The sequence below is a fragment of the Hypanus sabinus genome, chromosome 21 (assembly GCF_030144855.1).
Source record: "Hypanus sabinus isolate sHypSab1 chromosome 21, sHypSab1.hap1, whole genome shotgun sequence".
In the NCBI taxonomy this organism is placed as follows: Eukaryota; Metazoa; Chordata; class Chondrichthyes; order Myliobatiformes; family Dasyatidae; genus Hypanus; species Hypanus sabinus.
In genome coordinates this window covers 27,349,564-27,421,652 of record NC_082726.1, presented here as the reverse complement: position 1 = coordinate 27,421,652, position 72,089 = coordinate 27,349,564, and the positions used below count along the sequence as shown (strand labels likewise).

Below are 72,089 nucleotides of genomic sequence, written 5' to 3'. Positions count from 1 at the left end.
GGTATTTAACAATGAAAAATTATACAAATGCTGCCAGTAATAAATATCACGAGAAATGTAGTACAGCTTGTAGATATTAACCATCGCAGGATTTTATACACAGCCTGTATTTAGAGTTTTAGAGTCACATTGCAATACAGCATAGAATTGGGCCCTTTTACTCTTTGAGACCATGCCTACCAGATATCCACAAAGCTGATCCCAATCTCCTGTATTCATCCCATTTCCCTGCCCCAGTGCGTACTTACCCAAGTGCTTCTTTAATTCTACTATTGTACCTGCCTCAAACACTTCCTCTGGCAGTTCATTCCAGAAACTCGCCATGGTCGGCATTAAAAAGTTACCCCACAGATCTTTCTTAAATCTCACTCTAAATTTCTGCCCTTAGTCTTGGACTATGCTATTCACAATTTAAAACAAGTTTAAAAGGTTGCCGCTCATGTTCTATTTTGTTATTAAGACAACGCATGAAAAATGTCAGACTTTAGGAGTGACATTCCCTTATAATATTTTTCCTTACATTTAAATGCTTACTGTATCACATGACTCATTCAGGAGAATATTTAATAGAACTGGCACTTTCAGAATGTATATAACATTCATGGAGGTTTAGTACTGACAACTTCCTGGCAGTACAACCTAGAAGTACAATGTTGCTGAAGTCATTTGGAGTAACAGAAATTACTTAGTTCCATTCTCTGAGGGAATGATGCATGGGCATAGGTTGATTTCATTGCTTAGAATACACTGGCCCCCCCAGGAACTGTGCCAAGATACCCCTGGAATCTCTAGCTGATGGAACACGAAGCAGAAAATTTTGAAATGGGCAGAATCCTGTTAGGCCTAATTTTAACAATGGAAATATTCTGCTTCCATCACTCTTTCTTGAAATAAGAAAGTGAAAGCTAAGTTTATTGTCCAATACACAGGTACATGCACGCACAGATGCAAGGGAAAACTGACCGTTAGAAGCACATAGTATCATATAAGTAGTATTCACAAGAAAAATTTAAATTAAAATGGATTATACAGAATTTTCACAAGTAAGAACACAATTAAAAAGAAAAAAAAATAAAGTTCATTTTCATGCAAAGTGATCAACGTGACCATAATGTTGTTAAATTGTAAATATTAGGGTTGTGCCAGCTGGTTGAAGAACCAAATGGTTAAAGGGGAATAGCTGTTCCTGTGCCGAGTGTTGTGGGACTTCCTGCCCAGTGGTAGCTACAAGAAGATGGCATGGCATGGATGCTGGGGATTGTTGATGATGGATGTCGCAGCACTTCCTGTATGGGCTAATGATAGTGGGTAGGGTGTGACCGTGATCTATTGGGTTGAGTCTATTATGCTGTGCAGTTTCTTACATCCTGTGCTTCCAAATTGCAAAAGTTCAAGGTTCAAATTTCAATGTAAATTTATTCTCAAAGTACATATATGTCACTATATACAGCCCTGAGAATCATTTTCTCGCAGGCATTCACAGTAAATACAAAGATATAAGCCGCAGACAACAAAGACTTACAAACAACGTGCAAAAGACAACAAACTGTACAAGTACAAGAAGAAAATAAAAACAAAAAAATAAAATAATAAATAAAGAAACAATAAATATCAAGAACATGGGCTTTATCAATGATGGACTAGGCTGTATTCACTATACTTTTGTGGGGAGGTTTCATTTGAGGGCATTGGTATTTCCATACCAGGACTGATGCAACCAGTCAATATACACTCCATCACACATCCAGAGAAGTTTGTCAAAGTTTTAAAAGGCATGCCAAATCTTTAAACTTCATGTCTTCGTTGTAATGGCACTTATACATTGGACCCAGGATCCTCTGAAATAATAATAATGCTGAGGAATTTAATGTTACTGACCCTCCTCACCTCTGATCTCTGGCTCAGAGACCTCAGATTTCCTCCTCTTGTAATCAATAATTAGTTCTTTGATATTGCTGACATTGAGTTAGAGGTTGTTGTTGTGGCACTAATTGGCCAAATGTTCAATTTCCCTCCTATATTTTCATTCATCAGCACCTTTGATTCTTTGAAAGGTATTCTCCTCATCTTCCTTCTAATCATCTGCTTAGGTCTGAGAGATAGTGCTGGAGATTTTCAGAAATACATGGGCAATCCAGCTCATTGTGGCAGAGACAGGATGCAGAGAGATCGTCAATTTCCATAATCTTGAACATTAGTTAGATTTCAAAATTAATTTTCCTAAAGTTATACTTTATTCATACGTACATGCAATCTGAAGATGTAATATTCTTCATTCATTCAACTGAAGAATTCAGTATATTCTTTTGAGGCAGGATCTTATTGAAACCTACCAATATTGAAAGGCCTAGATGGAAAGGATATTTCCATTAGTGGGTTAGTCTAGAATTCAACAGCACAGCTTCAGATTAAAGCAACATTCATTTAGAACTGAGGTGAGGAGGAATTTCTTCAGCCAGAAGTTGGTGAATGTGGAATTTGTTGCCAGAGAGGGCTGTGGAGGCCATGCATTGAGTGTATTTAAGGCAGAGATTGATAGGTTTTGGATTAGTATAGAGGTTAAGGGTTATGGGGAGAAGGCAAGAAAATGGGGCTGAAAAATATCAGCCATAAAAGAATAGCAAAGCAGTCTCCTTCGGCTGAATGGAAAAATTCTGCTCCTATATCTTACGGTCATATAGAATGAAAAGCTTTAGTGTGCATGTCACAGAGGCTGCGGAGTTCAAAGCATTGGGTATATTTAAGGTGGAGGTTGATAGGTTCTTCATTAGTAAGGGTGTCAAAGGTTATTGGGAGAAGGCAGGAGAATGGGGTTGAAAGGAAAAATAAATCAAACAAGATTGAATGACAAAGCAGATTCGATAGGCCAAATGGCCAAATTCCATTCTTATATCTTACGATTTTATAATATATCAATATCACTAATGTTTCATCCTTTAATCCTGTATCAGTAAAACATTTAAATGATAGGACCCAGACCCTTGGTGTCTCGCGGCAGGAGGATCCTAGATTGTGGTTCTTCCCCAATGTCTTTCTCCTGGCTGCCTTGAACTTCAATATGTTCCCCATCACATACTACTGCACCCCAAAATAATTTAGTCAGCAGCATTCATATTTTTTTTCATTCAAATGACCACGCCAGACTCACAGGTGAAGCAACACTCACCTGGAAGGACTGTTAAGATCCCTGAATGGTGAGGTTGGAGGAAGTATCGGGGAAGGTGTAGCACTTAGCTTGGTGGCCGAGATAAGTTATAACCTTTAGAGGTTTATAGATGCTTTATCCAATCAAATAATAATAAACAACAAAGATTTTGCTTCCTGAATACTTTTGGGTGTCTCCTCCAGACTTTGGGCTGCTGATCATGAAAATTACCATGAAGTTTCATGAGTCAGAAGAATTGATGCCAAGAGTAAGGAAGGCATTTTTGTTGGTCCACAAAGGAAACAGGTAATCAATGATAGGCAATTCAAAGAACTTCTAGTGAAACTGGAGAAAATTGCGTGGACGACATTCAAGAATGTTGTTGAAAATTTTCTTGGCAACAACAGAGCACCAGACAATGTGCAGCTGGTTAACAATATGATTCAAGCATACAAAACCAGGAAGTGCAACATGTCACTAAAGATTCATTTTCTGCATTTCCCATTTAGACTTCTTCCCTGCAAATTTTGGCACTGTCAGTGACGAGCATGGTGAAAGGTTTCACCAGGACATTGTGGTCATGGAGAAATGGTTTCAGGGTATCAGGAATCCATCAATGCTGGCTGATTATTTTTGGACACTTAAGTGAGAAGCCTCAGATACTGAGTACAAATGAAATGCATCAACAAAACATGTTTAGCTTAGTTGAACCATTGCAAAGAATCAGCACTGTTATGCAATTAAACATAATATATTCAATAAAAGTTAATTTCTGGTTTCTCCACAGTTCTATGTGATCCAAGTAGCTTGAAGTTGCATTTGTGCTCAGCTTCAAATGGTTTTAAACAGAATAAGACAATTCTGAGAAAGCAACACATTTGAAAAGGTTTGTTGTCCAGTGTAATAGGAGCAGTATTAGACCATTCAAATCACCACATTGGCAATGCAGCTACCAAACAATCAAAATCAGGCTTATTATCACCGGCATGTGTTGTGATATTTGTTAACTTAGCAGTAGCATTTCAATGCAATACATAATATAGAAGAAGAACAAAAATAATAATAAATAAATAAATCAGTTACAGTATATGTATATTGAATAGATTAAAATGGTGCAAAAACAGAAATAATGTATATTTTAAAAATGAAGTAGTGTTCACAGGTTCAGTCCATTTACGATGGCAGAGGGGAAGAAACCATTCCTGAATCACTTAGTTTGTGCCTTCAAGCTTCTGTACCTCCTACCTGATGGTAACAGTGAGAAAAGGACATGCCCTGGGTGCTGGGATCCTGAATAATGGACTCTGCCTTTCTGAGATACCACTCCTTGAAGATGTTGTGAGTAATCTGTAGGCTAGTACCCAAGATGGTGCTGACATTAATTTAAATTATGACCCTCTGTAGCTTCTTTCGGTCCAGTGCAGTAGCCACCCTACCCCATACCAGCCAGTGATGCAGCCTGTCAGAATGCTCTCCACTGTACATCTATAGAAGTTTTTGAGTGCTTTAGTACACAGTACTAAATCTCTGCAAACTCCTAATGAGGTATATTCACTGTTTTGCTTTCTTTATAGCTGCATCGATATGTTGGGACCAGGTTAGATCCTCAGAGATCTTGACTCCTAGGGTCAGACCCCACTTGGAATACTGTGCTCAGTTCTGGTCACTTCACTACAGGAAGGATATAGAAACCATAGAAAGGGTGCAGAGGAGATTTACAAGGATGTTGCCTGGATTGGGAGGCATGCCTTATGAAAACAGGTTGAGTGATCTCGGCCTTTTCTCCTTGGAGTGACAGAGGATGAGAGGTGACCTGAAAGAGGTGTATAAGCTGATGAGAGTCATTGATCATGTGGATAGTCAGAGGCTTTTTCCCAAGGCTGAAATGACACCACAAGAGGGTACAGGTTTAAGGTGTTGGGGAGCAGGCAACGAGGAGATGTCAGGTTAAGTTTTTTATGCAGAGTGCGTGGAATGGGCTGCCGGCAACGGTGGTGGAGGTGGATACGATAGGGTCTTTTAAGAGACTTTTGGATAGGTACATGGAGCTTAGAAAAATAGAGGGCTATGGGTAACCCTAGTAATTTCGAAGGTAGGGACATGTTTGGCACAACTTTGTGGGCCAAAGGGCCTATATTGTGCTGTAGGTTTTCTATGTTTTCTATGTTTTTATGCTCACTTTCTCACTTCTGATCCACACACACACACACACACACACACACACGCACGCACGCACGCACAAGTTGATATGTGACAACTTCTGTAAATCATGTTTTTACTACAATACTTTAAAAATCATTGATTTTAATGAAGAATTTCAAATAAATACTGAACATTAGCTTTACTCCAACATGCATATTTTGAAATAATTACTTCTGACTGTTTGATCATGTTTAAGGCTATGATATTCTTAGAAATGTTTGAAGTATGCATTTTAAATCCACACTTAGTGTTATCTTGAGCCTCGGAATCTATAGAGACTTGGAAATATTAATTTCATTTGTTAAAAATGTCTTATTAATCTCTTATCCTCTGACAGGGTCAAGTGGATTTTATAAATACATACTTGCCAATAAGCTGACTGTAGCTGTTGCTATTTTGAGAATCGGAATAGCTAATGTTAATGCAACGATCTGACATAAATAGTAGCTTTTCAGAGATTTTACAAAAATCTATGAACAGGACAACTAAAGCCAGAAAAAGATTTATCTCTGATTTATTTCATGCAATGAAATCTTTGGATTTTGATGTACTGTCATCTGAAAAATGCAGCATTGAACTTACACACAGCAAGTCTCCATTAACAGAAAGCATCAATGATTATCAGAATCAGGTTTAATATCATCAGCATATGTCGTGACATTTTTTGTCTTTGCAGCTGCAGATAATCGGTCTTTTAGTGAAGATGTTCAATTGGGAAATCTCACTAGAAAACGTCTTGGAAGAATAAGTCAGGTTGCTTTATGTACATCTGAGAGTTAGAAGGGATCTCCATTTAAAGTCCCACCTAAGAGAGAGAGGAAACAAGAACAGTGCATGGCCATCAGCTAGAATTATAAGTTCAAGATGTGTGGACCTTAATTGAATCATGATACAGGGTGTCAACCCAAAAAGTTGACAATTCTATCCCCACCCTTCCCCCACAGATGCTTCTCAACCCACTGATTTCCTCCAGCAGATTATCTGTATAATCTATAATCTTCTGACTCAAGATTCCTGCCACTGGGTACTACCCACTACCACATACTGAGTGCTTAAAAGAGCTTTATTATTCATTCATTCATTCATTCACTCACAGGTATTACCAGCAATAACAATACTTTTATAACTGATTATTCATGAGCTAAACACCAGTTTAAAGTTAACCAGATTGGTGGTTCCCAGGACATCTGTGATTACTGATTTAATAAGTCAAAAGTAGTAGCAGAGCTGACCATGCAATCTTCTTGCTGCTGCTATTGGGAAGAGGGTACATTAGCCATAAATTACACATCAACTGGCTTAGGAACAGTTAATACCTTTCAACCATCAGACTCCTGAAACAGCAAAGATAACCTTATTCAGCTCAACTCTGAACTGATTCCACAACGCATGGATTCACTTCCATGGATTCTACAACTCATGTTCTTAAGCTTGGTTGTTTATGTTGTATTTATTTCTGTTTATTTATTTTTGTATTTCCACAGAAATAAATTGATTGCTTGTCAGTCTTTGCTTCTTGTGTAGTTTTTCATAGATTCCATTGTATTTACCATAAGACCATAAGTTATAGGAGTGGACTTAGACCATTTGGCTCATTGTCTGCTCTGCCATTTGATCAATGCTAAACCATTTTCCCTCTCAGCCCTTATCTCCTGCTTTCTCCTCATATCCCTGACTAAGCAAGAATTGATAACCACTGCCTTAAAATATGTAAAGACTTGGCCTCCACAGACACCTGTGGCAACAAATTCTATAGATTCACCACTCTCTGGCTGAAGAAATTCCTCCTCATTTCTGTTCTAAAAGGATGCCCCTCTATTCTGAGGATGTGCCCTCTGATCCTAGACTCTTTCACCGTAGGTTTCAATGAGATCACCCCTGATTCTTCTAAATTCTAGTGTCTATAGACCTAGAGCCATCAACCACCCTTTATATGACAAGCTGTTCAATTTTGCAATCATTTTTGTGAACCTCATTTGAACCCTCTCTAGTGTCAGCACATCCTCTCTAAGATAAGGGGCCCAAAACTGCTCACAATACTCCAAGTGACGCCTCACCAGAGCTTTATAAAATCTCAACATTACATCCTTCCTTTTAAATTCAAATCCTCTTGAAATTAATGCTAACATCACGTTTTCCTTCCTCACCAAGGATTCAGTCTGCAAATTAACCTTTTGGGAATCCTGCACACGGACCCTCGGGTCTATTTGTACCTCAGATTTTTTAATTTTCTCTCCATTTAGAAAATAGTCCATCCTTTATTTCTTCAACCAAAGTGTGTGACCATACACTTCCTGACATTGTCTTCCACCTGCTGCTTATTTGCCCATTCTCCTAGTCTGTCTAAGTTCTTCTATAGCCTCTCTACTTCATCAAAACTACCTGCCCCTCCACCTATCTTCATATCATCCGCAAACTTTGAAATAAAACCACTAATTCCTTCATCCAAGTCATTGACATATAACGTAAAAAAAAGCAGTCCCAACACAAATCTCTGTGGAACATTATGAGTCACCAGCAGCCAATCAGAAAAGTTTGTCTTTATTCCTGCTCTTTGTGTCTTACCACTCAGCTATTGTTTATCAATCGTTCATCAGCTTATCGATGCTAATATCTTTCCTATAATACCATGGTCTCTTAGCTTGTTAAGCAGCCTCATATGAGGCACCTTGTCAAAGGCCTTCTGTAAATCCAATACACAACATCCACAGATTCTTCTTTGTCTATCTTGCTTGTTATTTCTTCAAAGGGTTCCAACAGATTCGTCAAACAAGATTTTTCCTTGAGGAAACCATGCTGACTACAGCATATTTTATCGTGCCACCAAGTACCCTGAAACCACATCCTTAACAATCGACTCCAACATCTTCCCAATCACTGAGTTCAGACTAACTGGCCTATAATGTCGTTTCTTCTGCCTCGCTCCCTTCTTGAAGAGCAGAGTGACATTTGCAATTTTCCCGTCTTCCAGAACCTTTTTCGGTAGCAAATTCTAAAAATTCATCAAATGATGACTGAATAAAATTTCTCCTTAATTCATCATAAACGGCCTATCTCTAGTATTTGTACAATTGTCCTAGAGCCCTCGAGACAACCCACCGAGTCGGCACTAAACATCAACCAGTCGCACACTAATATTAATTCCATTTTATTCTTCCCATTTTTCCATCACCCCTCAGATTCTTCCATGAGGGAGCCAAGTAGCTTATGATGGATCTAGAGATTATATCCTCCAGGAGGTTCTCAGGAAGATAAAAAATGAAGCATCAACTTCATGGTTACAGTCTATTTTGTTAGATGCTCATAACAAAGGAAGAACAATAAACTATTGTGTGTAACACCCTCTTCATGGTCATTGTTTCTACTGAAAATCTGTTCAAGCTAGACAGATAAGGGAATCTTCTTTGATAGTAACAACAAGGACAGCCTTGTTTTACTCTGCCACGACATCTCAGGCTTACAGTCAAATTAATTACAGAAATACAGAATTAGCTATACTATAAATACTCAATAAACAGTCGCACTTTGAGCCATGACCCTTCAACGGTTTCTAAAGTGTTGATAATATATGCCCCTCCATAGGTGCTGAGCTTCTCCAGCATTTTGTGTGTGTTGCTCAAGATTTCCAGCATCTGCACACTCTCAGCATATCAGGCAGCATCTATGGAAATGAATAAACAGTTAACATCACAGGCTGAGATCCTTTTTCAGTACTAAAGAAGAAGGATTTCAGCCCAGAATGTCGACTGTTTGTTCATGTCCATAGATGCTGCCTGGCCTGCTGAGTTCCTCCAGCATCTTGTATGTGTTGCATTGGATTTCCGGCATCTACAGAATTTCTTGTGTTTATGATCTGCAAAATCTCTCGTGTCAAAAGATTCCTATTGTTTTTTGGAAGGGTAGGAGGTAACCCTGCATCACATTTGGGTGGTGGGAGTTGGAGTGGGGGGGGAACATGGTGGCAGTTGTGAACTAGTCCTTTGTTTAAGTATTCCCTGGTCCCTGCGGTCAAAAATGCACAGGGTACAAAATAGCTATTGTAGCCTTCAAAGGAAGAGCAGGTCAGATTACAAACATCTGTGAGCTATCCTGCCAAGCATTCATTCAACAATGAATGGTGTCCATTTCCCATGAGCTGAAGGCTGACCTTGTTGATCCCGGCAGCCACCTCAATATGCATTTGCGATGTAACATCAATCAGTGTTTTGCAACCAGGGTGAACGAAAGAAGGGTCGGCAACAGACATTTATTCCACCTCTTCATTCTAAAATGCTGCCATGAACATAATTACTTAGAAGAATGGATGAAACAGCTTAAAAGTGTTTTTTTGTACCTTGTTCTTAACCTAAATTTGCAGAGTTAAAGGCCAAAGAGAAACTCATTTTTTGCTGCCAAGTACAAGCTTATATTAATGAAACTGTGGTGAAAACAATGTTTTCCACACAGCTATACCGTTCATGCAGCAATACCTGGATGTGTTAAAGAAGTGCTAATGCCTGCACATTCTATAATGAACTACCACTTAAGACCACTTTTCCTAAGGTATTGTAAACATTTTTAACAGCCTGCAAGGCAAGAAGTAAGTATTTGCATTTATCTGTTTCATCTCTTTCACACCGGTAAATGGGTAATAGCAATAGAAAAATGGCCAATCGATGACTGTTGTTATGATCCAGATCCACTGTATGAGTCATATCCATGTAGCATGTGGAACAATTTCAAGGCATTTTAAACAGATGGAACTTCAGTTTAACATCTCACCTGAAGTACAATCATTCAGAGTATATCGTGCACTTTGTTCAGATATTGAATTGTTAGGGGCAACTTTTCTCCACGAGAGATTTTCTATATTGCTAACTTACTGAAGGTCAAAAGTAGTTGGGTATTTACCACATTATGTTTCCTCATTACTTGAAAGGAGGCTGCTTGGCCACAGAGTCTATGCTGGCTCTCGGAGCAATTGCCTCATTCTCATCTACTGGTGCTTGCTTGATTATCCCACCAGCCATCTGCTTTTTGGGCAATTTACAGCAGCAACCAGCACATCTTGGGAATGTGGGAAGAAACCCCCTACGTTCAGATAAGACTTGATAAGATGCAAATTAAATCCGTGCCATTACATCATTACATATCAAACTATGAACCCCCCCGCCCCCAGGACCTCCAGGAAATTAAGAACCTTCAACACCCAGGACATGCTCACTTCTTATTACTAACTTCAGAGAGGAGGTACGGGAGCCTGAAGACACGCACTCGATGTTTTAGGAACAGCTTCTTCCCCACCATCAGCAGATTCTAAACAGACAAATAATTAACCCATGAATGCTACCTCATTACTTCACTGTTCCCTTTTTACACTACTTAATTAATTATATGTTTATGTATAATTCTTTTTATAATTTATAGCATATTTTATGTATTGCACTATACTGCTGCCACAAAGCAAAATATTGCACAACATATGTCAGTGATATTAAACATGACTTTGATCATGAAACTATGACCATCCTTAATAAAAGAGAATCTAAACCAGGGGTGGGCAAACTTTTTGACTTGTGGGCCACAAAGGGTTCTAAAATTTGACAGGGGGGCCGGACCAGGAGCAGATGGACGGAGTGTTTTGGAAAATACACCTCATAAGAGAAAATAAAATATCCCATGATATTTAGCTATTTATTGAAATGACTTTTAAAACACTGAAAATTAAATGAATAAAATACAGCTTTTTTTAATAGTAACAGTTATTATTTTAAAGCACTGAAAATTCTGTTATCCTTCAAGATATTATCATCATCACTCTCCTCCTGACTGTCTTTATTTCAAAAACGGTAGGAGATGCAGGTCTGCTTGTCCTGCTCCTTCTTATTCAATTGTCCCCTGTGCCAAAACTGTGAGAGCGCGCCAGTATGCGGAGCTTTGTGCTCGCAAATCCCCGCAGGCTATCTCCCTTAGCCGGAACGCTGGCTAATTGTGAGCCGGTTCGGATGTGCCAGGAAATGGGTTGCCACAAGGTCACAAAGTAAAGCGCAAATGTGGAGTAATACGCTGCACCTCAACAAAGGTCAATGTATATAGAGTGCGTCATCTATTGGGAAAACGCCAGAATTGCAGGGAAAAAATGTTAACAAGGTTTATTAATAATTTCATCAAGTTCTGCAGGCTGGATTAAAAATCTTAACAGGCCGCATATGGCCCCCGGGCCGTAGTTTGCCCATGCCTGATCTAAACACACACACTTAATATTCAATGACATTACCTTTGCCATTACCCGAACCTGCACATTCTGGGACTTGCTACTGAGCATAAACTCAGCTGGAACAGTCACATGAATAGTGAGACTGTAAGAATAGGTCAAATGCTAGATATCTTGAAATGATTGACTTACCAAAGCATTTCTGCCATCAAGGCACATGTCAGAAGCATAATGGATCGTCTCTGACCTGGATAAATCCAGCTATAACAACATCTAAGAAGATTAGCATCTTCCAGAACAAAGCCGCACACTTGAAGGAGAAACCGAGTTAATGTCTCAAGTCAATGACAAAGCACATCTCCAGTATTTAGTTTATTATTTCAGATTTACAACATCTGCAGGATTTTTCTTTTCCTTTTGAAAACTCGTATTTTTTCCTTGAGGTTTGTATCTAATGATAGCAATTATGTGAATCAATGAAATAAGTATGAAAAAGAGAAATTGAAGAGATTAGCTTTATTTGTCACAAGTACATCAAAACATACAATCAATTGTGGAGGTTGCAACAACAGCCAACACAGCCTGAGGATTCTGCCTGGGGCATGCTGTAAGCATCACACATTTACAGCACCAGCATAGCATGTCCAATAATATACTAACCGTAAAACATATGTCTCTGCAATGTGGGAGGAAACCAGAGCACCCAGAGGAAACTCATGTGTTATAGACAGTGTTGAAAACTGAGTCCTGAATGCCATCATGGATGCAGCAAACTGCTACATTATCAGGCCGCCTGACAACAGCTCTACTTCATTAGGAGTTTGAGGAGACTTGGTATGTCATCAAAGACTGTCATGGGCACTAGTCTCCCTAACATTGAGGATATCGTTAAAAGACAATGCCTGAAAAAAGTGGTTTCGATCACAAAGAATGCCCATCACCCAGGAAATGCCCCCTCCTTATTGCTACCACCAAAGAAGATACGCTCAATGTTTCAGGAACAGCTTCTTCCTCTCTGCCATCAGATTTTTGAATGGACCCTCACTATACTTTTTCTTTGTTTTTTGCTCTCTTTTTACACTACTCATTTAATTTATTTTTCTAAGTATATTTCTTCTTGTAACTTATTTTTTAAAATTATGTATTGCAATGTACTGCAGCCATAAAACAACAAATGTCACAATATATATAAACTTGATTCTGATTTTTGCTACTCTGAACCAGACTTTATTGTTATTTGCTTTACAGTCAAATAATTTCAGAAGGTCAATGGATAAAGAATGGGATCTTGGCCAAGTTTTAGGAAGCTTCCAGAATACAATGTGCATTGAATTTTCTGTTTTATTCCAAACTTTCTGCATTTGTATTTTTATTTGCTTCAACTACAAAAGAGGAGTTTACTTTGAGGAAAAAAATTGGTTAATAAATCTGCAACACTTTGTGTTAAGTATAATGACTTGTATAAAGGTGAATATTAACTGTATTCATTATAATTCTAGAATAAAATACAATACACTCAGTATTTCTCAAGTTTTCTTTTTCAATTTCAGATTTCCTGCAAGCACAGTCTCTTTCTGATTTTCATTTCATTTAGATCAATGCTGTCTGCATCTTCAGTCCCTCTTCCACCATAGAATATTAACAGAAGTCTAGATCACAATCTTTCAAACACTTTCTTTTGTCTAGAAATCTGAAATAAAAGCATAATATTAAGGAATGAGGATTGGGGATTTACATTATGTGGATTTTCTGGTGTAGTCTGTTTTGTCATATGCTTTTGTGATATCATTCTGGAGGAACGTTGTCTCATTTTTTAACTGCATTGCATTTGTGGTTTCTAAATGACAAATAAACTGAATCTGAATGTGAGCATATTACACTTATTCTGGAATTATAATGAAAACAGTTAATGCACACTCAATGGTCACTTAATTAGGTACACCTGCTCATTAATGCAAATATCTACTCAGCCAATCATGTGGCAGCAACTCAATGCATGAAAGCATGCAGATATAGTTAAAAGGTTCAGTTGTTGTTCAGACTGAACAACAGAATATGGAAGAAATGTGACCTAAGTGATGTTGAACTTGGAATAATTGTTTCGGCCAGAAGGGGTGTTAGTGTATCTCAGAAACTGTTATCTCCTGGGATTTTCATGCACAAGAATCTCTAGAGTTTCAATGAATAGTGTAAAAAAAACTGAAAGCAGCCAGTTCAGTGCATTAAAATGCCTTGTTAATGTGAGAGGTCAGGAGAGAATGGCCAGACTGGTTCAAGCTGACAGCAAGGAAACAAGAACCATATGTTACAACACTGATGTGCAGAAGAGTCTCTCTGAATGCACAGCCCATCGAACCTTGAAGTAGATGGACTGCAAGAGCAGAAGACCACAAATGTACACTCAGTGGCCACTTTATTAGGTACAGGAGGTATTGACGAATGGAGATTAGTATACATCAGGCTAATATGCATGTTGAGGTTAAGAAAGTGGTTGTGTAGAAAATTTCCAAAAAAAGAATGATAAATAAGTCCCCAGGGCTGAATGGAATATACTCCAGCTTTCTACGGGAAGTGAGAGAAGAGGCTACTGTGCCTTCGGCAATGATTGTTGCAACCTCTTTGGCCACAGGAGTAGTAGCAGAAGATTGTAGGATAGCAAATGTTATTCTTTGGTTCTGGGAATTATAGACCTGTATGTCTTACATCAGTGGGGAGTGAGTAATCTTGCAGATCACAGCATGGCTGGTGGTGTTGTGGATAGTGTAGGAGGTAGTCATAGGATACAATGGAACATTGACAGGATGCAGAGCTGGGTTGCAAACTGGTGGAACACAGCAGGCCAGGCAGCATCTATAGGGAGAAATGCTGTCGATGTTTTGGGCCGAGACCCTTCGTCAGGACTAACTGGAAGGAAAGATAGTAAGAGATTTGAAAGTAGGAGGGGGAGGGGAAAATGCAAAATTATAAGAGAAGACCGGAGGGGGTAGGGTGAAGCTGAGAGCCAGAAAGTTGATTGGTAAAAGGGATACAGAGCTACGGAAGGAAAAGGATCATGGGATGGGAGGCCGAGGGAGAAAGAAGGGGGGAGGGGAGCACCAGAGGGAGATGGAAAACAGGCAGAGTGATGGGCAGAGAGAAGAAAAAGGGGGGAATAAATAAATCAGGGATGGGGTAAGAAGGGGAGGAGGGGCATTAACAGAAGTTAGAGATGTCAATGTTCATGCCATCAGGTTGGAGGTTACCCAGCCTTTATATAAGGTGTTGTTCCTCCAACCTGAGTGGGGCTTCATCTTTTCTCTAGCTCTGTATCCCTTTTGCCTCCTCCTCCCCTTCTTACCACATCCCTGATATATTTAGCTTTTCCCCCCTCCTTTTTTTTTCTCTCTTTCTGCCCATCACTCTGCCTGCTCTCCATCTCCCTCTGGTGTTCCCCTCCCCCTTTCTTTCTCCCTAGGCCTCCTGTCCCATAATCCTTTCCCTTCTTTAGCTCTATATCCTTTTTGCCAATCACCTTTCCAGCTCTCAGCTTCACCTCACCCCCTCCGGTCTTATCCTATCATTTCGAATTTTCCCCTCCCCCTCCTACTTTCAAATCTCTTACTATCTTTCCTTTCAGTAAATCCTGACGAAGGGTCTCCGCCCAAAACGTCGACAGCGCTTCTCCCTGTAGATGCTGCCTGGCCTGCTGTGTTCCACCAGCATTTTGAGTGTGATGCTTGAATTTCCAGCATCTGCAGATTTCCTCATGTTTGCAAATTGGCAGATGGAGCTCAATCCACAGAAGTGTGAGCTGGGAAGGTTGAACTGGAAGGAGATTTTGGGGTTATTGGCAAGATTCTTAGCAGTGTGGAGGAACAGAGGGATCCTGGGACTCAAGTTCACAGATCACTCAAAGGTGCCATGCAAATTGTAAGGTGGTTAAGAAAGCACATGGAGTGTTGGCCTTCATTAATTGGGAGACTGAGTTCAAGAAGTAATGTGGCAGCTCTATAAAACTTTGGTTAGACAAAAATTTCATGTTAAATTCTGGTTGTCTCATTATAGTAAGGATGTGAACATTTTTGAGAGGGTGCAGACCAAACTGGCACATAGATGAAAGAGAAATGTAAGTTATTGACTATGCAGGAGGAAAGGATTAGACTGAACCTGGAGTAAGATAAAAAGGTTGGCACAACATCGGGAGTCGAAGGCCTGTACAGTTCAATGTTCACTTATTTTAAGTGTAAAAAGAATACCACAAATATATAATATTTTAAAACAAAATGGAAATTCTAGCTGCTTTGATATTCTGCCGCAGAACACGCACACCATCTCAGTTCCCAATTTAGCCCACGCTCCCTATTTGGCAGCTGTTGCGTTACCAGCTTACAATAAAATCCATCCACTAGAAAATATAGTTCCTTTTAATGATACTATACCAATCAGCTCTTTGAAAATTATTAACTTTAAGACGTTTCAAACACCCTTTATTAATTAATTAATGAGTCAAAGGAAAAAAAAGTTATGCTGTATTTTTTTTGTGTGTGGGTTCGCCAACCGGCGAATGGATAACCGCAGCTGGTCCTCCAAGAGTGAAGCTGCTGGTCCTCCGGTAGAGCTCCGCGCGGATTCCCTGCGCTATATCAGGAACTGCAGAGACGGGAGGCGGGCACTCTGTCGGAGCATCTTGGCCGGTGTGCGTCTGAGAGAGGTTTGTGTTGGTATGAACATAGGTGGGGGATTCAGGCCGGCTTGGATCGGCGTGCACCACGGGCTACCGAGGGTGGTTGTGCCCCGGAGACAGTAGGCCTGCCTGGCAACTGACGAGGTGACCCAACCTGACCTGGGCCAGCCGGCTCCACCTTCACAACCCATTCATAGTTAAACTAGGTTATGAATATCCAAATGATATTTTAATCTGATTTTTATAATATGCTACGAAGTTCTAGCTATTTTCATATCTCGATCGTAAGGGTTTTATTACGTTGTAAATAATTCGTAGGTTTCGTTTTAAATTGAATTATTTCTATGTAGGTCTTGCTTTCTTTCTATTACTTTTCAGCTCATATTCATTCTTTTGTGACTTTTTTTCGTTTTAATCTGTATTCTCCTACCCCTCTTTTGAGAGCTGCAACCTTTCTTCCTTGAAGGGCAGCAGTCATCCTGCGGTGGGTTACTCGCACGTAGCCAAGGCTTGTTGAGGACTGAGGTTAGCACTTATAAACATCCAGAGTTTTTAAGAAGCTTCAAATATAATTTGCCATATTGATCAGTTTTTTTAAAAAAAATATTGTTATCCGGTGCCCTGTTCTCCAGTGGAAGCCGCTTTTGTCAGGCCTATTGTAGAATCAGCTGCCCTTGAAATGTACTTGTTACGCAGTTTTTTTTAAATTCGTTTCAACTCGCATTTCCTTTTAGTTCGTTTGTCATATTACTGAACCTCATCGGAGCACTTATAAATTTCTTTTACGCCTTTAATAGAGACCAGTCCGCTGCTTAGCTTTAAATTAAATCTCCGGTAACCGGAATCTGCCTGAGCGGGTGGATCTCCTTACCAATGGTGAAGGCAGCAATAATGACTCCTGGTGCCCAGCAACGTGATACCTTGGCGCCGGCGAAGCAAGACTGAATTGAACTTTGAAATCGAATTACCCAGCTAGCTTCTCTTTTGGAGACAGATCCTCGCTCTGACCCAATGACTTAGCTCTCTCCCAAGAAGAGAGTTTTGTTTTTTTTTTAAAAAATAGCCAGTGATCTGAAACTTCAGGACATGTTCCTCTAATAAAGATTCTGCATCATTTAAAAAAAAAGACCGTTTTTATTCTTTGCTCAATCCTAGAGAGGCCGTTATAAATCCGTTTGTGTAGGAACGCATTCCGATTACAATTCAAAGCAAGTTTGTATAACTTTATTCTGCGTCTTTAAACGTCATTGGGAATATTGTGTTAGTGGGACTGGTACAAGCGGCACTAGGAACTGCAGCGTGGCTTCATGATGATGCAGCCACCGACTTGTCCTAATGATCGTTGGGACCCGAGAAGCTATCGGTTCAAGGATCAGTGCAGGTTGCTGCAGTTCTTTCTGTTTCTGGGTAGAGGGAAGATGGAACCTATAATCGATTCATTGGTTGAGATTTGAAAGCAGAATGCAGGTAGCAGACGCCATGTTGTCCATTCTCCGGGTGAAAGAAGGGGTGGGTGCGAGGCAGTTCAGTGGTTTGGGAAATTTTCTTCTCTCTCATTTCGCTATTAAGAATACTGATTTGATTAAGCGCATTTAATTTTGAAATGTGTCGGTTGCCGTTTTCTCTTGTAAGCTTTTGAGCAATTTCCGGAGTGATTCATATTTTCTCCTGTGATGTCATTGTATGATTCTTTCCAAACCCCTCACTCAGTCCAATTCTGAATGCGAGTCGGACGGCACGTACGCGATGTGCCACTGCGACGTGGCTGGCACATGGCTTGAGAAGCTTCTGCAGCATTAGTCTCAGCCAGTCATTAAATGATGGGTAACATAACAATAAAATTCTGCTTGATGTCTGAAGTGATAACTCTGGAAACGTTGGGGTCACGTAGCATCTGTGAAGAGTTAGCGTTTGGATTGGTGGTGGTTTGAAAGGGTCTAAATTACCACAGAATGGTACAACCTTGTCGTGCTATTGTATCTATTAACAGTACTGGGAAAGCTGTTTCCAGCGTCTGCTTATTTTTTTCCGTGTTCCCCCTAGTTCCTTTATGTTTTGTATGTCTTCTAGTAATTTCCATGTGCATATAATCAATATTTGATGGGAAATCTGTGTTTTAAGCTGAGAACTATGAACTTTGGAGTAGAACTAGATTTTGTAATTTTAAGAACTACATTATTATCGTCTTGTATTGTCCCAAGTTATCATTTGCCACTGGGCAGGTTGCCTGGGGTTTGGTTTTATTGCATGGTAAAGGTTGCCCTAATCTTAGTAAATATCTCTTAATATGCTGGAAGAGTTGAGTTCTAGCTTAGTGTCTAAATGGTGAAGCAGCTCCGTATATTCAAGAGCTTAAAATTACTTTCATAGATAAGCAGATCACACCCTGATTCAGAGAAAAGCATTTGGTAATCAACACAAATGCTGTTCTCAAACTCTCAGCAAAATCACTATTTTTTTATTATTCCATACATACTAGGCCCAATTTAAATGCATATTCATTATTTGTATTAACTACATGTCATTTGGAAGCAATTCTACAATTAATAATTTGTTGGTTGATGCAGTTACTTAATCTCTTGGATTTTTTTTGGATTTTATTTTGAAAATGCTAGTTTGCTCTTTACCACAATTGGAAATGCTCCCTTTTCTACTAACATTTTTATAACTGTGTCTCAACTTGGTTGACTTCTGTTTTGGAGAGGAAGTAGATTTGCTGTTCATTCATTGGTGCATATTGTTGGCTACAAAGCTGCTGAGGGATGAATTATCAAGACTGACTCTGGTATAGTTTATTTTTTTTCTGTAGCCAGTATTTTAAGGGTGTTTGTAATGGAGCTACTGGCAAATAATTGGAATGTTTTGTGATGGTGTGGAAGAAAATGAATTGTTAAAGCATAAATCTCAAGATATGGTCTCCATCACCAGAACACAAGTGCGAATGAGCAAGGTTATTCTTTTGTTGACTTTGGAATGGAGTGTAGAAGTAAATTCTTACTTTTGTATAAAGATAGCAAATGCTGGCAATTTTATCAAAATTGGGATCTGTTATTTACATGGAGTGCTGGCACAAGAAGGCAGTATTCATCAAAGACATCATCCAGACCATGTTCTTTGATCTGTTTGCATATGACAGTGCGCGCCCTGGTACAGCTCTTTGACAGTTTGGCTCAACCAGCTGAGGGCAGCTGGTGGGACTCATACCCTGGTGAGATGGTGACTCTGGCGGGCTGGATGGGTGAGATCGACAGTGAGATGTAAAGCCCAGGATGGCAGCTCTGCAACACTTTGTGGAAAATGAATGGGCATGGTAAAGCACAGAAGAAGTAATAGTCATATACTGCAACCAAGCAAGACCCCAGTTTGTGACGACTATGCATAACACAAGACCCAGACTTCTGAGGTCAAAGGGGTAGAACTGCCCCAGTTCAATGGTTTTTCCACTAAAAACTCTCCTGCGCGTCTCCCATCATTGTTGAATAGGACAGACAACCAACCTTACATAGTTTGATAATAAGCATCTCAAATTTAAAGTATATTTAAGTTGCAAGAAAGGTGGGGTGTGGGTTAGAGGATGAAAGGAAAAGTGATGGGGAGGAAACCTAGAGATTAAATGGCATAATGGTGGCATAGTTTGAAAGATGTGGTAAAAGAATGTCCAGAAGGCTGTAAATGGCTGAAAATTTTAAATTCAGAGCAGAAGGGGAAGAAACTGCAGTAGAGGATGGTATTGCACCACCTGAGGTTGCTGCATTGAATGTTCTGAAGGCTGCAATGTAGCCTAATGGTTAGCATGATGCTATTGCAGCTTGGGGCTTTGGAGCTCAGAGTTCAATTCCAACATCTGTAAGGAGACTGGATGTCCTCCATGTGAAATGTGTGGGTTTCCTCTGGGTGCTCCGGTTTCCTCCCACAGTCTAAACTCCTGCTGGTTGTTAGGTTAATCGGTCATTGTGAATTGTCTCATAGTTAAGTGAGGGTTAAATCGGGGAGGGGGTGTTGTTGGGCAATGCGGTTCAAAGGTCTGGAAGGGCCTACTCCACACTGTATCTCTAAATAAATATCTCCTTTAGGATATAAGATGCTGTCTTGAGATTTTTCACTGAGGTTTGGAGCAGTGTAAGTGAGCAAAAGCTGAGGTTAGACTGGGATAAAGGATTGAAGTTGCAGACATTGTGGAGTTTCACAGCAATACCCAGTAGGTTTGCTTTTAAATGTAGAACAGACCATGTGAACACTGTAGCATACTAAATTAGAAGTAGAATTAATTGTTGCTTCATCTAAGGCCATGTATGAACTCCTGATGTGAAGTGATAAAGGGGCAGGTATGCAGTGCCTGAAGTGTGAGAGTAGGATTGAGTAGCTGAGTCAACAGCATCATGCTCTGATCATGCTATCTCCCCTCTCCCCCCCCCCCCCGCTTCTCAGTGCATGTTCTTGAGCTCCATGTTACTTGAACATTTCACTTGTCATCATTGACCACCACTATATAAGTTTTATTTTTCAATGCCTACATTGTCTTTATCTGCCTTATTCAATTTTACTGTTAATCATCTTTCAAGGTCTTCAGACTCTGAACTTTTGGTTATCTTTAATTTTTTTTAACTCTACCTCCTAGTGGCTAGTGACTGCTTTGCTGTCATTTTCTCTGACTGTACCTATACAGCCCATGTTTTTTTTGGGGGGGGGGGGAGAAAAAGCATTGGTTGTGAATATAGAATTGGCATCTCTTTATTGCTAGATTTGAGAATGATTTATAAACAATCTTTAAATGTGAAATAAAACTTGACTCTCCTAATCAAATCTCTCTACACTCTGGCCACTTTATTAGGTGCACCTGTACACCTCTATCTAATATCTAATCAGCCAACCATGTTGCAGCAATGCAATGTATAAAAGCATGCAAACATGGTTAAGAGGTTCATTTGTTCAGAACAAATGTCAGAATGGAGAAGAAATATGATCTAAATGATTCAGACTGTTTAATTACTGATGGTACTAGATGGAGTGGTTTGAGTATCTCAAACTGCTGATTTGGAGTTTACACACAAGTCTCTAAGAGTTTGCAGAGAATGGTGCAAAAAAAAATCCAGTGAGCGGCAGTTCTGTGGGTAAAAATGCCATGTTAATGAGAGGTCAGACTGGAAGGTGACTACCTCAAAATAACCATATCTCACAGCAGTGATGTGCAGAACATTGCTGAATGCACATCATGCCAAATCATGAAGTGGATGGGCGACAGTAGGTAACAGTTTAGCAAAACTAGACAGATTAAGATTAAATAAACATCAGCTAGTCTAGTGAATTGTGATTTTTTTTTTGTTGTAACAAACAGATGGTAGGGTCAGAATTTGGGACAAACACCATGAACCAACCTTGTCAAATGTTCAGGCTCATGATGGTGTGGGGGACGTTTTCTTGGCACACATTAATATCAGATTAGCATCATTTAAATGCCATAGCATAGCTGAGTGTTGTTGCTTACCATGTGTATCCCTTTATGGCCACAGTCTACCCATCTTCTAATGGCTACTTGTAGCAAGAAAATGCATCATGTCACAAAGCACATATAATCTCAAACTGGTTTCACAAATGTAACATTGTACTCCAGTGGCCTCCATAGTCAACAGATTTCAATCGAATAGAGCATCTATGTGGTGGATGTGGAAGATTTACAGCATGAATGTGTAGCTGACAAATCTGCAGCAACTGTGTGATGCGATAATGTCAACAGGGACTAGAATCTCTGAGGAATGCTTACAGTATTTTGTTGAATCCATGTTATGAAGAACTCAGACTGTTCGGGAAGCAAAGGGGTCCTACCCACTATTGGAATGGTGTACCTAATAAAATGACTACTGAGTGTATGTTCTCTGCTGATCTGAGATGATAGTTTTTTCTTGGTAAATGTTGTTTCACAGTAATGTTCCAGACCAGCTGCTTAATCTAGTTAGCACCCCTCTAGAGATTCTTATGCTTGGTATTGTTGCCTTGCGTTTTGCTGGCCTTTGACTTCTGTTAGGCTGGCAGAACTGAAACTAACAATCATATTTAAATTTTCTTAATGCTCTGATTCTGCCACCATCTCCAGCGTGAAAAGGTGAAGAGGCTGAAGTTGTAGTCAGAAATAGGGGATATGGGGTTTTGAGTAACCTGACTTTATGAAAGGTTTTGACAGGAAATGAAATTTGGAATATGGAGTATATTCCATATGGAGTCTGATTATTTTAAAGGGCTCACTTAAGAGGGGTAAAGGGGGTAGGTAATGTGAATGACAATTCTATAAGTTATAAGATAAGCAGGCAGATTTTAGAATGGAGCAAGAAATACAGGGTAGTAGTTACGGGTGATTTCAATTTCCCTCATATTGACTGGCACCTCCTGAGTGCAAGGGGGATAGATGGGGCTGACAATTTGTCAGGTGTGTTCAAGAAGGATTCCTGACACAGTATGTGGACCGGCCGACAAGAGGAGAGGCTATACTGGATCTAGTTCTGGGTAATGACACGGCCATAGTGGGGTGTGTCGGGAATGGTCAGGAGGAAGAGCATAGGAAACTGATACAGGTCACTCAATGCACTTTAGTAAACTATTTAAGAACTTTTTAAAAGCTATTCATTAATGCTTTTTGGGAGGGGGATTTTAGATGCATATCATATTTATACTGAGTTAAATACTGTATGTAATTAGTTTTGCTACAATAAGTGTATGGGACACTGGAAAAATGTTGAATTTCCCCTTGGGAATGAATAAAGTATCTATCTATCTAACTATCTAATGAACCTGGCCAGGTGACAGACCTCGTGGTGGGGAGCATTTTGGTGAGAGTGACCACAACTCCCTTAACTTCAGCATAGCTATGGAAAGGGATAAAATCAGATGAAATGGTAAAGTGCTAACTTTGAAGGGATGAGGCAAGAACTAGCGACAGTAAATTGGAAACAGATGTTCAAAGGGGAAAGCACAGAAGTAATGTGGGAGAAGTTTAGAGACCACTTGAGCTGGGTTCAGGATAGGTTTGTCCCACTGAGGCAAGGAAAAAAAGGTAGGAAAAGGGAACCGTGGCTGATGAAACGTGAGGCAACTCGTCAAGAGGAAAAAGGAAGCATACGTTTTATAGATAAGATGCAGGAAGTAGGAGGGGCTTATAAGAAATATAGGGTAGCCAGGAAAGAGCTAAAGAAAGGACTTAGGAGAGCTCGAAGGGGGCATGAGAAGGCCTTGGCATGTAGGATTAAGGAGAACCCAAATGTGTTCTAGGCGAATGTGAAGATGACGAGAATGGAGGTGGGATCGCTAAAGGATAAAGGATAAAGAGGGCAACTTGTGCCTGGAGGCAGAGGAGGTTGGGGAGGTCCTAAATGAATACTTCGCTTCAGTATTCACAAGTGGAAAAATATCTTGATCAGGTTGAGGTTGAAGTAGAGCAGACCTGTGTGCTGGACAGTGTGGAGATTAAGGAAGAAGTAGTGTTGGATCTTCTTAAAAACATTAAGATTGATAAATCCCCAGGGCTGGATATGATACACCCCAGGTTGTTGTGGGAATTGAGAGAAGATATCACAGGAGTACTAGCCATGATCTTTGAATCCTCTTTCGCTGCAGGGGAAGTGCCAGAGGATTGGAGAATGACAAATGTAGTTCCCTTGTTTAAAAAAGGTAATGAGGAGAAACCTGGGAACTATAGACTGGTGAGTCTTACATCAGTGGTATGCAAACTACTGGAAAGGATTCTTAAGGATAGGATCTAGGAGCATTTGGAGAAGTAGAGTCTACTCATGCACAGTCAACATGGCTATGCGAAGGGAAGATCGTGCCTCATGAGCCTGATTGAGTTTTTTTGAAAAGGTAACAAAAGAAATTGATGTGGGTAGGGCAGTTGATGTGGCCTACATTGACTTTAGCAAAGCATTTGACAAGGTCCCTCATGAGAGACTCATCCAGAGAGTTGTGAGGTATGGGATAAGTGGAACCTTGGCTGTTTGATAAAAAATTGGCTTGAAGGAAGAAAGCAGAGGGTAGTTGTGGAAGGAAAGTATTCTGCCTGGAGGTCAGTGACTATTGGAGTGCTACAGGATTCTGTTCTGGGACCCCTGCTGTTTGTGATTTTTATAAATGACCTGGATGTAGAGGTGGAAGGATGGGTGAGTAAGTTTCTGGATGACATGAAGATTGGAGGAGTTGTGCATGCAGCTGTATGTAGGTGGTCGAAGGTTACAAGAGGATATAGATAGGCTGAATAGGTTGGGCAGAAAAATGGCAGATGGAGTTCAATCTGGACAAGTGTGAGGTGATGCATTTTGGAAGGACAAACTAGAAGACTGAGTACAGGATTAATGGTCAATTACTTAAGAGTGTGGATGAACAAAGGGATCTTGGTGTTCAAATCCATACATCCCTCAAGGTCGCTGCACAAGTTGATATGGTAGTTAAGAAGGCCTATGGGATGCTAGGCTTCATTAATGGGGATTGAGTTCAAGAGTAGAGAGATCATGTTGCAACTCTACAAATCTCTGGTGAGACCGCACTTAGAATATTGTGTTCAATTCTGGTCACCTCATTATAGGAAGGATGTGGAAGCTATGGAGAGGGTGCAGGGGAGATTTACCAGGATGGTGCCTGGATTGGAGAACAAGTCATATGAAGCAAGGTTAGCAGAGCTGGGACTTTTCTCTTTGGAGCGTAGAAGAATGAGAGGGGACTTGATAGAGGCATAGATGGGGTGGATAGTCAGTCCCTGTTTCCCAGGGCACCAATAGCTAACACCAGAGGGCATATGTGCAAAATTAAGGGAGGGAAGTTTAGGGGAGACATCAGGGGTAAGTTTTTTTTTTACAGAGGGTTGTGAGTGCCTGGAATGACTTGCCAGGGATGGTGGTGGAGGCTAAAACATTAGGGGTATTTAAGAGCCCCTTGGACAGGCACATGGATGAAAGAAAACTGGAAGGTTATGGGGTAGTGTGGGTTTAGTACTTTAAGGATTATATGGGTTGGCACAACATGGAGGGCTGAAGGGCCTGTACTGTAGTGTTCTATGGTTCTGTGAGGGACTTTGGAAATGTAGCTAGACTGGAAAAGGTGGGTGGTTCTTCTTGGACAAGAAGCTGCAAGAGATATACGGGAAGCAACAGTGTGACTGAAGTAGGGTAGAGTAAAGGTGATTAGTAAAAGAACCAAAACTGCTGTGAAACAGTTGTTGGTGTCTAGAATGTACAGTATGCAAGGCACTCAGAAGTATCTGTTGTGTGATAGGAAGATTTAGGGGAGCTGGATTGTTCCTGCAATGAGATGGTATACACTTGGAGTGAAATTCAAAAGTAGCATGTTGCTCTTACCCTGTATTTCTTGCTAATGCTTTTAGCATTCTGTCCAGATTTTCAGTCATCATGTGAGTGGTCTTTGGTGTGAAATGAATCTTATATTCTCATTTGATATTTGTGTCTGTATACTTTGTAGAAAGAAGGGATGTTGATCTCTGCTAAGCAAAGGCTATGATATATCCTTTTGCTCTGTAGCATTGTCAGTAACTGCCATACAAACATCAAGAAATGCTCAATTTAAACTGGGATGACTTTATTTCAATGCCAGCAGTTTCATTTTATGCTTTCTGGATTAAATCATTGTTTCCCCTTGCATAGTATTGTTGGAGATAGTTTGGCTGCTGCAACCTGACCAGATTGAGATCTAGATAGCTCATTGTGGATCAACTCAGCCCTTGTTGGGGAGGTAGTCATTATGAGACCTTTGAGACTGAATATCTTCAGTATTAAAAGAAACTGATTTAAAAACAAAATTCAAACAAAAAAGTTTGAGCACCTCTTCCAATGTTTACTTGTTATTTTAAATGAAGTTATTAATTTTCTTGCATCATGAGATCTGCAATATTAACAAAAGTCAGTAATTTAACAATTCCCTTTCTCTTATGAACTAGGGCAGTTGGGTGCTTGCACCTTTGTGTAGCTGTTTTTTTCCAAAGAAAATCTACATTGCTATTTATTGTTTTTTTTTGTTTGCAGAATTGATGGGTGTGTGGTTTTTAAAAAAAATATTCTGACTTTTAGGGTAATACACAAATCCTAAAGGAACTCAGCAAATTAGTCAGCATCTGTTGATGGGAATAAACACTAATGTTTTGGAGCTGAGGACCTTCATTGAGACTGAAATCTGTGGAGGTTGAATTAATGGACAGGACAACCCACAAATTATTTGTTTTGCCAATCCTGTTGAAGGTTCTTAGCCTGAAATATTGATTGTTTATTCCCTTCCCATCAGTGGTGCTTGATTTGTTAAGTAAGTTCATCCAGTGTTTTGTGTTTTTCAGAATTCCAGCATCAAGGTCGTATTATTGCCCAACCATTGCATCGGGCAGATGGGGATTGTCTGCCATGGTTGGCAGCTCATCTGGAAACTCTGATCTCAAACTTCTGCTGCCTTGCGGCTATATCCGCTCATGGGGAAGGCTTTGGGAGTAAACACTGTGGGGGGGGGGGGGGAGTCCTTAATCTTAAATTCATCGCTGACTAGTAACTCCTGCGATGCTGCTGGTACCACACTGTATTGGTCTCTGTCGTCCCTTTGGGTTCATCAGATGTGTGGAGAGGGGAAGGTTCATAGATGGGCAACAGCTTGCTCTGCATATTGTGCTGCCCTGGCTTGCATATCTGGAGACCTCACTGCATGGCCCAGGCTGACGTTCTCTTTTTCCTTTCCAGGGTAGAATCAGCAGCAACCATGCCAACCTCAAAAGATGCACAGCATGAAATGGGAACAGCCTTCATTCAACGGCAGCAGTTGCATGCTGCTATGGCTGACACTTTTCTGGAGCACCTGTGCTTGTTGGATATAGACTCTGAAGCAACAACTGCTCGCAACACTGGCATTATTTGTACCATTGGTAAGCTTACAGAAAAGTCAAAGCTTTCTGCACAACAGCTTTGGTATACTGTTTGAAATTAAAATCCATATTTGATGATAGTTCACTGACTTTCAGCTGCAAACTATTTATGTACAGGATTGTGCTATATTTAAACAAAGTAAATTGTTTATATGCAACACTTAACCTAGGATTAGACGAATTATTTAGAAGATTTGCATGTCGGCTTTAAAATAAATTACTATTGTCTTTATGAAAGAGTGGAGTACAGAGTTGGAGTGTAGTTCAGCAAAAAAAAAGTGCAGACACTAGGGTTGTATAGAGGGGAACTTGGTTAAAGTTTTAGGGATATTAAAAGGCACCCAACGTAGTACAGGTTGACCACCAGAAATGTGGAATGATTGGAACCTGTGTAGTTCCAGCCTAATGATTTTTGTCAAATCACTGGTAGGTAGGTTGGAGTTTCATATATATTTGTGGTGTTTGCACTTTACATCTCAAGAATCACTCCCTTTCTTCAATGAAGACATGACGGGCTAGATTCGCACACGTTATAGACAATAGACAATAGGTGCAGAAGTAGACCATTCGGCCCTTCAAGTCTGCACCGCCATTCTGAGATCATGGCTGATCATTCACTATCAATACCCAGTCCCTGCCTTGTCCCCATATCCCTTGATTCCCCTATCCATCAGATATCTATCTAGATAAATGCAGGATAACACAGAAATTACTTAACAGTTCCAACAGCTGATTTTGCTAATTGCACTACCAAAACAGTGGCGATGGGTTGGTGCGGCGATGCAGGAAATTTGAACTTGGGCTGCTAATAATTGTCAGAATTGGCATGGAATCTGATTGCTGGAATGGAAATGGTTGATGTGTATTTCCTTATTTTGTTAATATGAGAACTTGGAAGTGGTCTTGTAAATGGAAAATTCTATATGAGCATCGTGGATATTTGAAATTATTTCTACAAACAGTAATAAAGTTTTAATGTTCTGTTGGGCAAATTTATTGGAGGATGTTGGTCAAGGCAATATGGGCTTGTGTATCTAAATGGATTTGATTTGCCCATCTTCCCAGTGACTTCTATAATTCATTTTATGAATCCCACAAATGCTCTCACTCCAATTCATCTGTGAAGTTTTACTTGCCAACTACCTTGAGTATTCCATTGTTTCCCTTCTGGAGTGCACAGTTCTTGTGTATATTTGATCTATTTATCCAAATTAAAGCTGATAATTTTTTAAAATTGTTCAATCATTTCCATTTTGACTTGATTAGCTTTTCACATTCTTGATTCTTGTATGTAACTTGGAAATGTTAGTTGAATATCTTAAGTTAATGTAACATTGGGTTTCAGTCATTCAGAAGCCTCTGACTGGCCTTTGCTCTCTTTCCATTGTGATTATTTTCAGGTCCCGCATCAAGATCTGTTGAGACGCTGAAAGAGATGATCAAAGCTGGAATGAATGTTGCACGAATGAATTTTTCACATGGAACACATGAGGTAATTCAGCTCTGAACTGGAACATGAATGGCTTTGTGCTGATACAAGTATTTAATACAAGTCAGCAGGTCTGGTTTTCATTCTGCTCTAAAGCCAGCTGTTTTAATTGCACAAAGTAGTTGTACACCTTTAACAGAGAGTGGAAAATAAGACCGGGCTTTGTTTTGTAACAAGTTGTCAATTTCAACCCATAAACAGTTTTGACTCACTCTGCTGCTTATTGTGTAGATACTGTCAAGGTGCATACAATTTTTCAGTCCTGGTACAAAAAAAACTGCTAAACTTGGTATTTCTGAAGAGTGAGGTTACCAATTGAACATTCTTTTTAAAAAAGGTAATGGGTAATGTTTCCCTCTCCAAGGCAATTTCAATACAGGTATATCTACTGTAATATGTCATTCCATGGCAAGATTAATGGATGAGGGGAGATCTGTTTGCATTATGCAGACTAAATTGATCATAGCATGATCAGGAAAACCTGTTTGAATATGATTTGAGAACAATTGTAGCTTCTGCTATAACATGAGGTTTCTTAGGGATGTAACACATGATAGAAATACTGCTTGTACTTAAAGTTTCTTACTGGATTTTGGATGCTGAGGCAAATTTAAAAAGATGCTCATGCTGATCTGGGTATCGGAGTAAAGAATTATAACCAGTTTATTTCTAAGAATAGAATTGGATTCCACTTGTATCACTAAAAATATTCTGGGCATTGCAACTTCAGAAGAATGTATCAACATTTTGAGATATTGCAGTGTAGATTACCAGCCAGAAATGAGGGTTAAGGTTTAATAAAGAGTTCACAACTAGGGTTGGAGAATGCTATGATTGAAGTTTAATGGTACTGGAGACAAAATTTATATAGGAATATGAAGTTGGTGAAAACTAAGAACGTTGAGCAGATAGATTTTTCCATATTGAATCCTAAAATTTCATTTGTTTTTAATGCAACATCATGGGTTTAAAAATATTTGGTGTAGCCTTTTTTTCTTTTTAAACATAATGGATTTTTGTGGATTATTCTTATAAATACTGTGGTTTAAATACAGATTTGTACTTATCTAGTGATTTGCTTTCTTTGTTCTGGTAGCGATAACCTCCGGTAACTGATTGGAGGAAGGAGGAAATCATCTGGCTAAATTACTAGTTTAAAGGTTAATTTGCTTGTAACTGTCCTTCAACCATAACTACTGGAAATGGTCAATTTTGGATTTTTATGGGCAAATTGCAGGGATCCCTTGCATATTATTAAGATAAATTTTGTTTAGAAAGTTCAAAGCAATTAGAAGACTATTAGGTCAAAGATCAGGGTTTTACTTGTTTGACCTATCAAAAACGGGCTAGTCAGCAAGGACAGCTGTGACTACAAGATCTTTTCAGCTGTTAAAACTGTCTGCGTGATATAGGTCAAATGAAATGTAATATGATCCATTGATCAAGCTTGCCTATATATAGATCTTGTGGCATTCATGTAACAAATTGTATCCACTTCATACATTTCCAGCCAACACTGAAAGCTTCAAGTATACTACAGGTAGTCCTCGAGTTGCGAATGTCCGACTTATGGACAACTCGTACTTACGAATCGAGGAAGGAGAAGGCTGTCCACAATTTTAAGTCGGATTGCAACACCGTCTGCCATTTTAAGTCGCTGCCATTGACAGTGTTGAGTGAGCTCTGGTCGGCTGGTGGCGCCATGAGATCAGTGCTGGACTCGAGACCGGAGGTTCCCGAGTTCAATCCAGTGACAAATTGCTCCCGTGCCGGGTTGGTGTTGAGCTCACAACTCGAACTTGTTTAAAAAAAAAACACTGCCACCTCCAGTTTAAATTCCCGCACGGAATATAGTGGAGGATGAAATACCCAAACCCAGCACAGCCCCCACTTGTCCCATTTAACCTGTCTGAGTGCGGTGGGCTTTAAGACCCGGGGAATTCAGTGCAGTGGTCCTCAGGACCTGCCGCCCGCAGTGTTTCTGTTGCATTGTCGGGAAGCGATCGCAATTGGAAATAATGAAACGTTTGGAAAGAGGTGAAACATCAGTTATTGGAAAGGTGTTAGGCTACAGTCGGTCAACAATCGGAACAATTTTAAAGGATAAAGTGAGAATAATGGAGCATGTGAAAGGCCTTGCTCCAATGAAAGCCACAATTATTACTAAGCAACTAGTGGTTTAATTATTGGAATACATAGGTTACTTAAGTGTTTTATATGCATAGAAAGGTAAAATATATACTAAGACAAACATTTGACTAACTGATGCTAAATAATACTGGATGTACTTGTTCCGACTTGCATACAAACCCGACTTAAAAATGGACTCGGGAATGGAACTCGTTCATAACCCGGGGACTGCCTGTATACCATAAATAATGTAAGAATCATTCTATTAATTGGAGTCTGTTTGCAGAAATAATAATTTTCCTCATCATTTAAGTTCCTGTTATGACATGTATAACTTGACTGATCTAGTCTGATATCCTAGCTTCTTTGAATACTTGAATTCCTGGAATATTGGCTGCATTTTGGCACTATCACTTGGTGAAATTCCAGCATGCTTAATTGAACTAACAATTTCTTTTCATATCATAAATGGACAGTAATGGAATACTGGTAGAATTGGTCTGTTTTCAGTATTTTTCTCCTTGTGATGTGGAGGCCATTTTGCTTGGCCTTGTGCTAGTTCGCATCATCTCATTTGCCCACTAATTTTCCCTGTAATTTTTGTTTCCTCCCCACATTCCCCTAACTTTAATTATTTCCCTTCTTCCTGCCAATCCTACTCATAAAAGAGGACAAATTAATACCCAGTTAAGTGTCCACCCACACTTGTGGATTTGAGAGAAAACCAGTGCACCTGGGAATGCATGCAGATAAAGGGATACAGCACCAAAAGAATTAAGAATGCACTTTAGATGGAGTTGTAACAACAGTTGTACAACCTGCCACTATGCAAACTTAAATTGAACTTCAAATCTTGCACTCATAAGATGCTACAGATCAGAAATTAGTAGTATCTATTCCTTTCCCAGATGTCTGAAATCTGCACCCATGAAGCATTAATTTAAAAATTCAAAGTTTTATTTGGTCTCAAGTTTGAATAAAGCTCTTCATTTGCTTTTCAATGGAACTGAAGGATTTTGACATTTAGTACAATAACAAGAACTAGTGTGATAACTAAAATTGTTAGCAAAACTATTTGAGAATGTCAGTCCTCTGAATAGATTTATTCTTGTCTAGCCTTTGCAGCATAATTGCTCTGATCCTCTGTTCTCATGTAAATTGTTGGCACAAAGTGTTGTAATTCTTTATATGGCCAGCAATCAGTGTAGTGAAAATAATGTAAATTTGCTTGTGGTTCTTGTCAATAAAGGTAACATTAGGAGTGGATTAATTTCTGAATTGTTTTAGCTTTTCCATTGGAAGAATTTGCACAGTAAACGGTTCTGACCCCTCTGCTTTAGACTATGATAAGAGATTGAGTTGCCTGTGATTGTACTCGCTAGAGTTCAGAAAGATGAGAGGAGATCTTTATAAAAACATATAAAATTATGAGAAGGATAGATAAGATAGAGGCAGGAAAGTTGTTTTCACTGTTGGGTGAGTCTAGAACTAGGGGATTTAGCCTCAGGATTTGGGGGAGTAAGTTTAGGATGGAGATGAGGAAGTGCTTTTCCCAAAGAGTGGTGACTGTGGAATTCTCTGCCCATTGAAGCAGCGGAGGCTAAGTATACTTAAGACAAGATTGGATAAATTTTTGAAAAGTAAGGGTATTAAGGACTGTAGGGAAAAGGCAAGTAGGTGGAGATGAGTCCATGGTCAGATCAGCCATGATTTTATTGAATAGTGGAACAGACTCGACAGGCCAGATGGCCTAATCCTGCTCCTATTTCTTGTTCTTATTTACCCAGATCAGATTTTGTAGTTGGCACCTTCTTTCTTTCAAAGACCTGTATATATGTATATATGGAGATACATTGCTATTGAGGTGAGAGGAGTTCCAAATGTTCTAAAGTAGCTTATTTCAGCTGCTAATCTTTTGGATCATAAGCCTTGGTGGTTTGGGATTGTAAGGTGGAAAACACTGTGGCTGATAGTGACCTTGCTAGCGAGGATTGGAGTGCTTCATTTGTCTGTTGTACGTTTCTTGCAGATGAATTAAGTTGATTAATGTTGTCCATGTTTATATGGTCTTTATTTGTGTAGGATATTAAAGGTTAGGCATTTCCGTGTATTCTTCCGGTTCAAGTTTTTGCATAAAATTGGACATTCCACTTTCAAAAATATTGTCAAATTATGTTGTGAAGTATACATTATTGCAGTAGGATGTCCATGTGTAGTATTGAACTATAATAACTTTGTTCAAAATTTTTCTTCAGAAGGAAGCTTAAATCTTTCAAATTGCAGAATAAACCTAAATTGAACTCTTCCTTTCAGTACCATGCAGAAACTATCAAAAATGTCCGTGAAGCCACAGAAAGCTTTGCTGACAACCCTATCAACTATAGGCCAGTTGCCGTTGCTTTGGACACAAAAGGACCTGAAATCCGCACTGGACTCATCAAGGGAGTAAGTGTTCTATTTAAATATTTCATTTGAATTCAGTGCTTGTGGGTTTGTGAAGTTAGAGGTAGACTAGCATATTTTGTTACAATGTGGTTAGTCTTTGTGGTAAAGTATTATGGTAAACAAAGCTTGCTAATTTTTATCTGGCAATTGAAATGGGCAACACTAATCTAGGCTGAATTGGTCATTAAGTTCAGCTTGCATTCAAATGCTGTTCCATTTCTTTCTGAGCATGATGTGTACAGTAGGTGGTTAGAAAAATGAACTTGTCATCTCATTGAAGATACTTACAATTAAAGCTAGTTGTCAGTTTTTAGGGGGGAAAACAGCCATGCCTCAGTGTAGAAAATGCAAATAATTACAATTTGGAAATGATTGTATTTGATTTCAGATGCAGTTTTTAAGCCAGAGAACCATTGTTGTAAATCTTCATTTTCTGTTTTTTGCACTGATTTTGTCAGTTTAAATGTATTTGATAAATGTCAAAATGACAATTTTAATTCATAAGTCTGAGGATCAGGAATAGGAGCTGTTAATTTGACCTTGCAGCCATTGTATGTTCTGTTTAAAGTAGAAATTCCTTTAATTTCTGTCTCAATTGCTTGCGTATTCAGACATGGCAGGATTTGTTTTATTTGGCATGGTTTTTTTTATATCTTTATCTGCAGACTGTTAGTGTGCATTGCTGGTATACAGTTTGGGCACATTGGGGGGAGGGGGGGAGAGGCAGTTGCTACCAGGCAGTTTCTTTCACCTAAGGATGCTAGCAGCAGTTCACCCACCTTCAACTTTCCACTGTGAGCTGGGACTTTAAGATGGTAGATCTACTCCATTGTGGTACTGAGGGCAAAAAGGAATTTTCTTCTAACAATCCCCAAATGTTTCCAATGTTGCTGCCAGGCTGAACACTGCCATATAAAGCAATTATCTAAAGTGAAGTGATCAGTGACTTGACCAACAGTCATCACCTTTGTTTCCCCCCACTTTTATGATTGGGAGACTGAGCACTCTACTGCAGCTTATAACACGTTCCTGCACTTGTACTTATGGTATCCCACTGTGCATTGCACACGTGCCCACATGCTCATTGGAAACTAGGCTATCTGTTTTGTCATTCTGGCTGAATATGCTTGGGAATCCCTATGCCTTCACATTTGAGCTGATCCCTGCCATCATTGGAATTGCAACCTCATTAGCTGTTTAATTGTCCACCATTCTTGATTAGATATGCTAGGATTGCAGAGGTTTCTCTTTATAAAATATGGTGTGCATATTGTATTTGTTAAGTAATCACAACAAGTTTAAATTGTATTATATCTATCTACATGGACCCAAAGTTATACTCTTATACTCTTTGTATTAGCCATCTCATTCCACTGCTCTCAATCCTGATGCAGGTTTTTGACCCAAAACATCAATAATTTTTCTCCCACAGAAGTGACTAATTGATCCACTGAGTTCCTCTACTTTCTGGACAGCAGCATCTGCATTCGCTTGTGTCAACTTAAATTGTCTGATTTACCTTTTTGTTTTCCTGCAGAGTGGCACTGCTGAAGTTGAACTTAAGAAAGGAGCTAACCTTAAAGTCACACTCGATGATGCTTATAAAGAAAAATGTGATGAAAATATTCTGTGGGTGGACTACAAGAATTTGACTAAAGTGGTTGAGAAAAACAGCCGAATCTATGTAGATGATGGCTTAATTAGTCTCCGTGTGTTGGACATAGGTCAGTGTTGTGCTGCGGACTATCCTAATATTAGGAGCATTGCAGTTTTGGTTGATTAATGTTGTGTACTTCAGATTTAAAGAAAAAGCATTTTCTGCTCTCTGGCATTAATTACAATATTCTGCCTGCTTTACCTTGAGATTGGCTTGCAATTCATTTTCATCACATCTTCTGACATGTGTGATGGCATGATGTGTGAGCATTTAAATTTTGGATTTTGTTTCATTGTTATTCATAACTGGATTTTTTTTAAGTTGCTTCAGGAAATTGGGACATTCTTGAAGGCTAGTGTTTATTCTTAAGCTTCCCTGAACTGAATGGCTTGTTAGAATAATGTGGAGGATATTTAAGTTGACCTAATGCTTCAAATCTGTGCAATTCTAGACAGGAGATTTAAAGATTAGCCTTAATTGTCACATGTACCTCAAAATATCGAAACGTTCAGTGAAAAATGTCATTTGTGATCATGACCAATACAGTCTGATGTTCTGTGGGTAGGTCACGGATGTCACTATAGCATGTCCACTACTTACGAACCATAGAACATTACAGCACAGAAATAGGCATTTTGGCCCTTCTTGGCTATACTGAACCATTTTTCTGCCTATTCCCACTGATCTGCAGCTGGACCATATCCCTCCAGACACTTCTCATCCAAGTACAGGTGGCCCCCGTCTTTTGAACATTTGCTTTACAACAGCTTGCTATTAAGAAGGACCACATTAGTACCTGTTTTCGCTAATCAAAGAGGATTTTCACTTTTACGAAAAAAAGGACTCCCACTTTATACGTGTGTGTACCTTGAAAAAGACTACCATGACCATGAAGCCTTATGCTGGCAGTTGTGTGCACATGCGTATACGTGCCGATTATTTTCTCACCAAATCTACAAACGTTTGTATTTTGGCTCGTTGTCTTCCTGATTTTGATAAGTGAAACTACACTACATACAATATTTCTACTATATAAATAGGCTGTATATTTATTATGTCATTCCTGCTTTTACTATAGGTTTGTGTTATTTTAGGTTTTTATCTGTTACTTGGTTTGATTTGGTAGGTTACTTTTTGGATCAGGGAATGCTCAAAAATTTTTCCCATATAAATGAATGGTAATTGCTTCTTCGCTTTACGACATTTCGGCTTACAAAAGGAATGCTCTACCTTCGGATAGCCTGGGAACTTGTACTTGTCGAAGTTCTTCCTTAAATGTTAAAAGTGAGCCCGCGTTTACCACTTCATCTGGCAGCTCAATCCACACACCCATTGTTAATTTCAACTTGATCTTGGATAAAGATAGATCTGGTCCACTGGTTGCGGTTCTAAACTGAAAAAAAAAGGCCAAATTTGAAGAAATGAGAAAGGATCTAAAAAGTGTGAATTGGGACAGGTTGTTTCCTGGCAAGGATATAGTTGGTAAGTGGGAGGCCTTCAAAGGAGAAATTTTGGAAGTGCAGAGGTTGTATGTTCCTGTCAGGATTAAAGGCAAAGTGAATGAGAATAAGGAACCTTGGTTCACTAGGGATATTGGAACTCTGATAAAGAAGAGAGAGATGTATGACATGTATAGGAAACGGAACAAATAAGGTACTTGAGTATAAAAAGTCCAAAAAAATCACTGTGTGAAGAAGCTCTCCCTAATGTTCCCTTTCAACTTCCCCCTTCACCCTTAACCCATGTCCTCTGGTTTTTTTCTCCCCTAACCTCAGTGGAAAAAGCCTGCTTGCATTCACTCTATCTATACCCACTATCATTTTATATACCTCTATCAAATCTCCCCTCATTCTTCTACGCTTCAGGGAAGAAAGTCCTAACCTTTCTTGGTAGCTCAGTTTCTCAAGTCCTGGCAACATCCTTGTAAACCTTCTCTACACTCTTTCAACCTTTTTAATATCCTTCCTGTAATTTGGTGACCGAAACTGCACACAATACTCTAAATTCGGCCTCACCAATGCCTTGTACAACCTCAGCATAACATTCCAAGTCTTATACTCAATACTTTGATTTATAAAGGCTAATGTACCAAAAGCTCTCTTTACTACCCTATCTACCTGTGACGCCACTTTTAGGGAATTTTGTACCTGTATTCCCAGATCGCTTTGTTCTACTGCACTCCTCGGTGCCCTACCATTTACCTTGTACGTTCTAGCGTGGTTTTTCCTTTGGAAGTGCAATACTTCACACTTGTCTGTATAAAACTCCATCTGCCATTTTTCAGCCCATTTTTCCAGCTGGTCCAAATCCCTCTGCAAGCTTTGAAAACCTTCCTCACTGTCCACTGCACCTCCAATCTTTGTATCATCAGCAAATTTGCTGATCCAGTTTATCACATCATTGATATAGATGACAATTAGCAATGGACCCAGCACTGATCCCTGTGGCACACCACTAGTCACAGGCCTCCACTCAGAGAAGTAATCCTCCACTACCCCTCTCTGGCTCCTCCCATTGAGCCAATGTCTAATCCAATTTAGTACCTCACTATATATACCTAGTGACTGAACCTTCCTAACTAACTTCCCAAGCGGGACTTAGCCAAAGGCCTTACTGAAGTCCATGTAGACAACATCCACTGCCTTCCCTTCATCCAATTTCCTTGTAACCTCCTCGAAAAACTCTTAATAGATTTGTTAAACATGACTTACCACGCACAAAGCTGTGTTGACTCCCTAATAAATCCCTGTCTATTCAAATATTTGTAGATCCTATCTCTTAGTACTCCTTCCAATAATTTACCTACTACTGACGTCAAACTTACTGGCCTATAATTTCCTGGATTACTTTTAGAGCCTTTTTTAAACAACGGAACAGCATGAGCTATACTCCAATCCTCTGGCACCTCACCCGTAGATACAGACATTTAAAATATATCTGCCAGGGCCCCTGCAATTTCAACACTAGTCTCCTTCAAGGTCATGGAATACCCTGTCAGGTCCTGGGGATTTATGTACTCTGATTTGCCTCAAGATAGCAAGCACCTTCTCTGCAATCTGTATAGGTTCCATGACCTCACTACTTGCTTACCTTACTTCCATTGACTCCATGCCAGTTTTCTTAGTAAATACAGATGCAAAAAAACCCATTTTAAGATCTGCCCCATTTCTTTTGGTTCCATACATAGCCAACCACTCTGATCTTCAAGAGGACCAATTTTATCCCTTGCTATCCTTTTTCTCTTAATACACCTGTAGAAGCTCTTTGGATCATCCTTCACCTTGACTGCCAAAGCTACCTCATGTCTTCCTTTAGCCCTCCTGATTTCTTTCTTAAGTATTTTTTGTACTTTTTATACTCAAGTATCTTATTTGCTCCCTGTTTCCTATACATGTCATACATCTCTCTCTTCTTTATCAGAGTTTCAATATCCCTAGAGAACCAAGGTTCCTTATTCTCATTCACTTTGCCTTTAATCCTGACAGGAACATACAAACTCTGCACTTCCAAAATTTCTCCTTTGAAGGCCTCCCACTTACCAATCACATCCTTGCCAGAGAGCAACCTGTCCCAATCCACGCTTTTTAGATCCTTTCTCATATCTTCAAATTTGGCCTTTTTCCAGTTTAGAACCACAACCCGACGACCAGATCTATCTTTATCCATGATCAAGTTGAAGCTAATGGTGTTATGATCACTGGAACCAAAGTGTTCCCCTACACACCCTGCTGCCACCTGTCCTAACTCGTTTCTTAATAGGAGATCTAATATTACAACCTTTCTAGTTGGTACCTCTATATATTGATGTAGAAAAAATTTCCTGAACACATTTTAAAACTTTAACCCATCTAGACCTTTAACAGTATGGGAGTCCCAATCACTATGTGGAAAATTAAAATCCCCTACTATCACAACTTTGTTTCCTGCAGTTGTCTATCTCTGCAGATTTGCTCCTCCAATTCTCACTGACTATTGTGTGGTCCATAACACAATCCCATTAATGTAGTCATACCTTTACTGTTTCTCAGCTCCACCCATATGGCTCCGGTAGACAAGCCCTCTAATCTGTCCTGCTTGAGCGCTGCTGTAACATTTTCCCTGACTAGCAATGCTACCCCCCCACCCTTCATCCCTCTGCCTCTATCACGTCTGAAACAACGAAACCCTGGAACGTTAAGCTGCCAGTTCTGCCTCTCCTGTAGCAAAGTTTCACTAATGGCTACAATGTCGTAATTCCACGTGTCAATCCACGCCCTCAGCTCATCAGCCTTCCCCATGATACTCCTTGCATTGAAATAGACACACCTCCAGAAGATTGTTACCACCACACATAACCCTTCTATTTGTGACTTTGCTTGAACCTTTAACATTTATTTTCACCGCCCACTCCACTATCTACTCTAGTTCCCATGTCCCTGCAAGGATATTGGGTTCCCTGTTCAGGTGTAACCTGTCTCTTGTACAGGTCCCACCTGCCCCGGAAGAGGTCCCAATGATTCTGAAACCCTGCCCCCTACAGCAGTTCCTCAGCCACGTGTTCATCCTCCAGAGCATCCTATTCGTACCCTTACTGGCACGTGGCACAGGTAGCAATCCTGAAATTACCACCCTCGAGGCCCTGCTTTTTAACTTCCTACCAAGCTCTCTATACTCGCTCTTCAAGACCTCCTCACTCTTTCTTCCTATGTTATTGTTACCGATGTGTACCATGACATCTGACTGCTCACCCTCCCATTTCATAATGCTGTGCATGCGATCAGAGACACCCCTGACCCTGGCACCCGGGAGGCAACAAACCATCCGGGAGTCTCTGTCACGACCATAGAACCTCCTGTCTGTACCTGTAACTATCGAGTCCCTTATCACTGCTGTTCTCCTTTTCTTCCCCACCCCCCTGCACTGCAGAACCAGACTCAGTGCCAGAGATCTGGCTGCCGCAGCTTGTCCCAAGTAGATCATCCCGCTCTCTTCTCTCCCTCTCCTCCCCCCACCAACAGTATCCAAATCGGTATACTTGTTGAGAGGAATGGCCACGGCAGCCCTGCTCAGCCTGCCTTTTCTCCTTCCCTTGCCTGACGGTAACCCAATTACCTGTGTGCTGCTCCTTTGGCATAACTACTTCCCTGAAGCTATCTATAAACTTCTCATTCTCCTAAATGATTTGGAGGTCATCCAGTTCCCTAATGTGGTTTGTTAGGAGCTGCAGTTGGATGCACTTCCAGGTGTCATTGTCAGGGAGACCAGAGGTCTCCTTGACTTCCCATATCCTGCCTGACATTCTCTCTACTCTAAACAAACAAAACTTACCGGAACCTACCCTGTCCTCTGCCTGTTCACACCGAAACCTGTTGAGCCAAAACTGTCCCAGTCTGACTCAATCTACTCCGATGACTGCTGCATATGGCAGTCTTTTTTTTTTAAACCTTTGGTGCGCTATGTCACGTGCCTGTGCAGTTTCCTTCGATCAGTTTTTTTTAAAAGTGGCTTCTCTCCGAGCTGTGTTTAGTCCTTCACTCTCAGCCTGTTGCTTCGGTTTTAAAAAGCAAGATTTAAACCTAACCTGGGTATTTAGAATGTGGGAGAAAACTAGAGTACCTAGGGGAAACACACACAGTCATGAGAACATATGATCTCCTTACAATCAAGTAGCAGGAATTCAACCCTGATCTTCTGATTGTTTGTGCTATAAAGCATTAAGCTAACTGCTACATTACCATACCAGCCTTGGACAGTCAAGAATAGTAAATTTGTTTACTTAGTCAAATCTTGGAAGGTTGTTGAGGTGCAAATATGTTTTTGTCTAGCTCTTGTTGGATTTTTATCATTCAGTTGCTTTTCCTTGATTTATGTATATCTGTATCACTGGTTTGCTTATTGTTATTTACATTGCTTTATTCCTTTTACAGGTGCAGATTATTGTAATACTGAGGTTGAGAATGGTGGTCTTCTGGGCAGCAAAAAAGGTGTCAATTTGCCGGGAGCGGCAGTTGACCTTCCAGCTGTATCAGAAAAAGATATCCAAGACCTAAAATTTGGTGTGGAACAAGGAGTAGACATGGTGTTTGCCTCCTTCATTCGTAAGGGTGCTGATGTTGATGCTGTGCGAGCAGTCCTTGGTGAGAAAGGAAAGAAGATCAAAATCATCAGCAAAATAGAGAATCACGAGGGAGTGCGTCGGTGAGTGGTCAATAGCATTACAATTGTATGATAAGTACAGCTTCAGTTGCAAAGTACAGTGCAGATTATAACATCAAGAATAAACCTTTTGAGCCCTGAAACCTACTGATGGGTCATCAGTAATCCTAACTCCAAGTAACTGTTCCATGCACTTGAATTACTAATGGAATTGAATTAAGCCTGGATTCATTTGCTGTTCATGAAGGTGTCAAACATCACATATTTTCACGCAAGTGTTTTGTCTTTTCAAAAGATCTGACTCCATCAAGTGGAAGTATATAGTTATTTTTATCCAGTTATTTTGGAGATGCAGCCATGTTTGTTCTTCCATCATTTATAGGCTGTGTGATTTATGAAGAGTCCTTACTGGCTACTTAAGTACATTTTTATTTCAGATTTGATGAGGTCCTGGAGGCCAGTGATGGCATCATGGTTGCTCGTGGTGACCTGGGCATTGAAATCCCAAGTGAGAAAGTCTTCCTCGCTCAGAAAATGATGATTGGACGTTGTAACAGAGCAGGCAAACCTGTCATCTGTGCTACCCAGGTATAGTTTTCTCCTTTCTTCCCTGTCCACTTCCAAAAATTAGGTCTAAAATTGTAGGCCTGTGATGAATAGTGTCCCTAGTGTGGCTGCATTCCATGTTTGTGAAGGATAGTTGTATTAAGCTTGTACAGATTACAGATCTGTCACTGTTTGGCAATTAGTAATACAGGTTCAATCCCCAGTGCTTCATATTTGCAGTTTGCTTTGTCTTCTGGAATCTTCTTCCCAGTTCACAAATTTCATAACTACCTTTCAAAGCTCAGCTACTAAATTGTCTACTAAAGGGCAGCATGGCACTGTACTGGTTAACATGCACCAGTAACCCAAGTTCTGAAAAAAAAAAAAGTTTGTACATTCTCCCTGTGATTGTGAGCTTCCAGGTGCTCTTGGTTTCTCTGTCCAATGACATACAGTATGAGTTAGTATGTTAATTGGTCACATGCAGCACAGGTTTGGTGGGCTGGAAAGGCCCGTTGCCATGCTGTCTCTAAATTGCCCTAGCGTAGGGGTGATAGGAGAATCAGCTTCTGTTGGTATGTGAGACCAGGTACAAGGAATGAAACATTCATGAAGAATATCTATACCTATGTTTTTTTGTACTCGCAGATGTTGGAGAGCATGATCAAGAAACCCAGACCCACCCGAGCCGAGGGCAGTGATGTAGCTAATGCTGTACTAGATGGTGCAGATTGCATCATGTTGTCCGGAGAAACTGCTAAAGGAGATTATCCCCTTGAAGCTGTAAAAATGCAGCACTTGGTATGTAATTAACATTAACCATGTTTCTTGATCAGTTTTTGGTTGCAGTTAATAACTCGTGGAAGGTAGAGGCCATAGCAGTGGTTTTAAGACTCGGGTTCAATTTGCGAGTAGCTGTAAGGATTGTTAATCTTAGTCTGCGCATTCCTTGACCAACGAACTGTTTCATAAATTGTAATTGAAATAGTTGATGCCTTGCTTTCTGCTTTGAGCTTTGTTTTGTTTCATTTATCTCAGCCATCATATTAGCAAGTTGATTGTACTCATACTCGTTATTAATTTGCCTCATTGACAGTTTAATTAGCATGAGTTTTTTAAGTTTTTAAAAAAAACTTTCAGTTTTCTAAATTAAGCTATAGGTTTTAAGCATGTTGAGTTTTACTTGGTGGATTGTTCAATAATGTGTATTTCAGGATCCTTTTAATACCCATGTTCTGCAACAGTTAAATTGCTAAGTGGTGAAGATCCAGCTGGTCCATCAAATTGTTTACTGTAAAAATATTTTTTTCATAGCATGAGCTTTTCTTCCTGACCAAATTACACGAAGTTTGGGATAAGAAAAAAAAACTAAAATACAGTGTATTCTGATTAATTGAGCCATCAGTTAATTTGTGATAACTCTCAAAGAACAAAAAATATTTTAAGAAAATAGTTGTGAGCCCCTTTGCTTATTTGGTACACTTTGTAACTTAATTAGGACAGGAGACTTACCAAAATGCACTTGAGCCAAAATATACTGATCCTAATGTGTCTCTGTTAACCAGAATCCACTATTGGGATTGGAGGAAGGAAAATTTGACAATATCACCGAGTCTCAGCATATACTGAGAACTACCATACACCCTGCACTACCTTTTCTATTATAGTTGCATTGATCTTGTTCTAAAATAATTTTCATTTGAGTGGGCTAAGCAGCACCGTGTATCTTGGGTAGACAAATGCTTACAAGGAATTAACTCATTTTGGTTACATGTGTGACCAAGTTCTGTTTGTTTCCCAAAGCCATGTAGCTTGCATGTCTTTTCACAAGGATCAATCATCATGGCACACAACATTTTAAGATTTTCAAAAAATGGTTCAAGGTTGTCTAATTATTGATGTTTTATTGACCCTTAAAGTGTTCTGTAGTTTTCTTGTGAATGTGTCAAAACACAAACGTTTTCTAACTTCATTGTATTTATTCTTTTATTGCTTATTTGCATTCTGTTTGAACTACTATTCTCAATTAGCTTATTTGTTTTTTGTCACATCATTAGTTTTTTGCTTTGCAGCCATTTTCATCACATCGCTTCACAAAAATAATAATTCTTAAGCTGCACTGGCATTTTTTTTTCTTGGCTACTTATCCATAATCTTCACACTGTTATGTCTTTTTCCCAAATTAAATCCCATTCTCCCATTCTTTTAAAATGTGGTTTAGATCATCGAGCAACTGTTATTGACTTCTGACATTATCCGAAATCCCCACATCAAACCAAATTTGAGAGCACAACCAATTGAATTTGTCACATACGAGGAAATCTGCAGATACTGATGGCATCTGATGGCATAGACATTGACTTCTCTAACTTCCGTTAATGCCCCTCCATCCCTGACATATTTAGTTGTTTGCCTGTTCTTCATCTCCCACTGGTGTGCCCCCCCCCCCTTCCTTTCTCCTGAGGACTCCCATCCCATGATCCTTTCCCTTCTCCAGCTCTTTATCACTTTCGCCAATCACCTTTCCAGCTCTTAGCTTCATCCCACCCCCTCTGGTCTTCTATCATTTTGCATTTCCCCCTCCCCCCACTACTTCCAAATCTCTTACTATCTTTCCTTTCTGTTAGTCCTGACGAAGGGTCTCGGCCCGAAATGTCGACAGCGCTTCTCCCTATAGATGCTGCCTGGCCTGCTGTGTTCCACCAGCATTTTGTGTGTTTGAATTTTCACATGTTCATTTTGGTTTGACAAATTTAAATTGAGGTTCAGTATATTATTAAATTTTAAGATCATTGAATTAGATTGAAATTTTGCACTTGGATCAACTAGTTACTTCATGTCCAAAGATTGGCTTCTCTTGCTTTGTTTGCCAAAACAAAATTCCTGTGTGTATACATAGATTTTCAAGTGGAAAATCCTTTATAGGCTGTATGGCTTTTTTTTTTACAGATTCAACCTGTCCTGTTGCATGAAAATCATCTTAACAAAATGCAACTGCCATTCAGTTTAGATTGCAGCAGCTTCGTTTGGTGCTGTGCTAATGTGGAGATTAGATACTTTTAATTTGGGTTTGGTTGCTATTTCATCCTTGTAAACTAAATGTTGCCATGCACAGTGGGTGTAGTTTTGCCATTTAGTGAACTGCAAATTTAAGAGTGCAACTTCTGGATGTTCAAGAGCAATAGTAAAACAAACATTTTAGTTATGACTGAGTAGATTGGGGATCTCCACCAGCACAGCATGTAGACTCTGCATCTATGCTGTTAACTTTCTACTTCGGGAAATTTTTTGCTTTACCTTTCTTCACATTCATGCTTGATCAATAAATATTGAGCTTGTTCTGGTGGTTTAATAGTCAGACAAAAAGTATTGATTGGAAAGGAAAGACCTGCTGGCCTGTTTTTTTTTTTTGGGGGGGGGGGAGAATACTTGTTTTCAGTTCTAATAGTTTTTTGATGTGTGGTTGAACTTAGCTGGATTGTGATGGATCTGGCCTATGGTCTCCAGACCTACACTCAACTGATCACCCTTGTGCTTCGTCAAGCAATCGTACAAAGGAAGCCCCCCCCCCCCCCCCAATTAACTTGTAAAATATGGCAGTGAAATCTTCTCATCTCTAAAAATTTATAGTAGTAATAAGTCTTGCACATTCTTAATCTTAATTAAAATTGAATTAATTTTTTTGGTTAGTTAAAAATGAAGCATTTATTTCAGATGGTTAAATTTGTCTTTCTCTTTCCAGCCTAATGCACAAATTTGAAATCCCTGCCAGCTTTCAATACCAGAAGTTAAATGTCTTCTGCAGAACAATTTTTATTTGTCACTACTGCTATTTTCCTTCCCATCCCATACACTAGCAGGTGTTCATTCCTGTGGCGTGAGATTAGTAATAACTTGCCCACTTCTAAGAAATGTTAGGATCTCTTAGCAAGACCTTCTATGCCATTGGACTTTGCGATGTAGTGACAGATGAAGGTTCTAATGACATGAAATGTCTGAACCACTGACTTGAAGATTTTCCTTTAAGAAAACTTCAGTAGCTTTACCTAATGTTTGGCTGAAATTGGAAATTGTGGAAGTGATACAATTCAACTCCTGGTGGCTCTAGATGTTATTTTGACTTTGAACTGCTTTGTTTATTCTGTTTATACGTATGTAAAACTAATTTTGAATTTATTACTGACTTGCTGGCCTTAATAATTCTGCTTTTAATTTTATAGTTGTATGTATGCTGCCTTCAGTGATGCAGATCCAAAAAAGGTTGTGTCTGATTTAGGCCATTAAAAGTTCATTGCACAGCATGATTAACATTGCCTCTGAGGAACTAGCTGCTTGAGATTTCCCTATCAAATTAGTTTCTCAACATCCAAATCTTTATTTACAATACAACTCTAGTGCCCCGAGCTAACATGAAGGAAGCAGTAAAAAAAAGCATGGAATTGGGCCCTTTTATTTAACATGCATGCTGCTAACAAGACGTGTATATTATTTTGATTGTCCAGCACTGTAGTGAAACTAAATACAACATTGTATCTGTCTCCCATCAGCTCAGTTTATTCCCTAGTTCAATAATCCTTGGATAAAATTCTTCCCTAGCTTTCATCATTTATTATGCTATCTAGTCATAAATTTCCCACTATCCTATCTATGCCTCTCAGAATTTTGTACATCTGTCATCTCGTCGGCTTTCACAGCTCCAAGGAAAAATCCAATGTAATAGAATGTTATGCAGTAGGGTAATTGGCAGTTTCTAGAGTAGGTTATAAGGCCAGCATAACATTGTGGGCTGAAGGGCCTGTAATGTGCTGTAGATTTTATTATTCTATGATCATTGGTGAAAATGCTCTAGATTTCCACTGGAACAAGTCCAAACATGCTAATGAATCCTCCTCTATACCTTTCCCCATGCAACTGAATTATTACTGTAGTGTGCCGAGAAGAGCAATAAAGCTGGTTGAGTTGGGGTCCAGATGTCAAGGATTGGAGAAAAGTATAAATTTAAAATTGCTGCTTTGAGTTTTCTAGTAAATGGAATAGATATGGTGCTACGACTATGTAGCAGTGCAAATTAATTGGAAAAGGATGCATTTTACAATGATTGATTTCCAGATTTAAAGAAAATGCTATGTCCTAAATGCATGAAAATTTCTGATCTTGAAAATGGATTTTGGTCTTGCATTTGTTCAGCCATGTAAGGAAAAATACCCAAATTCTCTTTAGAACCATGGCCTCTACCTGAATCTGAACTGAAATCTTTTACCCTATATAACTAGCTTGATAAAAATGGTGTAACATATACAGCTTAATACTTGAACCACTTGCATGCTGTAAAGTCTGCCTGCTTGAATCTGAAACATATTTACCCATATGGAGTCTATGTTTGTATACTTTTTTTCATTGGAAATGTTTGTGCACCTCTGCTAGTGTGAAAGAAAACATGCTCTATTTTCAGTTTCTCTGCTTCCACCCCACCCCAAACCCAATATTGCACTTCATTACAATTTGGGTAAGAAAGATTGAGAGAAAAATTGGTTTGAAATCTATTGCACAAGATCAAAGTTCCTTTGTTTACAAATGCCTTGATACAAGATGACAGTTCCTCCCCAGGGAGAACAAGCATCAGTGAGAGGTGTCAACAACACTTGGAAGATGGGCTATCTTTCTTTCTGCTTTTTCTTCCCTAAGCTTACACCCTGCCTCTCATTTTAATTTTGCAAAGACCCTGTTATTTGTTGCACAATGGTGGTTTCCATCTTAAATTGCTTAAAGTTTAATTTTGCAACAGAGCACTAAATTTGCATGTATTTCTCACTTGCCTGGCTCAGAGCGCTAGTCTATTTTAAATACAGTTGTGCAATTTGCATGCAGTAGACTAGGACCATTGTTTAAAAAATTTTGCAGTTTTGATCTATAAAACTTGGAACATCTTTGTTAATTGAAAGTTCCAATAGTGAATTAGTTTCCAATATTTGAAATCAACTTAACATTAAAAATTAGGAAACTATCCTTCCCTTAATCAAGTAACAGTAGACTTTGATTTCATTCTACTAAACAATTTTGCATTGCAATTATTGCACGACTACCTAAATCTTGCTTTCACTAATATTGCGTGTAACCTGATACACTCTTGCATCTTTCTGTTCCTGTCTTATTTTGTGGCCCACAGATAGCTCGTGAGGCAGAGGCTGCAATGTATCATCGACAATTGTATTCGGAGATCGCTCATCTAGCACTTCCCACGGTAGACACAACGGAGACTGCTGCCATTGGTGCTGTGCAGGCCTCTTTTAAATGCCTTGCTGCTGGTATTATAGTCCTGACCAAATCTGGCAGGTAGAGTAGTAAATGAATAATTCTGTGCAGGATGAGTTAACCATTTCTCCTTGCAGGTGGTTGGCCAGCCAAACAAGTTTGAAGCTATTCCAACTGGCATGGGAGAAATGATGCCATATAGGTTGACTGTACAAAATTATCTTCATACATTCAGATATTATATGCTCAACATATTATTAGGTTATCTTCACCATGTCCAACAATTGGTGCACATCAATTTTGGCTGAGTTAGGCTTGGAAGGTAGGTGAAAGTAGTCTGATGAGCTGCTCAGGGTGATGTTAGGATTGACATGGCAGAAGTGGTAACTGACCGGACTGTTCCCTTCCCTGGTGCTGTTCTGTATGGCATCTGCAGATTGCTCGAGAGGCTGAAGCAGCCATGTACCACAGGCAGCTATTTGAAGAGCTGCGTCGCTTGTCACCTCTTTCTCACGATCCATCTGATGTGGCAGCCATTGGTGCTGTGGAGGCATCTTTCAAGTGCTGTGCTGCAGCTGTGATAGTGCTGACTAAGTCTGGAAGGTAGGAATGATTCCATTGCTTGTCCCTGAACTGTTGACATTTTGCAAGCCTATTTTTGTCCCATCAACTGGTTGTCCTTTCTGCTTGTAGAGTGCAAAGAGCTGACCAACTTAATGTCAATCTGGCTTTTATGCAGTGCCTATGTGCAATATCTGTTAAAATTGGTGCAAGACCTTCTCTCAGAGTATTCAGTACCATGTATGTACTGTTATGCACATGACATTTGAGACTGGCATGTAGCTAATCTGAGCATGACCCCACTCATTTGAGTATTCTGGCATAAACGATATCAACTTTTTCCTCTGGTCAAAGCTGCCTTAGCACATGAGCAAATTTGGGAGTCATTTTCAGTTGCTGCCCTTTGTAACATGAAGCCTGGATCTAATGCTCAACAACCAGTTTTAGGATATTTTTAAATCTAAGGAGGTTAATTGGTTAATGAAGGTTGGCCCTCTGTAGATCAGTGACATTGATGGACATGCAACCAAGTTGCAAGGCTTTGTAATGGTGGGGTGTGAGCTGTAGGCTATGTGACTCCACGTGGTTGGTCTAAGAGGTGTACTTTTTAGAAATGTTCTCTAACCTGTGTCCTTCCTCAATCCACCCACTAAATAAGTTGCCTTATTTTCCCATTTATTTTTGTGAATAAACTCATTGTATAGAAAACTAGAAGAGTTTTTAAAAAGTAATGACATTTCTATAAACATTCTCATCTTGCTTTCCTTCTCATTATGTAAATGTGTAATATGCAATGCATTTAGATCAATTTTGAAACAATGAACAAGTTCCATAAAAATCACAAGTGGCATCAGACATTTTTGACATGTTATCCCATTTATTTATAATCAAGTCTTTTCCATATACCTAATTTCAGCTTGCCCCTGCTTTTATACATTCTGTCTTGCCCCAAATACTCTAGTAATCACTGTAGAATCCACTCCATGTCAGTTGTTTCACCTTCCACTATAAAGGAACTTCTACTTTATTTTCATTATCACTTCGTATTTGTACATCCTTCAAGATTTTACACAAGTTAGGAATTGGTATTTACTCTCATGAGCACTAATATGGTGCAGTGACAGTAAATGTTATTGCTGGGCTTCAGATATAAGCTTTGGCCCTAACCTCTGAAGTCCATGTAGAGTTTGTCCATACTCTGACAGATGCTGTTTTTCATTTCATCCCAAAGGTGTGCTGGAGGATAAATGCTCCTTGTTGAGTAGGAGGGACCTCATGGCCATAAAATAATGAATTGCAGGGGCACGGTTGAGAGGAATGACACTAGCTTTTCTATGAGCCAGTATAGACTAGGTAAATTGGTCTTGATACAATAGATGTATTTTTGAGTAAATCTAAAGAGAACCCCAGTCATTGTTTATTGTCCAGAACTCCATATTGCACTTGGTGTAATTTGGTTCCTTACAACAATTACCTTGTACGTTGACCAGTTCTTTGCACTCTGCTATGTTATTCTAAGTTTCTTTTCTGAACTATCCCTCAAGTTCCATGGCTTCTGAAGATTGTTCTTCCTCTACATGAAATGGGCACCATCTCAATTTATCTTCTCACTTTGAAGCCAATTTTGCTTTTTCTGTTTTGGTGTTGCTCTTAATAACTATCCTAATTTGCTGATATATGCAAATTTCAACAAGACTTCAGTCTGTGTTCAGGTTGGTTGTCTCAGACCGCTACAATATTCTATTTACCAGACTCTTGCTTTTTCTGGCTTTCTAGCCAATTTCCTTTCTCCCCAATTTTAACTTTATAGTGTTACATACGCTGTAACTGGGTCACTTACCAGCAAAGATAGAGAGGTCTGTTGAAGTCTGATGGTACTATTTTTAACAGTACTTATTGATAAAAATACACAAAATAATATCGATGCAAACATACAAATAGTATACGTCGTCAATACTAAATCTAAAAGCGCGGGTATAATAATAACCAATAAGAAATAGCTCTATCGTTGTCTAGGGGATAATGTATTGTCTGATGGAAATATAAAAGTCACTTTTAGTTCATTCAAGCTGCAGCGTTTTGGTTTGAGAAAAAGACGGGTTAAAACTTGCCCAGTCCTTTTATGATGTCAGTCCTTTGAGAGTCGTTGGGAGTTGATTTCCCCGTTGTTAGCTAAAAAACATTCTTCTGTGGTAAAGGCACACCAATTCCGGGGCAAACGGAATTGGACGCAAGTGGCCTTCCCACCGGCTTTGGCTATTACGGGATCGCTGGCGTTTCTTCTGGTGCGTCTGAGGGGCTGTTCCCACAGACCCTCTTTTTATGCTGACTCACAGGGTCTCAGATGTCAATCAGGTTGGGATGATGCAATCTCTCCACCAACCTCCCCCTCGGTTCATTGCCTGGGGCTTCGATGCATCATACAGGATGCAATACACAAGTCCCGGCTTCACAAGACGATAGCCGGTATCAATGGGTCCGCCTTTCGGAGGCCAGGTCACATTCCGATCTTTGTGAATTCTGCATATCTTTCTCTCATTTCCTGGGTCTACAGGACTGACTCAATAGTGATCTTGAGATTCTCACAAAGGAGGGGGCTACCCTGCACCCTTTGGCCCCTCAGCTCTGTGGTACATTCATAACACCCCCTTTCTTCAAAGCGTTTTCACCAGCGGTGAAAACGAAGTAGTAGACTCTTACAGGATTTTAGAATCTAACACAATACAAAAGTTTTTTTTTGAACAGAGTAATACAGTTATGCACACAATTCGGCATCTAAACAGTTAACAATTAGTGTCACTTCCTTTAATATCTTAACATTTTGTACCTTACTAAAGTCTTGTAGCATCAGACTTCAATTTAATAACCACCTATTTTTATTTCTTTCCTTCAGCAAACAAAAGCTAAAGAGTTGCGATCTTAGCTTACATGTATACTACAAAAGTTCATGCAAATCTTTCTGTTGCTTTCAAACTTAACAGGCAGACTTCCATGGGGTTGTCTTTATTATTCACAAGCTTTGTCGAAATCCTGTAAAACCAGCTTTTGCTATTTAAAAATGGCGTCCCCATTAACCCTTGCCTCTTTTCTGGTTAATTCCCAAGTGGGGAGCTTGGGTACCCTGGCGAAATAGGCTTTCGCCCGCTTCTTCCATTGGAGTTATTTTATCAACACTGTCCCAACTTAGACCATCTTCTGAATTTCCACCCAATTCTTTAATTTTACGCAAGTTGTTAGCTTTCTCTTCAGGACCTTTCAGGCTATTAGTTTTCAGTTCGAATTCTTTGCCCCCCCCCCCCATCATCCTCCAGCTCAACCTGTAAGTGGTCCGCAGGCTTTGTGGTGCCACACCGTTGAAATGACTGGAGCCTGGTTGCTGCCTTTGATATCAATCCAGCCTTTAAATTTTCTTCAATCAATTTGGGAACTACATATTTCCCGTTTCCTTCAATAATAATATTCATCTCCCCACTTTTGATCTCCGCATTAACTTTTAACACACCTTTGAGCACAACCACCTGGGAACTCTCACTTCCCACTGTTACCAAGGTTAACCCTTTCTTCACTGAACCAAGTCTATCTGACCCACAAGGACTGCCTTCCTTTTCAACTGAATCAAATACCTCAGACTGTTTCTGAGCTCCATTACTAGGTTCAGTACTATGTGCAGCCACATCTTGGACACACTCCAATGGGACATTTGCCTCTTCTAGGCTTTCAATACCCGTACCCGGTCCAAATTCTAAATTTCCCTGATTCTCCCAGCTGCTCTCTGGGCAACTCCCTTCCGGAGTAAACTCAACCCCGCGGGCTGAAACAACCTCATCTGCCAACTCAGCAGACTTCTTCAAGGTAAGGGCACCCTTTTCATCTAGGACTGCCCTCATTTCATTGTCGGGAACACCTTTAGAATTTTCAACTTCTTCAAACAGTTCTGCCAAACCAGACAGATCATCCATGTCCAACTTGGGACCTTTTAACAGCTCTATCTGTTTCTCATCTTTATTTCCTGCCTCTAGAACTTTTCTCCTCGCTAAGGGAAGGTCTACCTCCTCTCCCTTACTCTCTTTCACTTTACTGCTCTTCGTTTTACCACCCTCTTAAACCCTCATGGTACAGGGTCGGTAAGAACATCTCGGTCAAATCGATACTGGCTTGATTTAAACTGCTCTCTGTCTCAGCTGCCTTTCTTGACATGCTGCGAGTGACCGTGCATGCGGGATAGATCTGGGAATCTAGGGGCAGAGCCTCAACACTCACAGGCTGTTTTGTCAGCGTCATTGCTGCCCAAACCTTGCCACCGGCTAAATCATTACCCAGAAGGACATCCGCGTCAGTTCTCAGGAATTCTGATTGCACCCCCATTTCAACTGGTCCAGAGACTAGCTCACAATTCATAATGACCCTATGCAAGGGCACCATTTCCGTCCCTTTGCCTATTCCTTTCACAGCCACCATTCCCGTCTTGCGACCAAAATCTAGTACCTTACTATCAATGATAGCTCAGCCCCCGTGTCTCTCCAGATCCATACTGGAACTGGGGTGTCTCCCTCCCTCACAGACACGGTTCCGTTTGACATACAAGTCTCAGACCCTTCTCGTACTCTGTCTACCCTTGGCTCTCTTACCACGGCACATCCGATAGGGACTGCTGCTTTCCCTTTTCCTGTCTCTTTCCTCGGAGCAAAGCACTTAGATGCAATATGCCCCCCCTTTCCACAATTAAAACAGGTCAAGCCTGAAAATCTCTGGCCGCCTGGTCTTTTTCCCCCTCAACCATACCACTAGCTCCTGGTGGGACCTCTGCCTCAGCTGATGGGCTTTCTCGATCGTTCCCACAGTCTCTCTGGGAACTTTTATTCGAGGAAAACTTTTGTCTTGTGGGTTAGGGCATATTCATCTGTGAACCTAGCAAATTCTGAGATGGACTTATTCAGCTTCTCATTCAAATACATCCGGATAGCCTCCGAAACACAACCTTTAAATTCCTCAATCAGAATTAACTCCCTGAGAGGCCAGTAATCCTCTTCCACTATCTCTGCTGCACACCAACGGTCCAAGAGCACACCCTTCTCATAGGCAAACTCGATATACATCTGATTCCACCTTTTCTTTAAATTTCTGAACTTTTGTCTATATGCTTCAGGTACTAATAACTCCGGAGAATGCCTTTACTTTTTCATAACTCTCCTCCTCTTCCTCCTCCATGGACAATGCCGTATATGCCCGCTGTGCCTTCCCTTTTAACACACTTTGTAACAGTGCCACCCACTGATCTCTGGGCCACTTCTGATTCACTGCCACCTTTTCAAAAAGCAAGAAATGACTATCAACATCTGTCTCCTCGAACGGAGGTACTAACCTCAACTGACTAACGTTAAACCGCTCCTCTCGGTCTGACCCCTGAACTCGTGGCTCTTGCCGTAACTTCTCCATCTCCAAATCATGTTGCCTCTGTTTCTCTGCCTCCCTCTCCTTCTCGGCCCTTTCCTTCTCTTTTTCAGCTGCTTCCAGTTGTTTAAACTGAATTTCATGCTCTCTTTGTTTCTCAGCTCTTTCCTGCTCCCGTTTCACCTCTAACTCCTTTAGCTGGAGCGCATGCTCTCTCCCCCTCTCCCCCTCTCCCCCTCTCCCCCTCTCCCCCTCTCCCCCTCTCCCCCTCTCCCCCTCTCCCCCTCTCCCCCTCTCCCCCTCTCCCCCTCTCCCCCTCTCCCCCTCTCCCCCTCTCCCCCTCTCCCCCTCTCCCCCTCTCCCCCTCTCCCCCTCTCCCCCTCTCCCCCTCTCCCCCTCTCCCCCTCTCCCCCTCTCCCCCTCTCCCCCTCTCCCCCTCTCCCCCTCTCCCCCTCTCCCCCTCTCCCCCTCTCCCCCTCTCCCCCTCTCCCCCTCTCCCCCTCTCCCCCTCTCCCCCTCTCCCCCTCTCCCCCTCTCCCCCTCTCCCCCTCTCCCCCTCTCCCCCTCTCCCCCTCTCCCCCTCTCCCCCTCTCCCCCTCTCCCCCTCTCCCCCTCTCCCCCTCTCCCCCTCTCCCCCTCTCCCCCTCTCCCCCTCTCCCCCTCTCCCCCTCAGCTGCTTTACTTTAATTGCATGTTCCAACCTTAATTTCTCCAACTCTAATTGAGCTGTACCACTAGCTGGTACCTTTTGAGGGATATTTTCCAATACCTCAGCTGCAAACACATTCTTCCCAATATAATACTGAGTTATTGCCCTTCGCACCTCCCGCTTTTTCATTGACAACCTCACCTCTGCGAGGTTTAACCTCTTCGCCAAATTTATTAAGTCTGATTTGGTGGCCGCCTCTAGCGCCTCCAGAGTCAGGTTTTCTATAAATTCACCCACGTCCATCTTCGCTGGTTTCCCTTCTAGCTACCCCCGTAATCAGATCCAAGTTTGGACTTACCAAATTGGAGGGCCAGTGAATCGGGTTTGTATCAAATCCCGAGACGAGAACCCCAAGTTGTTACGTACCCCGTTACTGGGTCACTTACCAGCAAAGATAGAGAGGTCCATTGAAGTCTGATGGTACTATTTTTAACAGTACTTATTGATAAAAATACACAAAATAATATCAATGCAAACATACAGATAGTATACGTCGTCAATACTAAATCTAAAAGCGCGGGTATAATAATAACCAATAAGAAATAGCTCTATCGTTGTCTAGGGAATAATGTCCGATGGAAATATAAAAGTCACTTTTAGTTCGCAGCGTTTTGGTTTGAGAGAAAGACGGGTTAAAACTTGCCCAGTCCTTTTATGATGTCAATCCTTCGAGAGTCGTTGGGAGTTGATTTCCCCGTTGTCAGCTAAAAACCATTCTTCCGTGGTAAAGGCACACCGATTCTGGGGCAAACGGAACTGGACGCAAGTGGCCTTCCCACCGGCTTTGGCTATTACGGGATCGCTGGCGTTTCTTCTGGTGCGTCTGAGGGGCTGTTCCCACAGACCCTCTTTTTATGCTGACTCACAGGGTCTCAGATGTCAATCAGGTTGGGATGATGCAATCTCTCCACCAACCTCCCCCTCGGTTCATTGCCTGGGGCTTCGATGCATCATACAGGATGCAATACTCAAGTCCCGGGAGGATAGCCGGAGGCCAGGTCACATTCCGATCTTTGTGAATTCTGCATGTCTTTCTCTCATTTCCTGGGTCTACAGGACTGACTCAATAGTGATCTTGCGATTCTCACAAAGGAGGGGGCTACCCTGCACCCTTCGGCCCCTCAGCTCTGTGGTACATTGATAACAATAATTAGTACCTTTTTGTGTTTTTTTTTGTCATCAGCCTCCTGAAAGTCAGGACTAAGTAATTCAAAATGAACTTTATGCAAATCTGATTTTGCTCTTTTAGGAACTTCATCAGCTCTTAAAGTTTATCATATTATCCATTCTGAACTTCTGCCTTTATAAAGGGGTTAATAAGTTCCTCTTTGATTTGCCCCTATTCTTTTAAATCGTATACATGGATTGCTGTTTCTCCCTGGATTTTGGGCCTATACATTATCTTTTATCCTGCAGATAAATAACCCTGTTATGCTTCTGCTTTAGCATCTTTATTTGAGAAATGATCCATAGTGTTTTTTTCTTGATACCCAGTCTTCATTCTTCCTTTGCTTGTCTGCTAATATTTTTTTCTAGCTACCTTAATTGTCCATCTAGTATTTTCCAAGGTGCCTGTTTTATCTGCTTTGTGCTTTTTGAATGGCTTTATTCTTTGGATTTCATTTCATTCTTTGTTTATATATCTATGACTTTGCTATACATGTGGCCCATGGAAGCAAATGTTGCAGTGCCAGATACTATTGTGCTTTGGATTCTGTAAACATTGGTAGCATCTAAGATTTTGTGGACTGACATAATGGTGGTCAACACTGTTGCTGAGTGCATGTCACGCACTTTCTCTTGGCATTCTGAAACAAAGTTGGTTTCTTTGACCTAACGTTTTCAGTGGCTGTTTGGTCTAGTGGCAGAGCTGACAATACAAAATCTAGCTGCTCTTTTCACCATATTGGGTTCCCCTGAACTGCTAGCCTGCTGTCACATTAACAGGCAAATAATAACTGACTGCATATGGGTTTTTGATTCCATAACATTGTAAGAATTATCTTCATCCATTTGGCTAGTGGCATGTGGTTATTGGAAAATTTGAATTTTCAGCCTCTGAAAGTGTTCTTTGAATTGTTTGAATATTGTAACTTATTTGGCGTGGTGGGGGTGAGGCTGAAGGCCTATTTAGCAGTTGGGTTATTGTGGATTCCAAATCTGTGCTGAAAAATGTTGGAAAAATTTCTAAATGTGGGTGTATTGTTGGTCTAGATTGTGTGCTAGTTTCTAACAGCTGTATCTTGTATGACTTGCAGTTGGAAAGGGAGACTAAGTTGGAAAAGAATATTGTGAGAAAATAAATTGCCTCACCCTTACGGATTCTTGACTGAGTTTCAGCAGGAAGAACGCTTTTTGCTTAATCTATGTAACAATTTGGAATTATACTGTATAGAATGAGACCATACTTTGAACTAGTTGCAATTTGCTGTACTGGTTGTAGTTTTGTTACCCTTAAATTGTCAACATCCTTGAGTTATCAAGAGGGGCTTAAACTAAGGTTTGTTTGTACTGGGTGCTAGTTGTACATTTAAATTAAAAGTGGGCAAAATGCCTATTGTATAAAATCTAATGAAATCCCATTTCATGTGACATGGAGGAAATTTTAACTAGATGCTATTGGCTATTTTTGTAATTGTTTTAAATTGATGCTATTTACTGATAAATTCAACATGGAATGCCCATGTCTTGAATGAAGTAATTACCTTCCTCTGCAGGTTGATTGAGTGGTATTGCTAAGTTCAGTCAGATAGCTTGCATAAGCAGACCCCAACTCTGTCATGTAATGGTGAGTCCAAGATTTTTAGTTCTGTATCTCCTGCAATTTATTCAGCTGATTAACAGAATATTCAGAATTCAGCCAATGCAGGAAATCTGCCTTGACAAAACTCTGAACTATTTTTCTGCTTGGCAGCAACAATGATCTACAGACCATAGTTTAAAAGTAGTTGAGACCCTGATGCCATTGACTGGCTTGTTTCGGCCTCCTTTTCCCATTTTTTAGTTGCTGTCTGGGAAAGTATTAAAAATAACTTGGCTTTTGTCTATAGCACAAGTTAGGCTGAAGTTTTAAAGTAAAACTGAGTGGAATTGATATGAAACTTGTATGATCATACCTAGTTGCCTATTGGTTCCTAACCTTGTTTCTGTTTAGGTCTGCACACCTGGTGTCCAGATACCGCCCGCGAGCTCCTATCCTCGCTGTAACTCGTGAACCTCAGACTGCACGGCAGGCCCATCTTTACCGGGGTGTTTTTCCAGTCCTCTTTAAACCACCAGCTGATGCTGTCTGGTCGGACGATGTTGATCACAGAGTGAATTTTGCAATGGAAGTTGGTAGGTTAAGTCTAGAAACTTATTTTCTTGTAATACCGTGGGTGGGTGTGGTAGCATAGGTGCATGAATTATTTTTAAGAGTCAAGACAAGGTGTGCTTTAAACAAGGCTGCATAATTAATTGATCAATTTGACTTTCAGGCAAGGCTCGTGGTTTCTTCAAGCCGTGTGACCTAGTGATTGTATTGACTGGCTGGCGCCCAGGGTCTGGATCCACCAACACCATGCGTGTACTGCAAGTTTCCTGAGCATGGTTAGGACTGGATATCTGATGTCTACTGCAGTATCACCTCCCTCTAGGCAGCCATAGCTTTGTATACTGCAGAGCATCATCACTTAGGCAAATTAAAGCGAATGCAACCCTTGTAATGTGTTCTGCACCTGATTGCTCTGCTGTGCAGCACTTGACTGCCTGATGTAGGACTATATGCTTGTCAGTACACTGTAAGTGTGTCATACCCATACAACCCTTTATTTATATTTTGGTTAAAATTAAGTGTTCAATAATGCACTATTAGTTATACGTCAGTTAAGTATTTTTAGTTCCAGATTTAAACCGTTTAAATCCTCCCTGAATCAGTGTCTGATATTAGGCCTGGTTTCTCAGTGCAACATGCTATGATTTATAGCAGTAGAATTCTGTTTAAATGTTGTATGTTTGCAGCAGACATCAATAAATGCTATCTTCCTCAGTGTATGTTGTTTCTTTTCTGACCAGATGTTTTAGTCTGGATTATCCTACAGCTTGGTTCATGTAAATTTACCATGTGTCATGTTCAGAAAACATTAATCCTTTTGAGGCACATATCAAAAGGTACACAGCAACCTTTAAATAGCATTTCCCAATTTCATTTGAAACATACAAAATGCTGGGCTAGATTGCTGCATGCAAGAATGATTGTTCATACTAATGCAAGAGTCTAAGCACAGGCAGTGAACAATTTGGACTAATAAAACTCACGAGTGACATGAACCACTGAAGACTGGGTCATGTCACTAACAGTATGTAAAGAGGTCGGTGGCTATCTAGACACAAGATATGGGAAGTACAAGAATATAATAAAGATCAAATTTCTAACCAGCTCTGTTCCTATTGCTCCTGTCTTGTCAGATTACCACCCTTCTGTCAGGCTTGCTAGTGCAATTAGTATTGGACTACACAAAATTGAAAACTCTGTCGTAAGGTGTGTAATTTTAAAAATGGCAATATGTGCATATTTCTCTCTTTAAAAGTTTATGCTTATGACAAGAAAACATCTCAAGAATGCTCCTGGTAAGTCAGTAAACACTGACTTGTCAGTTCCTGTGAGCAGAATTCTGTTAAATAGTAGTTTTGTTGCAACATGCAGCATTTTCATCTTGTATAATTATGAAATGTGTGATTTAAAAAATCTAAAGCTGGGTCTTAAGAGCTCAATTTGAGATGGGTGAGAGTGTAGACTTTGGTGTGTAGATGATGAAGTTAATCTTAAACTTAAGTATTGAGGAGGAAGATGATTAGAAAGTGACATGTGAAGCCAGCTGGGTAGGAAAGGTGAATGACTGGAGAGCAAGGAATCTGATAATGAGAGGAGAATGGGAAGGAGGAGTTGATTGGCAAATCAGAAGTGACTTGGCCAGAGTGGGGAATTGGGGGGTGGGGGGGGGTGTGGAGAAGGAACATTTACTTACTGGAAGAAGAACTCAATATTTTTGCCATCAGGGTGGAGGCTACCCAGATGGGATACAAGGTGTTATTCTCAGAATCAGGTTTATTATCATTGGCATAAGGACATCTTCAAGGAGCAGCATCCATTATTAAGGACCTCCAGCACCCAGGGCATGTTACCAGCAGGTAGGATGTACAGAAGCCTGAAAATGCACACTCAACAATTCAGGAACAGCAGCTTCACCTCTCAACATATTCCTAAATGGGCATTGAACTCTTGGGCACTACCTCACTTTTTTTAATATACAGTATTTCTGATTTTTGTATGTTTTTGATCAATATATAAACTAATTAATTATTTATTTTTTTCTATATTATGTATTAAACTGCTGCTAAGTTAACAAATTTCATGTTGCATGCATTCTTAAAGGCCAAGATTTGTAGGATCAGCCCAAGTTTCACGTTAGAAGCGCTCTGTTGGTCAGGTTTCGATACACAAGCCAAAGCTGTACGATATGGAGACACACCTTCCAGTTCAATTATCCTATTTATACTGATTACAAAGCGACCTGCTAGCATTAAATTGCTTCAGATATTGTTTTGTCTCAACTCCAAATCGGTTCTCAAATCAGTTTGCAAAATCCATAAATATATTGCTAGTTCCAGTTTGAAGGTTATTTACAATCCTCCTTAACTAGCTTTTTGTCACACCGTGTTATCAAGTGCAGCCATTTCAGAAATAAAAATGTACTTCACTATTGACTGCAATAACAATTGGCTTCATAGTTGTGCTTTTGAAACAGCTGATCATTCACCTTCTGGTGCAATGCTTCTGCTTGGTTCCATACTTAAAGCCAGAGAACCAACAGCACTTCATTTTTCTTTATAATCCCAATTGCTGGCAGAGACCCACCTTTCATGTGTATTTCTCACCCATGTGCTACCTCCTGCAGAAATCACTGCGTTTCTTAAGGTACAGCTCTCTGAAATACCTTTCCTAATCATTAACTTAATTTACATCTGACAGCCAAAACTGAATTTTCTCTTGTAGACTGATGCAGAGGATAGAGGTTTTATCTTTTACAAACAGGTTGGATGTTCATACCCACCCTAAGAAATTTAGTCACGGCACAAGCTCCCTTGGAACAATACATTCAAACTTAACTGAAGAAGGCTGGTTAGATACTGATGAATAACTTCTTTTGCATCAAACTACTCATTTCCACTTATAAAATTGCCTAGTTCTGGCCCAACTTCATCTAGACATTACCACCTCAAGAGTGGACTTCTCCCCCCACCATACATAAGTGCTGAGCTATCCCACATAATGCACTTAACTAAATATTCAACACACACACACACACACACAAAATGCTGGTCAGACAGTATCAATGGAAATGAATAAGTTAATATTTAGGGCCAAGACCCTCCTTCAGGAGTGCAAAGGAAGGGGGAAGACACCAGAATAAAAAGATGGGGAGAAGGACAGCTAAAAGGTGTCCTGGTGAAGCAGGAATGGAAAAGGGCTGGAGAGTAAATGATCTGATTGGAGAGGAAAGTTGGACTATAGGAGAAGGGGGAGATGATAGGTAGGTGTGAAAGAGGCCAAAGTGAGGAATGGAAGAACAATAGAAGGGAAGGATTTTTTTTATATAGAAGAATAAACTAATAGTTAATGTCATCAAATTGGAGGCTACCTAGACAGAATACAAGGTGTTAAGCCACCCTGAGGATCCACAATGAGATCATGGTCTGATATGTTGGATCGGGAATGATAATCGTAATTGAAATGTTTGTCCTTTGAAAAGTTATGCTTTAGGCAGATGGATTAGGTGCCCCCCAATTTGTGACAGGTCTCACCAATGTAGTAGTAGTCGTATTGGGAGACAATAGATGACACCAGCAGGTGCAGATTTGCAGGTGAAAAGTTGCCTCTCTTTGGGGCCCTGAAAAGAGGTGTAGAACATTTTTGGTTCCTTTGTCTCCATCAAATTTGTTCCCTGAACATCAGAGATGTCCTTTCAAAGAATGAGCTTTTCCTTCCTCCAACATCAATGATGCTCTCGCCCACATCTCCCCACTGCCTTAAGTGATAAGAGTTTCTTATGACCCCATAAGTCTCCAGTATAAGAACACCTTTGCAATTTTCACCATCTTCACAGAACCCCTCCGTACCAGATCCAGCGATTCAGATCAAAGGGTTTACTATATACTGTCAGGACGGATCTATAGAGTCTCAAAAGCAGAGGTGGAGGAGTATGCCTTATGATCAACTCTTCTTGGTGCACAAATATATCAGTGCTGTCTCAATTCTGCTCGGGGCTTCTGATGTGAAACTTGGGCTCATCTTACAAATTTTGGGCTTTAAGAATGCCAGTTCTATTTAAATAATTAAGCTCAAATTAGGCTTAAAAGAAGAATACAGAAATCTGAAAAATGGATGTTGTGGGCCTTGCTGTAAAGACTGATGGTCTTTGCTGTAAATTGCTGTAAAACCAGTGTTTCAGTTAAAAGCTGGGTATAACTGGAACAGTTCATGTGCTTTTATCCTTTTTTATTTAAAAATAGTGGAATGAATATTAATAGAAGTGCTGTTTCAGGAGTCACTAAGTCATCAACAAATGAAATGTATGAGTGGGAGAGAGAACAGTTGTATTCCCCATTCAGAGGAGTATTGGGATGTAGAGCACTTTATTGGCAAGTTAGAATGTGGGGAACTTTGAAGCAGACAGAAAACTACAGTGACATTAAGTTCAGTGGCTGGCCCACACAAATTCTGAATTGAATAAACCCATGAGTGCCGTACGATTTTTTTTACATTCCAGGATTTACTTGTTTAAAACGTCTGTTTTAAACATTCTTCCTCTTATGTTCAGCAGTGTGTTCTCCAAAAGTAGTTCCCATCTTTCGTTAGTGTACTGAGCTTGTCGTTGAACAGATTGCCAACTTAGAGCATCTACTCTTGCCAGGAATTTAACCATCCATTTTTCTACTCACTTTACCCTCTGAATTGAAGCTTAGATCCACACGGTAAAATGTGATACCATTTGATAAGGGAAGAGAAACATTGAGCAATGGATGTTTGGCTGTTATTTACTAATTTGCACTACATGAGATGAAGTCATTTTTACAATATATTTGTGTTATTGACCTATTTTAAGTGTGGCAAGATCTTGGAAATCAGAATGTGCTCAACAACCAGTTCATGCAATCTTTGTTTTAGCAGTCATAGTCCAATAGGACATTTTTATGAAGTAGAACAGATAGAAACAGAAGCGAGTCTCTCAGCTTCTCCATTAGAGCTCTGGTTTGAATTCAAGTCTTATTTATTCTCATGTGTGCAAGTATGGTGATGGACAGTACAATGAAAAACTTGAGAGCATCACAGGTACATAGATAGACAAAATCAAACAAATTATACAAGACAGTACAAAAAACAATCTGAGACAAGTGCAAGAGGTAATCTGTAGGGTTAGGGTTGTACAGCTTGGTTCAAGAGAGTGATGTAGGAAAGTAGCTGGTGGTGTGCGATAGATTTATTGTAATATTGTTACTTAGTTTTCTTGTACTGGAATTTGCTATACTGCACTATTCTATATTTTTGTAGCTTACAGTAATTTTTATGTATTTCACTGTACTTTCACTAAAAAACAAATTTCATGATATAGAGTATCGTGCAAAAGACTTGAGCACATATAGCTAGTGTGCCTAAGACTTTGGCACAGTACTATATATTGGTTAAGATATGTAGGTAGTTGGGAAACATAAGGGTACTTAGCATTGTATTAGCTCAGTAATATTAAGTGTTATTTAGTAACTGGAAAGACAATATACAGTTGTGTGCAAAAGTCTGAGGCACCTTAGCTATGTCTGTGCCTAAGACTTCTGCAGTGACAATAGACCTCATTCTTCATTCCAATACCTGTACTTATCTGGAAGCCCAAGAAAAGTTTATTTATCATATAACCATATTACAATTACAGCATGGAAACAGGCCAGCTTGGCCCTTCTAGTCCATGCCGAATGCTTATTCTCACTTAGTCCCACCCACCTGCACTCAGCCCATAACCCTCCATTCCTTTCCTGTCTATATATGGATCCAATTTTTTAAAATGACAAAATTGAACCTGCCTCTATCAGTTCTGCTGGAAGCTCGTTCCACACAGCTACCACTCTCTGAGTAAAGAAGTTCCCCCTCGTGTTACCCCTAAACATTTGTCCCTTAACTCTCAACTCATCCTCTTGTTTGAATCTCCCCTACTCTCAATGGAAAAAGCCTATCCACATCAACTCTTATCTATCCCTCTCATAATCTTAAATACCTCTATCAAGTCCCCTCTCAACCTTCTACATTCCAAAGAGTAAAGACCTAACTTGTTCAACCTTTCTCTGTAACTTAGGTGCTGAAACCCAGGTAACATTCTAGTAAATCTCCTCTGTACTCTATTTTGTTGACATCTTTCCTATAATTCAGTGACCAGAACTGTACACAATACTCCAAATTTGGCCTCACCAATGCCTTGTACAATTTTAACATTACATCCCATATATGCCAGGATACTTTTTTTTAAACACAATTTTGATTCAAATTCATACAATCTACATATAGTAACTTGTATAGTTGGAAATGTTAATTGGGCCCTGATATGATCATGCACATTAGAAGCTCATGAAGTAATGCTGTACGTGGTGCCTAGTTGCAACATGACACAAACACAAGAGATTTTGTGGAAATACTGAGCAACACACAAAAAATGCTGCAAGAATAAACAGTTGATGTTTCGGGTTGAGACCCTTTGTCAGGCCTGAAAAGAAAATCTTTTTATGTTGTATATCAATGATTTAGATGATGGACTTTGTTGCTAAGTTTGCAGTTGATATGAAGATTGGTGGAGGGGCAGGTTGTGCTGAGGAAGCAGATAGGCTGCAGGAGGATTTAGACAGATTAGGAGATTGGGCAAAAAAGTGGCAAATGAAAAATATGTTGAAAATGCATGGTCATGCATTCAGTAGTAGAAGTAAATGTGTAAAAGTAAATATTTTCTAAATGGGAAGAAAATCCAAAAATCTGAGATGCAAAGGGACTTGGGAGTCCTTTTGCAGGACACTCTGAAGGTTAACTTGCAGGTTGAGTCAGTGATGAGGCAAATGCAATGTTAGCAATCATTTCAAGAGGTCTAGAATACAGGGCCTGTTGGCGGCGGTTATTTAAAAAGGAGAGCTTTTGTGGGTGTCACAATCCACAAAATCCACTACCAGTGGCATCAACAGAGCTTTACGAACTAAATAATAGTACAGAAGGGATAAGCGGAGTGGCCATTGGAAGGAATAGGCCAGTGGTGTGAGTAGAAGCAACAGGCTTTAGCTCAAAGGAGGCTTCAGCTCGTAAGAGGCATTGGCTCTGTGTATCTTTTCTTATCCCCTCTTATTGTACCATTTAAATGCCTGTGTTGTGTTCTTCATGCTGGATGTTAGAGAACTGGAAGACCCAGAGACTCCCGGGGAAATGCATCTGCATGAAGTACATCCGGCTGCAGCACCTTGAAGTCCGTGTTGGGGATCTGGAGCAGCAACTGGATGACCATTGGCTTGTATGGGAGAGTGAGGATATAATTGATCAAAGTTACAGGGACATAGTTACCCGAATGTTTTAGGAGGCAAGCAGCTGGGTGACTGTCAGGAGAAATGGAAATAGGCAGTTAGAGCAGAGCAACCCTGTGGCCCTTCCCCTCAAAAACAAGTATACCACTTTGGATACTTTTTTGGGAGATGACCTCCCGGGAGAATGCCATGGCGACCAGGTTACAGGCACTGACCATGGGGCCGTGGTGCAGAAGGGAAAGAGGGAGAAGAAGGGAGTGGTAGTAATAGGGGACTCAATGGTGAGGGGAACAGACAGAAAATTCTGTGGATGTGAATGGGACACCCGGATGGTATGTTGCCTCCCAGGCGCCATGGTCAGGGATGTCTCAGATCATGTCCACAACATTTTGAAGGGGGTGGGGGAGCAGCACAATGTCTTGGTACATATCGATACTAATGACATAGGAAGGGAATACAATGAGGTCCTGAAAAGAGAATTTAGAAAGCTGGACCCCCGGGTAGTAATTTCTTGATTTCTGCCTGTGCTACGTGCCAGTGAGGGCAGAAACAGGATGGCAGGTAAATGTGTGGCTGAGAAGCTAGTGCAAGGGGGCACAGCTTCAGGTTCTTGGATCATTGGGATCTCTTCTGGGGGAGGTATGACCTGTTCAAAAGTGATGAGTTGCACCTGAACCTGAAGGGGACCAATATTCTTGCGGGCAGTTTTATTAGATCTGTTGGGAAGGGTTTAAACTAATTTGGCAGGGGGGTGGGAACTGGAGTGAAGGGACTCGGGATAGGACAGTTGGTAAAAAAATAAAGATAGCATGCAGTCAGACTGTCAGGAAGGGCAGGCAGGTGATAGGACTTAGTTGCAGCCAACAGGCTGAGTATCAAAACTTTAGGGATGCAGAATCAGAAACGATTGCAAATACGGTACTCAAGGTGTTGTGCATCAACGCCTAAGAAATAAGGTGGATAATAATAAGAAATAAGATGGATGATAAGAAATAATAATAAGAAATTATTAATAAGAAATAAGAATAATAATAAGAAATAAGGTGGATGATCCTGTCGCACTATTACAGATTGCCAGGTATGATGTTGTGGCCATCACTGAATCAAGGCTAAAGGATGGTTGTAGTTGGGAGCTGAATATCCAAGGTTGCACATTATATCGGAGGAATAGGCAGAGTGGGTGGTCTGGCTCTACTGGTAAAGAATGGCATTAAATCAGTAGAAAGATGTTGAATCCCTGTGGGTCGAGTTAAGAAACTGCAAGGGCAAAAGGACATTGATGGCAGTTATATATAGTGAACCACTGATTACAACAGGAAATAGAATTGGTGTGTCAAAAGGGTAATGTTATGGTAGTCATTTGAGATTTTAACATGCAGGTTGATTGGAAAATCAGGTTGGTAGTGGATCTGAAGAGAGTGAGTTTGTTGAATGCCTAGGAGATGGCTTTTTAGAGCAGTTTGTTGTTGAGCCTACTAAGGGATCAGCTATACTGGGTTAGGTGTTATGTAATTAACCGGAGGTGATTAGAGAGCTTAAGGTAAAAGAACCCTTCAGAACCAGTGATCACAATATGATTGAGTTCACCTTGAAATTTGACAGGGAGAAAGTAAAGTCTGATGTAGCAGTATTCCAGGTGAGTAAGGGAAATTACAGTGGTATGAGAGAGGAGTTGACGAAAGTAAATTGGAAGGAGCTGCTAGCAGGGATGTCAGCAGACCAGCAATGGTGTGCATTCCTGGGGGGAAATGAGGAAGGTGCAGGACTTGAGTATTCCAAAAATGAAGAAATACTCAAGTGGTAAAATAGTACCACCGTGGGTGACAAGGGAATTCAAAGCTATTGTAAAAGCAAAAGAAAGGGCATATAACAAAGCAAAAATTAGTGGGAAGATAGAGGATTGGGAAGTTTTTAAAAACCTATAGAGCAACTAAAACAATTAGTAGAAGGGAAAAGATGAAATATGAAAGTAAATTAGCAAATAATATCAAAGTGGAGAATAAAAGTTTTTTCTAGTATGTTACAAATAAAAGGGAAATGAAAATGGATTAGGACCACTAGAAAATGAGGCAGGAGAAGTAATAATGGGGGACCAAGAGATGGCTGATGAACTAAATGAGTAATTCACGTCAGTCTTCAATGTGGAAGACATTAGCTGTATGCCTGATGTTGTAGTGTGTGAAAGAAGAGAAGTGGGTGCAGTTACTGTTACAAGAGAGAAGGTGCTCAAAAAGCTGTAAGACCTAAAATTAAAGAAGTCACCCGGACCAGAGGAACTGCACCCTAGGGTTCTGAAAGAGGTAGCATTAGAGATTGTGGTAGCATTAGAAATGATCTTTCAAAAATCATTGGACACTGGCAAGGTGCCAGAGGACTGGAAAATTGCAACTATTACACCACTCTTTATGAAAGGAGGAAGGCAGCAGAAAGGAAATTATAGACCAGTTAGCCTGACCCTAGTGATTGGAAAGATGTTAGAGTCAATTGTTAAGGATGAGATGATGGAGTACTTGGTGACACAAGACAAGATAGTATAAAGTCAGCATGGTTTCCTTCAGGGAAAATCTGGCCTGATGAACCTATTGGAATTCTTTGAGGGGATTACAAGTAGGATAGATAAAGGGGATGCAGTGATGTTGTATACTTGGGCTTTCAGAAGGCCTTTGACAAGGTGCACACATGAGGCTGCTTACCAAATTAAGAGCCCATGGTATTACAGGAAAGTTACTAACATGTTTAGAGCTCTGGTTGATTGATAGGAGGCAGCGAATGGGAATAAATGATCCTTTACTGGTTGGCTGTCAGTGACTAGTGGAGTTCCTCAGGGGTTGGTGTTGGGACCACTTCTTTTTTTGCTGTATATAAATGATTTAGATGATAGAATAGATGGCCTTGTTGCCAAGTTTGCAGATGATATGAAGATTGGTGGAGGGGCAGGTATAGTTGAGGAAATAGGTTGGGTGCAGAAGGACTTAGACAGATTATGAGAATGGGCAAGAAAGTAGCAAATGAAATACAGTATTGTAAAATATATGGTCATGCACTTTGGTAGTAGAAATAGATAAGCTGACTGTTTTCTAAATGGAGAGAAAATCCAGGAATCTGAGAGGAAGAGGGACTTGGGAGTCCTTGTGCAGAACACCCTAAAGGTGTTGCAGGTTGAGTTGGTTGTGAGGAAGGCAAATACCTTGTTAGTATTCATTTTGAGAGGTCTGGAATATAAGAGCAAGGATGGGATGCTGAGGCTCTACAAGGCACTGGTGAAGCCTCACCTTGAGAATTGGGAACAGTTTTGTGCCCCTCATCTTAAACAAGATGTGCTGCCATTGGAGAAGGTCCAGAGGAGGTTCACAAGGATGAATCCAGAAATGAAAGGGTTATCATACGAGGAACATTTGATGGCTCCTGGTCTGTACTCATTGGAATTCAGAAGGATTGGGGGGGGGGGGGATCTCATTGAATTCTTCTGAATGTTCAAAGGCCTAGACAGAGTAGACGTGGAAAGGATGTTTGCTGTGGTGGGATTGTCTAGGACAAGTCAGCATAGCCTCTGGATAGAGGGTCTCCCTTTCAAAACAGATGCGGAAAAATTTCTTTAGCCAAGGTGTGGTGAATTTGTGGAATTTGTTGCCACATGCAGCTGTGGAGGTCAGGTTGTTGGATGTATTTAAGGCAGAGAATGATATGTTCTTGACTGCACATGGCATCAAAGGTTACAGGGACAAGGCCAGAAACCGGGGTTGAGGAGGAGAAAAAATTAGGATCAGTCATGATAGAATGGTGTAGCAGACTCAATGCTCAGGATGGCCTAATTCTGCTACTATGTCTTATGGCTTTATGGTCTAATACAGGATCAGGGATGTGATGCTAAGGCTCTATAAGGCACCAGTGAGGCCTCACCTTGAGTATTGTGAACAGTTTTGAGTTCTTCATCTAAGAAAAGATGTGGGAGCATTGGAGAGGGTTCAGAGGAGATTCATAAGAATGATACCAGGAATGAAAGGGTTATCATACAAGGAACATTTAATAGCTCTGTGTCTGTTCTTCCTGGAATTTAGAAGGATGAGGGGGAATCTCATTGAAACCTTTTGAGCATTGAAAGGCCTAGACAGAGTAGATGTGGAAAGAATATTTTCCATGGTGAGGGAGTCTAGGACATGAGGGTGCAATGTCAGGATAGAGGAGCACCCACTTAAAACAGCTGTGGAGAAATGTCATTAGCCAGGGGGTGGTGAATTTGTGGAATTTGTTACTACAGGCAGCTGTGGAGGCCAGGCTGTTAAGTGTAATTAAGACAGATCTTGATAGGTATTTGATTGGACACAGCATCAAAGGTTATGGGGAGTGGGCTGGAAAAGGAGAAAAGAAGAATAGCCATGAATAAATGGCCTAATTCTGCTCGTATGTCTTAAGGTCACGTATCATGGTCTATTGATTAATAGAAGCACTGATGGTCACTTCCTGTGGTATTTTGGCATTACTGTGAGTGAGATACAGAATTATACAGCACCAAAACAGGCTCTTTGCCCAGCTTGTCCATGCTGAACAAGGTGCCTACCTGAGTTAATCCCAATTGTCTGCCTTTGGCCCACATCCCTTTTAACCTTGCCTATTACTATGCCTGTCCAAGCATCATTCAAACATAATTATACTTGCCTTTACAGTTTCCTCTGGCAGCTTGTTTCATAAACTCACCAACTTCTGTGTGAAAAACTTGTCCTTTAAAATTTTTCTCTCTCACTTTAAATCTATGCCCTTCAATTTCAGATTCCCCTACCCTGGGAAAAAGACTGATTATTCACTTTATCTATGCCACCTAAAATTTTATGTACCTCTATACGGTTATGCTTCAGCCTTCTATATTTCAGGGGAAAATGCCCCAGTCGATCTTGCCTCTGCTTGGCAAAATGTTCACTGAGGTAGACCAGAAATGTAGGCACAAGAGTCTACAGATGCTGAAATCTTGAGCAACTCATGATCTGCTGGAGGTCAAGCAACATCACTAGGAATTGTTGATGCTTCAGGAGTGAAGCAGGGTTTGACCCAATGTATCAACTATGTCCTCCCACAGATCCTGCTCAACTCTTCATCAGATTGTATTTCAGACCAGAACTGAACCAGGCTGAAGGCATTAAATTGAGCAGAAACTAGAGGCAAGTATCTTTGTTCCACACAGAGGAAAACCTTGGCATCAAATGGCTTCCAATTTACTTTAAGAGTGTAGCCACTTACTGCCACTGCATGCTGCATACTATCTTAGAAATATATCTGTAACCCCCTGGGTCGCCTCAGGCTGGCTCAGATTTCGTCTAGGGGAAGCAGCCTTCGGCCCCGCCAAACTGGGTAATCAGCTGGTGTGGATGCTGTGTGATGTCCCCGCCTCGCCCAAAAACAGACAGTACACCATATGCGATTAAATGAGTACAATTTATAAAGGTTACTATAACTAAGTGATTAATAACGATACAGTATATATGAAGAGAAAATTAAAGAAAAGGCGCCAAACTTATCAAAGTCCAAACCACTTCGTGCACAGCCGTTGGAGCTCAATTACTGAAGTCTTCTGGCCACCATTCGATCCCCTCCGAACTCCTCGACTCGCAGCTCAGGACCCTCCGAACTCCTCGACTCGCAGCTCAGGACCCTCCGAACTCCTCGACTCTCCAAACAGCTCAGGACCCTCCGAGTAGTCAACCAAGCACATCTAGCTTCATCCCCCCCCCCCCTCGGAGAATCTCCCGGCCTCGGACCCCCCTTTGGGGTCCGATCCTCGCCCAGCTTAGAGCATTGCGTCCTCTCTCTCGACCCCCTCGCGCCAATCTCCCCAAAAGCCCGTCAACAAAAGCTTACAGACTCAGAAGAAAGAACATTAATCCCCATTTGGTTTACAAAGGAATACCATTCTCGTTATCAGTAAATTAGCATTCCTGCTAGTTAACAAAAAGAAACCCTTTCCCAACAGTAACAAAGAAAAAAGAAGAAACCCCCTTTACATATCATTGCGCCTAAGTTGTTGAAATTCCATGGCTAGCAACATAATGCGAGTGTCTTCACCAAAAAGACTGTTGCACTTAGGAAGATCAGTCATTGCTCTCTGTTCAAGGCAATTCAGGTAGAGGGTAATACTTGAATACAAAAAAAGCCATATCCTGTAAAATCAATTAAAAAAATCTACACCCAGTGGCCACTTTATTAGGTACATCTGTACACCTGGTTAAGGTAAATATCTAATCAGCCAATTACGTGGCAGCAACTGTCAAGAGGTTCATTTGTTGTTCAGACCAAACATCAGAATGGAAAAGAAATGTGACTTAAGTGACTTTGACCATAGAATAATTGTTGGTGCCAGCAGAGTGATTTGAGTCAGAAAAGGTTGATCTCCTGGGATTTTCACACACAAGAGTTTACAGAGAATGCTGGGAAAACAAAAAAGCACCCAGTGAACAGCAGTTCTGTAGGCAAAAATGCCATGTTAGTGTGAAAGGGCGGAGGAGAATAGCCAGACTGGTTCAAGCTGACAGGAAGGGGACAGTAACTCAATGGCCACGTGTTACAACAATGGTGTGCAAAAGAGTATTTCTGCACACACAATATGTTGAACCTTGACATGGATGGACAATAGCAGGAAAAGAAAACAAGCATACACTCAGAAGTACTGTGTTAGATATAGGAGGAAACTAATACAGTGGCCACTGAATATTACAATATCATTTGCACAAGATTGATAATATGTGGGAATCCTAGAAGTCCTCAAGCCTGCTTCTGCAGTGCTATTCTCCACTTGCTGCAAGAAGCAGCATTGCTTCAATGTGGATTTGCATTGGGCAACTAAAGGTTTCACATGGAATACAGATGCAATACAGTAAATGAATAATCTTTGTTAATTTATTCTTCCAAGGAATGAACTCCCTCATAAGTATTATTACACAGTTCTATACACTTTTCAGCATTTTCCAACACTAAGGTAGAAGTAACTTACTGATATTTCACAGAATGTGTCAAACTTAGACTATAAGATATAAGAGCCGAATTACACCATTTGGCTCATCAAGTCTGCTCCATCAATCTTCCCAACACCCTTGAAGCACTGTTA

At 40.4% G+C, this 72,089-nt stretch overlaps 1 protein-coding gene across 2 annotated transcripts; it reads left to right on the top strand.

Moving 5' to 3' along the window:
- The first annotated feature begins 16,082 nt into the window (after positions 1 to 16,082).
- On the top strand, positions 16,083 to 58,442 carry pkma (pyruvate kinase M1/2a). Of its 2 annotated transcripts, none has more exons than XM_059946190.1 (11): positions 16,083 to 16,230; positions 26,916 to 27,097; positions 28,498 to 28,589; positions 33,030 to 33,161; positions 34,699 to 34,885; positions 40,725 to 40,995; positions 41,391 to 41,541; positions 42,148 to 42,300; positions 48,188 to 48,354; positions 57,567 to 57,748; positions 57,889 to 58,442. In XM_059946190.1, the coding sequence occupies exons 2-11, from the start codon at positions 26,935 to 26,937 to the stop codon at positions 57,993 to 57,995; spliced, it is 1,605 nt and encodes a 534-aa protein (XP_059802173.1). In that variant the 5' UTR covers positions 16,083 to 16,230; positions 26,916 to 26,934; the 3' UTR covers positions 57,996 to 58,442. The 2 variants fall into 2 exon arrangements, with proteins under 2 accessions (XP_059802173.1, XP_059802174.1); XM_059946191.1 differs by lacking the exon at positions 48,188 to 48,354 and adding an exon at positions 47,666 to 47,832.
- Positions 58,443 to 72,089: the final 13,647 nt, after the last annotated feature.

What these genes read in the sequence shown, in the direction of transcription:
- pkma (XM_059946190.1), top strand. Translation starts at nt 26,935, where the DNA reads ATGCCAACCTCAAAAGATGCACAGCATGAAATGGGAACAGCCTTCATT. An exon ending in TCTCCGTGTGTTGGACATAG is followed by an intron (nt 34,886 to 40,724) that starts GTCAGTGTTGTG and finishes TTCCTTTTACAG; the next exon opens with GTGCAGATTATTGTAATACT. An exon ending in AATCACGAGGGAGTGCGTCG is followed by an intron (nt 40,996 to 41,390) that starts GTGAGTGGTCAA and finishes TTTTTATTTCAG; the next exon opens with ATTTGATGAGGTCCTGGAGG.